The following is a 61,864-nucleotide window of genomic DNA, read 5'->3' as shown; positions in this document are numbered from 1 at the left end:
GTTACCCTGCCTTAAGAAAAAGACCTTTCTCATCCAACTCCATGCCTTTACTCTGTGAAAAGAGCCAGAACCAGGACGTAGATTTTGAGGTTTTACTTGAGATTGGAAGAGTTTACCATGTCCTTGGAAAAATGTATTAGTTATACATGCCTACATGAGTTATTTATAAGCCTGTGTACCATTCTTAAGTAGCTAATTCCTTTTGTTATTTATCCAGAGAACCTCTCCAAGGTACCAAGAAAGTAGAAACATCCACACTTTGGGTGGTTAACTCAACATTGACGTTGATTTTTGAGACATTGACATTAACATTGATTTTTAGGCAAAATAATGGAAGCTACCAGGCCCCTAGTGCCACAGACTCTTCTCACAACCCTGGATTTGAGTACTGCCTGCAAACCAAATATCGTATAGTAGTCCTGGAACATGGCCTATCTATAATCAAGAAAACCAGGTGTTACAAAGGTCTAATTTCAGATACATTGACTAAGACTCCAATTCCTGTCAGTGGATGCAGGAGTTTCAAGAAACTTCATTCTTCTTTTGAGGTCAAACTTAAAAGAAGTTTGAAAATGCAATCAATTTCAGATTTCCAGTCACTTTGTTTCCTAAAAAGTTAGAGTTTGTTTTGATAATCCTTGTGGCACTGATAGAAATACAGGCATAGATTAATTTTTTTCTTTCTTGGTCTTTTTTGGCCAGGAGAAGGTTTTTGAGACAGCTTGTTGGGATGGGGGTGGAGGTGGCTCTGGTCATAGGGCAGGGTGAAGCCCTGGGTGGTATTTGTGAGCCAGTATCAGCAACACTAGTACTGGCCAGTAGTAAGTGAAATGTTAGCAAATCACAGTCACAGGCTAAATTCAGCCCACTGCCTATTTTTCCCCCAATAAAACAGTTTTATTGGAACACAGCCATGCCCATTCATTCACCTATTATCTCTGGTTGCTTTAGTGCCAAAATGGCAACGTTCACTCATTGTGACAAAGACCATATGACCTGCAAAGCCTAAAAAATATTTGCTATCTGGTCTAGAAAAAGTTTGTTAAACTCTGTAGTAAGCTATTCACAGAATCAGAAGAGAATTGGTTGAAAAATATTCAACATGTCTCTAACAACTTTTGGGAGTCAAGACCTAACTCAAAGAGGCCACCTGTTGGCTTGAATGTGGCACCCCTGCAATTTGGAGTCAGTTCCTCGAAGGCTAACAGCAGTAAGACACATGCTGGTCTCCAGTTAGCACTTACAGTTTCAGTTTCAAAAACTCATTGTAAAAATAGGCTTATGTTTTTCGGAACTCAATGGAAATTATGAACTAGTATTTGATACAATTCAGAATTTTGTGCTAGCAAAAAATTGCTCATTGGAGACCTCCTAGAAAATACTGGAGACCTCCTAGAAAATGTTTCCAGGACTGTTGTCTTTTTATTCCGCCTACAGGAATGCTTGACCCTTTCTTTCTCTTTCTTTCTTCTTTCTTTCTTTCTTCCTTCCTTCTTTCTTTCTTCCTTTCTTTTTCCTTCCTTCCTTCCTCCCTTTCTTTTTTGGAACTCTGTTGTCCCCTTGGGTCTCATTGTTCTCAAATTTTTTTTTTAAACTAGTGAGTCAGACCCCTGCTACAATGAGAAAAATGTTCAGTCTCACAGTCCCTTGCTATCGTGAGAGATGGCACTGAGGCACAAAGATGTCACTGGATGAACTAAATATAGTCCCAGCAATGCACTGGCTCCCAGGCCCATCCACTCTTTGTAGAGGAGGGCTGCCACATGTCACGAGCCTCCTCCTCTTTCTTTGCCCTGTGCTTTTTACATTGCTCTGAGGAATCTTTCCCCTCAGGGTAGGCCTGATGAAAGAAACATTCCTAAATTCTCTGAAGACATGCTAGACTTGGGAGCTGCATGAACCCTTTTCTGGAGGAAACTCACTGATTGTGGTGACCCAGCAGCATCGGGAGCCTCAAGAAGCTTAGTGTTAGAGCTTGTTTTCTTTCCTGTGTTTAACAAATTCGCTATGCATTTGGGTGGCCGCACTTAGCCCTGTAACACCACAGGGCGGAACTTTTCAATTTGCTTCTTGGTACCAATGAGTTGGGCAAAGTAGTTTACAGGTTAAATGATGGGAATGGGCAGTTCTAATGACATTAAAAATATTGATGGGATAAAATCACGTGGGAGAGGGATGAAACAATACTATACTTAAACCAAAAAAGGATTGTCCAGCTGATTTAAAATCTCCTCACTTGTGTGCAGCTGGTGTGCTTAGTCTTCTCAGTGGTTTCCATGAGAAGGTAGGATCCTGAGTTGATGACCCTTCTCCTTACTGACCCCCTTCTTCCTGGGAATGGAGCTTAGACTCCATCCTGCAGGAAGACAGCTGCCCCAGCAGAGGGAGGATGAAAATTATGGCTTTTCCTCTGACTCACTGTGCGACCATGGAAAATTCCTGATTACAAATCATGGAAGAGGCAAAGCTTTTCCCTTGAGAAACATCTCCTGTGTCTCCCACCCTTCTACTCACCCACAGATCTCAAACTGTCTCCTTGGGCAGTATGGAGAGCTGGGACCTCTACAACTGTGAGAGGGGAGCAAGCTACAGACAGCTGGGGTGACTCACTTGGCTGGGAGCCTAGCCTTGGTCGTGGGTGACTGTGCTGGATAATGTAAGTTCAGCTGCTATGACAGATAAACCTTCAAATATTAGTGGCTCACACAATGGAAATTTCTTATGCATGCAAAAGTCCATTAGTGCTGGAGGGTGCGGTAGGCTGTGGGCTGTGGGGGATGGTACTTTCCTATGTGTAGTCTTTTTTTTTTTTTTTTTTTTTCAGACAGGGGTGTCTCGCTCTGTCCCCCAGGCTGGAGTATAGTGGCACAATCTTGGCTCACAACAGCCTATGCTTCCCGGGTTTAAGCGATCCTCATTCCTCAGCCTACCGAGTAGCTGGGATTATAGGCATGAGCCACCATGCTCGGCCTCTGTGTAGTCTTTTGAGGACCCAAGCTGAGAGATGTTGTGTCCTTTCAACATGGAGTTTTCATGGATGCCCTTGGTCTAGATATCTAGCCGACACATAGAGGAAGAATGTAGAATCACACATGAGGTTTTTATGGTCCAGGCCCAGAAATGAAGCACAAAATTTCTGCTCAGATTCTAGTGCCAGATCTTAGGCACATGATCACTGCAAGAAAGGCTGGGATGTGTCATCTAGCTGTGTGCCCAGGAGGAAAGGTAAAAGATTTTCATGCGTAAACTAGCTAGTCTCTGCCTCAGTGGCCAAAGTCCACTTCTCAGCCTGGCTGGTATTAATGTCAAGACCCTGGTAGGTCAAGCACAGGTGCTGGTCTTCCAGGAATTGGGAGTCTTGAAGTCAGATAATGAGTTGTACCTGCTTCTAGGACAGTCTCTTTAGTTTGAAGAGGCCAGTGGCAGAGACATGGAGAATAGGGTTCAGTCTTCTGGGCATTACTTGGAAGAACCAGGCAGTGTTGCAGGAAAGTAAGGTCAAGCCAAATGATTTGGGCCAAAACAGGTTCCGATCCTGGGAGAAGCCAGAGTGATCTCAGCAACTCCAAGGCAGAAACTCAGTCATGATTCCTTGGCTAATAAAATCAACTGAGAGAGAAGCTGTAGGCTGGGCTCTGGATAAGTGCTCAGGGACAAATGATCTGGATGTGATGTGTACAGTCAAATTCTAGGCCATACCACCTGATGGAGGGGAATCTCTGTGCTCTGCCAGACTTGGTGGAACTAACCTGGAGCTAAGCCTCCACTTTCTTCAACTGTTTGGGGTTGAGGAATGCAGAGTCATACACACCTGTTTTCTTTTTCCTTGAATCTGGTAGACATAGTGTTTGAGTCCCTAAGCCAGAAGTCAGAGAAATCTCAGGAACTTTGTGGCCTATTCCACCACAGACCTAAACCTGTCTTCGTAATTCCATCACATTTGCTTGGTGAGGTAACTTGGCAACCCGTGAGCCATGAGCCCCAGGTGAATCTGTAATTCTATGATTGTTAAGAAAGTGTGGCTCTACCAGTCCCCCGGCAGATCCCTGGAATTGCTCTGCATCTATAAGTAACATCTCCCTTAGGTGGGGCATTTCCCCACACAGGATGTGAAGATGCATTAGATTTGACCATCTCAGCTCAGTGAATCCAAGTAACCATAGATCTTTAGCAGATTTTCTTCCCTGTCATGGTGTCAGGGGCCCAGGGAGCAGGACTGATACAACTCAGTTTCCCTTCCCGGGGCAGGAGTGAGAGGAAGGTTTTAAAGCTGTGGGAACGGCAGTCAGCTGTCCCCTTCCCTTCAGCTTCAGGAAATATGAGGCCAGAAGAGGGAAAGTTCAGAAACTGTGCAGGCCCTCATGGCCCTGCAGAATTTCAGGCTCACTGCTAAATCTGGGAAGGACAAGAAGTAGGCAAAGTTGGATTATGTGGCTAATAGCTTAGAGCCAGGGAAACTAGCATGAGGGGCTTCAAGTCTGCTAAAATTAGAATTTTCCTTTTAGATCTGTGCAGACTTTGTTCTTATTACAAAGTGGTGGACATTTTGGAACAACCAAGAAAATTTTATCTGCTCTTCACTTGCTACCAAAACTAGTAGTAAAACAATACCAACATTACTCATGCTGCTTTTCACCCTCAGATACATCTGGGTCTTTAGTCCAGGAAAGAATCCCCTCCAAGGTGAGTGTGAGTGGACAAGGATGTAGAGGATGCCCCAGGCTTTTGGAGGAGTCTCTGTAGGATCAGGCCACCTGAACAGATGCCCTGAGTGCTCTGTTTATTACCTCTGTTCTTTTCAGTATCTGCATGGTGGGGCCCATAGTCTTTTTCCTCTCCGCAGAACAGTGAAAATTTCTCTGCCTTGCTCTGCCCAGGAGCAGGTAGGCCAGAAGTGCCAGAGAATTAACACTCACCATCTTCACCCCCTGTCCCGGTGCAGCCTTCAACCAACTTGCCACTTGGAAATAAATACTTGTTCTCTTGCCCCTTGGGTGGGATAATTCTGCAGCAGGTGCTGTTTCCCCAAGTTTTCCCAACATAACCTGACTGTGGTAGCAGATTTAATAGTTACCTTATAGCTCCCTTCCCTTCCCTGTATTGCTTTCCTGGTTCCCAGCTGATGATACTCCCTAGTCTTCTCAAATTAACTACTTGTGTGCCAATGAGATACCATCTCACACCAGTTAGAATGGCCATCATTAAAAAGTCAGGAAACAACAGGTGCTGGAGAGGATGTGGAGAAATAGGAACACTTTTACACTGTTGGTGGGACTGTAAACTAGTTCAACCATTGTGGAAGTCAGTGTGGCGATTCCTCAGGGATCTAGAACTAGAAATACCATTTGACCCAGCCATCCCATTACTGGGTATATACCCAAAGGACTATAAATCATGCTGCTATAAAGACACATGCACACGTATGTTTGTTGTGGCACTATTCACAATAGCAAAGACTTGGAACCAACCCAAGTGTCCAACAATGATAGACTGGATTAAGAAAATGTGGCACATATACACCATGGAATACTATGCAGCCATAAAAAATGATAAGTTCATGTCCTTTGTAGGGACATGGATGAAACTGGAAAACATCATCCTCAGTAAACTATCGCAAGGACAAAAAACCAAACACTGTGTGTTCTCACTCATAGGTGGGAATTGAACAGTGAGAACTCATGGACACAGGAGGTCACAAACAAACAGGACATGGATACATATTAAAAAACTGGACATTGTGACATGTACCCTAAAACCTAAGATAATAATAATAAAAAAAACCTTACGGTCTGCTTCTGTGACAAGGCTAACTAGGATGTCACTTTTCCAGAAAATAGCCTGGGCTGCATGAGGGAGTCATTCTGATACTTTAAACATAAGGTTTCCCAAGGCAGATGTCTTGGGATCATGATAACATTTACTCTCAACCTTCCTCCCAAGCTGATCTTGATAGACACATGGATATTTTCAGAAAATCAAATACCTCATGTTCTCACTTATATGTAGGAGCTAAATGATGAGAACACATGGACACATAAAGGGGAACAACACACACTGGGGCCTTTCGGAGGGTAGGGGGTGGGAGGAGGAAGAGGATCAGGAAAAATATACTAATGGGTACTAGGCTTAATACCTGGGTGATGAAATAACCTATAAAACAAACCTCCATGACACTAGTTTACCAATGTGACAAACCTGCAATTGTAACTGTGAACTTAAAATAAAAGTTTAAAAAAAGGTTGCATTAAAACTTTTACTTTATTTGAGACCCAAGGAAAATTTATCTCCAAATAAATTGTGGTAGTGGTTTATACATTTTTAAAATATTACGTTTTACTAAGAAATACGCTTTACATTGCAACTCAGTATACATACTCTCGTAAACATGAGACATCTTACTAAACTCATCTGATCACCCTTGCTCTCTGTGATCTATATGTTTATTTCACCTCTCCTCTCTTTTCTTCTTTTCCATTCTATTCAGTTATATTTTTGTTAATAAATGAAAGCCAATTTCACAATTCTAGAATAGGTGCTATGATCAAAATGTTTATGTCCCCCTCAGATTCATATGTTGAACTCCTAACCCCCAAGGTGATGATATTAGGAGGTGGGGACTTTGTGAGAAGATTAATCATGAGAGTAGAGCTCTCCCAAATGGGATTAGTGTCCTTATAAAAATGGCCTGAGAAAACTCTCTTGTACCCCTTTTTACCACATAAGGACACAGCAGAAAGACCACCTTCTATGAAGAGGCCCATCGCCAGACACTGAATCTGCTGGTTCCTTGATCTTGGACTTTCCAGCCTCCAGGGCTGTGAGAAATGAAGGTCTGCTGTTTATAAGCCAACCAGCTTGTGATATTTTTGTTATAGTAGTTCAAACAGACTAAGACACTAGGTCAGCACTCACAGTTTGAGCAGCACTAGATGAAGGAGACACATATTTCACAACAGGTTGGCAAAATAGGATTCTTAAGGAAAGAATGTTCAAAGAGGAGATTTGCAAAACTATTATTTCTTGTCCTTCACAGCTATCACTGCATAGGGCTGATAGCTATGCAGTGACCTTTGTTGTTAGAAACACAATTTATTACCATCCTCTGCTTCTAGAAGAAACAAAAAAATCAATACATTGCAGGTGCTAGGATGTTTAGGCCCTATGTGTGGATTTCTCCAGGTGTCCCCATTCCAGGGAGTAGAAACGCTGTGGGGTCAAATGGAGCAATGAGGTAACTAGAAGATGGGAGGATCTTAAAGGTTTGAAACAGCACTCCTGGGTTTGCACTTGCTGTTAAGAATGGCTCATGTATGTTTTGGTAGGCTGGGGAGACCAGGAGCAGGCTATGCATAAGTGGTGTGTGCACTACAATTTCACACATGTGTAGTTATCTGTAGCTGGCTCTGTGGGTTCACCAGAGGCTTATTTGTTTGGCAGACTTAGAGGAAAGACAATGAAGGAATACACTGGACTCTAAGGTTAAGCCCTATATCTGACAAAAGGCAAGAGTTTAAACCTCTCAGCCACTTAGAGGGAGAACTCTTCTGAAGAGAAAACAGTACTACTATATTTTCAAGTAAATTATTTCTTTTTTTTTTTTTTTGAGACGGAGTCTCGCTCTGTCGCCCAGGCTGGAGTGCAGTGGCGCAATCTCGGCTCACTGCAAGCTCCGCCTCCCAGGTTCACGCCATTCTCCTGCCTCAGCCTCTCCAAGTAGCTGGGACTACAGGCGCCCGCCACCACGCCCGGCTAATTTTTTTGTATTTTTAGTAGAGACGGGGTTTCACCGTGATCTGTGACCTCGTGATCTGCCCGCCTCGGCCTCCCAAAGTGCTGGGATTACAAGCGTAAGCCACCACGCCCGGCCTCAAGTAAGTTATTTCATATATTCTAACACTAATAGAGAAATGTGTGTTTGTGTTTTAGAGGACACCTTAGTGGTGCATAGTTAACTTTTGAAATAGTTGGCTAGAGAATTCATACTTAGGGATCCTCAGCTAGCATTTGAACGACACTAATCAGCTGTCCTATTACAGCTTTATCTCCAATGAACACGAAAAAGCCTGTTAGTTAGCATAGGGGATGCTAAAATAAGTTTTCATGGGTGAAATGAGTGGTGATTAAGATAGGTGAATACGCTGGAAATATTACGTAAGCAATTCATTCCTTCTGTAAACAACAGGGAGTAAGAATCTGGAGAGAGCTCCACAGCTTACCTTCTTCACAGGGCTGTTCTTGGACCAGGGCTTTATTCAATAGCTCAGCAGAGAATCCTGCGGCTCAACTTCTGATCAGAAGTTTAGCTGAACCTTTCACCAGAATACTGATACGTCTGCCTTGAGTGGCCGTTTTGCGCGTGCTATTGCCTGGGATTTCATTGCGCTTATTGTGTCAGGTTAGCTAATTGATTTGAGTATTTGAACATGTGGCGTCGTTGGTCAAATGTGTTTTCAATATAACTCATCACCCAGTAATGAGATTGTCGGGGAGGCGGATTATCGTTCTCACCTGTTCCTAGCTGCTGGTGGTGATCAGTATCTGCTAGAGTAACCTAAAACTCGTGAACAGCCAAATTTGCCTAAGTCAGGTCCGTTCACTTGATCTGAGATAATTGCTTGAGAGTTAGTTAAGGAGAAACACTGGCTTTTGAATGCAGCTCTGTGAGTGTAACTGGACTTGTCTCCTACTCAGCCCTCACAGTTCTATGGGGGTTGGGGCTGTGCCAAAGGGTGAGTCACAAAGTCACACAGACCTCCCTATGGTCTGTGTAAAAAATGTGGCGTGGAAGGCAGCCCTGCACAGTTATTAAGTGGGCAGGATGATTTTTCTTTCAAACGCAGGATGTGAGTAATATTACATTTCTTTCCTTTCTCTAAATAAATTTAATGTGCTCCAAGCCTCCAATCGGCCTCACTGGTGCAAAGGTCAAGCTTCGTCTGGATGGTTCTCCACTCGGTGCCATGTGAATACCCTGTTATTTGGTCCCCAAAGATCATAGCTGACATGCTCAGTGTTCAAAGCTGTACTATTCTTTAAGGATGGAGGCTCTGCTGGAGCTGCCATTGTGGTGCACTAGGGGTCATTGCCAAGTCTAGGAGCCTGGTGCTCATGGTCCAGCCTCTTTAGGAACACTAGGTGGCTGTTTCTTGCTGAGATCCTATCATATCTTAGGGTGCTGCAAGGGATCGGAGCACAGGCTCCTAGTGCTGTGGAGCCCCCCTACTTTTGGTGTCTTATCAGTCTTGGATGTTCTCCAAATTACTTTGTGGTCTTGCTTTTTCCATTCCTTCTATTTCTGAAAGAATCCCATATAATCACTCTGCAGGAAGTGATTTAGAAACACGATGTGAACTCTTCTCCTTGGAGTGGTGGCTGGAAAAATAACATGCCAACACTAGCTACAAACACAGTCCCTACAATGTAACCTACTTATGCTGACAGCCACATTCAGTGAGATAGGTGAGAGGAATCATTGTAGAATTGTCATCTGAAACTGCCCAGTAAGCGAGATGTGACCTTCTGAGATATGAAGTGGCAGAGAGAAAAAATGGAAATCTTCTTAGAGTAGAAGAAAATAATTTGCCTTTTGTGCAAAGAAACATATATTCAATTATTTGTTAATAACACAAGCACCATTACTATGATAATAGTTATTTAAAATAATTTGAAGTAACATATTTTAATAATAATCTGTATTTGCTTAGCATTAGATGTTTTCATGCCAGTTATCTCATTTGCTTTTGACAACATCCTGGTAAGGAGGCATGGCACATAGGATTTCCCCATTTTGCCACTAAGAAAAGTCAAGCACTTTGCATGTTAATTGAACCTCAAAGCCAATCAGTTAGTAGACAGCTGAGTGTAACTAGTACCCAAGTCCATTGCTTTTCCACTTGACTACTCTGTCCTAAGCAGTAAGATGTGGAGTGAAAATATGGCTTATGGATGACTTAAGTGGTTACTTTGAAGTACATCTTTCAAATTAGCCATAAAAGATTTCCTCGCAATATCCAATGAATGACCGAATTGCTTTTCCTGTAGACTACCTATTTAAACTCAACTTGGCCAAGTACATATTGCATGCTTGCAGCACTCTGCAGCTGAGAGCATTTTGGCGGGAAGTAGGTTTGTGGAGGGATTAGGTATGTGTAGTCATTCATTCGTTTATTCATTCATAAACATTCAAATAGCAACTACTGAAAGCCAAACATCAGCCTAGATTCCAGTGCTACTCTTTTTTTTTTTTTTTTTTTGAGATGGGATCTCACTCTGTTTCCCACACTGGAGTGCTGTGGTGCAATCATGGCTCACTGTAGCCTCAACCTCCCAGACTCGGGTGATCCTCCACAGGCCTGTGCCATCACACCTGGATAATTTACTTGTATTTTTTTTTTTGTAGAAACTGGGTCTTTCTACATTGCCCAGGCTGGTCTTGAAATCTGGGGCTCAAATGATCCTCCCGTCTTGGTCTCCCAAAATGTTGGGATTATGGGTGTGAGCCACCACACTTGGCCTCCAGTGCTGCTCTGTCTGACATAGTAGCCATGAGCTACAAGGGGTGATTTTAATTGAAATTAAATCAGAAATGCATTTTTTCACCTCACTAGCCATATTTCAAGCACTCAATTGCCGCAAGTGGCCAGTGGCTCTTATTGAATAGTGTATACATAGATTCTTAAAGGAAGAACATTTCTTTAAGAACTTTCCTTTTCCTAGAACAGAAATAAAGCATTTCCCTTATTGCAGAAAGTTCTGTTGGATAGCAGAGCTGCAGAGTTACAAAGATACAGAAGGACTAGACTTGGTCCCTCCATTTTGAGAACTTACAATTATTGCATGCCTATGGCAGAACTTACAATACATCACAGAAATTCTATAACAGGGTATCAGTTTTAGTTTAGCAGATTTTTATTATGCCAGTCACTATGCTAAGCCCTATGGATACAATGAAAGCTAAAAATTGGTCTCTGAACCCCAGTAGTTTACAGTTCAATGGAGATAAGAAAAAAGTGCCTCAAGGCCTTAGGGACCAGAGTAATTCTGCCTGGGAAAGTTACAAGAGGAAAACACAGTTATACGTATTTCTTCTGTCTTCTCTACCAATGTACATGCCTTTTTTTTTTTTTTTTGAACAACACAGAAAATACTTTAATAACTGTATCATGTAATAAGTAATTATTATAATTTTGCATTGACATTCTCAAAGCACTGGGCTCCCTTTGCTGTATTTTATAAATGAGCCTGAACCGTAGGGTGAGAACTGTGGCAACTTCTGAATTCAGTTGGCAACATTAATCATAGGGCAGGCAATTTGACCTCATGCCAGTGATGTTTCTCAGTGCAGCCTCACCCCCTACCATGGGTAAAGTGAAGGAGACATTTAAGTCTCCTAATGGTCCCACAGTTATAAGGGTGCCCAGCAGTGATCTTTTATTGAAACTTCTGGCAGCAGCTGTTTTGTATTGCTTCTACCTTTAGCATATTTCATTTAAATTGCAAAGATAATAAAATAGTTATGCTCTTTACAGTAAGATAACTCATTTAATTTGTGAGTAGTGGCTGTATATTAACTGTGTTTTCTGAAACTTGTATGAAAGGGACATCTATTTTTTGACTGAATTATGGGAGTGGGGTTCTCTATTGCTATCTGGGGCTGGGGCCAAGGATTTAACCCTCAGGTTCCTTCCTTGCTGGCATTAATGTTACTGTATAGGCAGGAAGTTGCCCAGGAGTGAAAGCACAATGCTGCTGAGACAAAAGTCTATTTTAAGCTGGTTTATTTCCTCACTTGAGTGACCTTGGATAGATCTGCCTTCTCCCTGTGCCTCTGTCTTTGTCTCTACAAGTGATTCAGATGCAGTATTTATTGTACATGCAATATGGTTTGAAATTTTTGCAGTCTTAATTGTTAACAGGAGACCAGGCAGTCTAAGCTCTCAATTCGAATTTATTTCTTGTTCCACCAGTGGCTCATTAAGTGACCCTAATGGAGGGACCAGTATTCCTGGCACTTTATTCTTCCCATCTGTAAAATGGGGTTATGAGCATGCCTCCCTTCCTATCTTGGGGGAATACAAGAGCATACATATGTGAGAGAATTTGAGGGATTGGAATTTTATGAATATTTAGATTGTAAACAGACATGTTTGCTGGTCTGCCATCACAATCCTGTCTCAGATTAACTTCCTCTTCCTTTCACAGCCCCTTGACTGGGCAAACTTCAAACAAGGTGACTGAGCTCCCTTAGCTGCCACTGATTGGACCAGGATGGATGCAAATGTAGGAGGAGTTAATCTGGATCTAGCCTGAGCCAGTCAGATGTCCCCTTTGAATCCATGCCTATAGAAATACAAAAAATGGAAGCCAGAGGATGATGGATCCTTGAAGCAATAGGTCAGGTAGATCTTGAAAATTTTTGACTCAATCCATATTGATGAACACAAGAATAATTCTGGTCTACAAAGAGAGGCAAGAGAAAGACTTGGGGTGTATTAAGAAAAACAGGTAAGTGACCCTGGGCCACTAGAAAGAGTGACACAGGGTGATGGAATGAGTGGCTGCTTGAAACTTTCTAATGCATACAAGGTCTGGCTCTGTTTTAGGCATTCTTCACATTTTCATTTACACCACACTGTAATGAGGTAGGAAACATTATACCTGCTGGTTTAGAGAATGCAGTCCAGCTATGGGACTTATCCAAGGTCACACAACTGTTTTTAAGTTGGCTGAGGATTTGATTATAGATTTCTACTTCTAAGTTAAAAGTTTTTTCTGCTACACAATGGCCTATTATTTAAGGTTGAAGCTTGAAAGAGAAATAAGAAGATCTAAAGAAACTGTTCTAGACCAATGAAGATACCGAAGGCTGATATTTTACTCGAATGTGACTGAGTAATATTTGACATCATCCCTGATATTTGTCCCAATGCCAGTAACCTCACCATTAAATTCATCTCTTCCTCTGGAATTTGAATGACACTACCACTTTTTTCCTACTCATCCCACTCAAGTAATTTTTCATTTCTGTTGGACCAAGAGTGGGAGAGTTTACAAGGCTATCATATATTTTAATTGGTATTTACTCATGGTTCTGATAGATATTTTCTGTGTTTGGTCATCTGCTCATCTGCTCTGTGAAGCCTGCATCTTCAAAAGTTATTATGAGAACACATTTTAGTGATAATTACAAAAGCAAGTACCAACATTTCATTTAAGATCTAAGTTGATATAAAGTATATGTTTATTTCACCAAGTCAATCAAAGGTTTTCAAATTTTCTTTGCGATAGAACTACTTAGTCAAACAAAATGTTATGCTGAAAATTAATATGAAAAGAAATTAAAACAGAACTTGTGTGTTTGAGGGAAAGTGGTAGACACCATTTCACTGACTCCTTTCCCTAGTCCACCTCTGTCATCTTAGGGGAGCTGGTCGACACCTCGGGATTCTATAAGACACAGTTTTAAAGCCACATATTAAACTGTACAATTGATTGTCAATTTTTATTTTACAAAAAGTTATTTTCTGAACAGAAAAAGAGCAAAATATTAATTTCATCTTGGAGTTGCCTTTGTAGGGGCTTCACTGAGCTTCCATGAAGACAAAGACCTTTGTCTTGCTTATCTTTTTAATCCATGAGATACCGAATGGTTGCTCCATAAATGCCTGTGGAAGGAATAACATGAACAACTATTAACAGAAACTTAGACTAGAGAATACATTATTTGCATGGCTTTTAATCATTCACTCTTCTTTTTTTCCCATTGATGACACACAATGCTATCATAATACTGTCAAATGGTGTAATGCTATCATAATACTATCAAATGGTGTCACACTTATGCACTTTCTCCCAAGCACGTAGTGAGTTCCCTATAAAGAATAGCTTTGAAGCTAATAGTCATGGGTATTAAACTCATTGGGTGACCTGGAGTTGGTTATTTAACCATTCTAAGCTTCTATTTCTTGATCTCTAAAACAGAGCAATAGTATCTACTTGACCTAGATAATAACACATAGCACATAGGGCTGTTGTCAGTAATATTTGCAAAATGCTTAGCACATTGCCTTGTGTGTGGTATGTGCTCAATAAGTAAAGACTATTATTATTTAGCAGGCATTATGAAAGGCAATGAGGCAAACAACACAATCACTATAAAAATGCAAAGTCACTCTGAAGCCAATTTATATTAATCAAAGTGCATATTGTACTATGCACTTTACTGAGTGCTTACTTGTGTCGTACAATCAACAGAACTTTCTGACTTAGAGTTGGCAGGTAATTAAATCTCACCTTTTCCAAGAGGTTGTGCAATATGATGGGGGATTTAAGAAACATCCTCTCAAAAGGATGTTGACTGGTGCCTGGGATAGTTATTATCTCATTAATGGATGGCATTATATTAATACAACTGAAGGAAAGGAGTAGGTTTCTTTCTTGGCCATTTGTAGAGTGGCTCAAACTGGCAGCTGTTGCTTTTTTAAAAAAATGACTGCCTTTTTCCCGTTGCAAATACCCCATCCTTTATGCCAGTTTTCACATGCTTTTCAGTTGTGTTGTTAAAGTACTAGGCAAGTGTATAGTTTTATCTTTTTGACACGCAAATTACTCAACTTTCTATGGAATCAAATCTCTCATTCTAGTTGATTTTATTCACTTTCTCCCTGTCTAACTCTTCCCACTGCTCTCTCATCACAATAAAAAATCCCTACTTCCTTACTTGCACCTTTCTTTTTTTCTTTTTTTCTTTTCTAGCTCTGTGGAAGTTTAAGTGACTCATTGCAGAGAAGAATTGATGAAGTCAGCAGCTGCAGGAAAAACTTCTTTTTCCTTAATAGCTGTATCAACATGTGGTTGCTATTATTCAAGTAAGACAAATATGTATATCAAACATCCATGGTAGTCCTTGCTAAAATTTTCATTAGAGACACTCATGTTTTGACATTAAAAAAAGTTCAAATGGGTACCTTAGAGGATGTTTTGATGGAGAACAAAATCATGGAGAAATAAAGTCTAAAAAGAAAAACAAATGGCAAGCATGTTGTTAATAATGCTGTAATTTATTTTCAGAGTGGGTTAGGTGATTTTCTTCATGGCATTACTAGTGGCACTGCAGAAATTTGGCACCTCATGCCTTCATAGTCTCCAGGATGGTCTGACCGTTCATCCAACAAATATTAATTGCTGTCATGGTAAAATCTCTGCCTCATGGAGTTTAAATCCTAAAAGTGGTGTAAAACTAAACATTGTGAACAGCTAATTACTCAATATGATATGTACTGTGAAGGAAATAGGCAAGAGGCTAAGATAGAGATTAAGACAAAAGGACTTGCTTCACTTAGGGAAGATATGGGAGACCTCTCTGAGGGTTCACATTGAGGCTGAGACCTAAAGAATGAGAAGGAGATAGCAAAGTAGAGAGAATGGTGTAAGATCATCTTGGTCAGAAGGAGCAGCTGTGCAAAGTCCTCTGACTTTGAGAGGGGCCATAGCACGTTCTTGGGACTGAAAGAACATCAGTGTGTCTGGAGCACAGATCATGAGGAGGTTGTGGTATGCAATTAGATTGGAGAGATAGGCAGGAGCTGAATCACGTAACTTTGTAGGCCTTGGTAAATAGATGTGATTTTATGAATGCATTTTACTGAATGCAGTGAGAAGATACTAGAGGATTTTAAGTTCTGTGTGTGTGTATGTGTGTCTACCTCTGTGAAAATGCGTGTTGCTGTAGAGCAAAGTGGCCAAATGAGTTGAATGGGGTTAAGGGTGGAAACAGGTAGACTGCCTAAAGTAGACCAGGATTTAAATTATGGCCGCTCATACTGAGGTTGTGGCAGTGGAATCGAGGCAGGGGTGCAAAAGCAAGATATATTTTGAAGAAGGAACTGACAGAATCTGGTAATGAATTGGCTATAGGTCTTGAGGAAAAAGAAAGGTCTATGGGGACTCCTAGGTTTTAAGCTTGGGTAGCTATGTGGATGATTGAACAATTAAACATGATGTAGAATACTTGGCAGGGTGAAGGAAGCATGAGTAGTACAGTTTGGGATAGCGTATGATAGAGATATCTATGAGACACCCACAGGAGATGAGAGAATCTGGAGAGAACATGCACAGAGAGACAAGAAGAGGGCTTAGGGTGGAGACTTGGGCTATTTCTTCATTTATGGGTTGGGTAGAGGACATCTGAGGAGTAAACGATCTCAAAAGCAGAATAACAAACTGGATGACAAACACCCCTGAGAGCAGATATATTAGAACAAAAGGACCAATAATTTATATCTTCTTAAATAAACATCCTAACTGAGAAAAAGAAATATATTAGCAACATGAAACAAGACAACAAATTCCCCTCACAAAAAAAGCCGTGTAAAATATCAGGATAAAAATGTAGATTTGAAGGAACCTAATAGGTGGGAAAAATAGTGACATAGATACAGCTAAAAAATGATGGAGTTGAAAGACCAGTTGGAAGAATGCTTCTAGAACAATAGAAAACGTAAAAGTTCATAGCCAGAGATAATAGAAGTACCAGGTTTTAGATACTTAGAGTCCCTGGAGGAAAAATTATAAAAATTAAAAGAGGAAAATATTTAAAGAAATGTGGAGAACATTTTCAAAAGAAAGAACAGCTACAGACTGAAATGGTCTTTAGAGAAACATTTCATGGGAAATATATGTTAAAAATATTAAATAAATATATATTTAAAAAATTCACACACAGGTCCATTATATTGAGATTTAAGAATATCATAGGCAAAGAGAAAATGATAAATGACACAAATGACATGAGAGTTTTCAATAAACGCAGAATTCCAGAGGCAATGGAGTAATTTTTAAAAAATACTTAAGAAAAGAAATTTGAAGGTAGAATTTTACAATTAATAAATTTGTCATTCAAACATGTGATGGCAATAAAAATATTCTCAGGCATACAAGGCTTTACCATAAAAACGACTCCCATTGAAAAGATGTTTTAACATAAGTGCTCAAAAAAAGAAAGAAAGAGAAGAAAAAATATCAAGAAAAAAATAACTATATCCAAAATACCACAGAATTAACGCTCTGTATGGTGTCAATATGATTGGCAACCCTGGTGGGGGGATGGCCAAAAGTAATGAACATATACTAAAAATCTTGTCTAGTTAGAGCGTGTATATACACAAACATATATATATATATAAAATATACTGTATATATATTAATTACTTTAAATAAGAAAGTATTAAAAATAAACAAAAAATAGAATACTTGCAATAAAATGTAGGAAAATAGAAGAAAAGAAAAATGTATCAACAATCACAATGGATATAAATAGACCCAATCTTCCAGTTAAAGAGTAGACTATCAGATTGGTTAAAAAACAAAATCCAACTCTGTGCTGTTTATAAAAGACTCACATAAAGCATAAGAACATGGGAACCTTATGGGCACACAGTCTAAGAGATACCATTCACATGACAGTCTCTCTAAATGGCATCCCCTAGAGCTGGGTAGTGTACTGCTGATATTGCTAGTGCATGACAGCCCTCAGAGTAAAAGATTGGACCTAAACACATCAGGAAAATGTTTATCTTTTATTTTATTGTATTTTTTTGAGATGGAATCTTGCGATATTGGCTCACTGCAACCTCTGCCTCCTGGGTTCAAGTGATTCTCTTGCCTCAGCTTTGCCAGTAGCTGGGATTACAGGTGCCCACCAGCACATCCGGCTAATTTTTTAAGTTTTACTAGAGACAGGGTTTCACCATGTTGGCCAGGCTGGTCTCGAACTCCTGACCTCAGGTGATCCGCCTGCCTCGACCTCCCAAAGTGCTGGGATTACAGGCGTGAGCCACTGTGCCCAGCCACGAAAATGCTTAAGTAAGCAGGTATGACTATGTAAGTTTTTAGCAAAATAAACTTTATGACAAAACAATAATTAAAGATGGGAAGACTCACTACCTAACCATAAAAGGTATGTAGAACCAACTCATCAGTAAGATAAAATATTTCTAAACAGGTATGCACTGAATAGAGTAGCTTGAAATGTATATAAAGCAAACAATTATAAATCCATTAGGAGGGACTGATAGTCTAGTCTTCTCATTTAAGAAACGGACTAGACAAAAAAGTCATCAAAATATTGAAAATCTGAACAACAAAACATAAGGCTGATACAATAGACATATATTGAATTCTGCATCTAAAAATTAGAGGATGCATATTCTTCTCAAGCATACATTAAATATTTATAAAAATTTATCATGGACCCGACCATAAAATGTCATAATACATTTCAAGAACAAGTATGTTTAGATCATATTTTTTTCCCAAAATAGAGCTAGAAATGAAAACAAAAACTAATTTAAGAAATTTTATATATTTGGCAATTAAAAAACATAACATTTGTCAAAAGTCATTGAACTGTAGTTAGGATATATGTATTTCACTTTAATGTTAATTATGCCTCAATATTAAGTCAATTGCATTTCTAAAGATAGTCAACAATTAGTAAATATGTTCTAAAATAGTCACTAGGCATAATAATTATCATACTTGGAATAGATAAATCATAAAACATGAAAAAACTCTACATAGAACATTATGAAACTTTACTGAAAATGCTTATAAAGAAATAAATGAAACTTTACTTCCATGTTCAGAGCTAGGAAGCCTTGGTATCATACACTTGCCAATTTTCCAACTTGATCTAAAGATTCAATTCAATTCCAATTGATATTCCAAGTGAGTTTTTATTAGAAATGGATGAGACAATTTTAAGTTTTTCTGGAAAATTAAATGGCAAAAAAAAAACAAAACCCCAAGGCCCTTAGAAAGTAAGGAGTAAAGAAAACAGGAAATTAAAACTTGTCTTACAAGATTTGGAGACTCACTTTAAAATGTTATATGAGTACAGGAAAAGCAAATTGACCAGTGGGCTAGAATAGAGAGTTCAGAAATCAATCCAAGTATGAATGGAACTTCAATAAATAACAGAGGTGGCATTATAGTTGAAAGGAGAAAGGAAGACATTTTCAATTAATGAAACTAGCATAAATGGTTGTCTCGTTCAGAAAAAAATGAAATTAGATTCCTACATCATGCAACACAAACAAATCAACTCCATGTAACTGGATTAAGGACTTAAATGTTAAAAGCAAATCTTTGATGTGATTGAACATATTGCAAAATATTTTTATGCTAGAAAAACCTAAGATATTTAAACTCTTAGACCACAATAATGCTAGTTAAAATACAATAAATATCTTACTGATCTTGGCAGGAAAATATCTCTTTGACATTATAAAAAGTACTAAAAATAAAAAATGGATAAATTTGAACACTAAAGTCAAAATACTTGTGTTCACTAACAGACATTTTAATAATGAAAGTGAAAATAAGGATACAAATTGAGAAAAATATTTGAAGCACATGTAAAAATAAAATGATAAACATTAAGAATCTGTAAGAATTCCTATGACTCAATGAAGAAAAATCCATGTTTTAAAAACCCTTGGTGAATGACATGTCATTTCACAGAAGAAGCCCACATGACCAAAAACCAGTGAAGAGACGCATAACGTCATTGGTAATCAGAAAAGTATACATCAACACTAAAATAAGATACTATTTCACACCCACTTGATTAACAAAATTGAAGAAGTTTGACAGTTCCCAATGCTGGTGGCAGTGTAAATTGCTATTATTACTTTGAAAAGCCATTGATCACATCTAGAAAAGCCGGGGGTGTATCATTTTTTGGTACTGAACAATTCAGTCCTAATGGTAATCCGTAGAGGAATTTATGCCCACAAACCCTCCCAGTGGACGTATAGAAGTATGATTATAGCAGCACCATTGGCATACCATGTCCCCCTCAAGAGGCAGCCGGATAAAAACGGATATGTTCCCACAACAGACAAAGATATAGCACTGAAAATGAATGACTTAGAGCTATATTCAACAATATGAATGAATCTTAATATTAAGTGAAAAAAAATCAAATGCCAGAACGGTCCATTCTGCATGGTACTCCTTAGAAATATTTTAAAAAGAGCTAAAACTAAGTAGGTTTTTTTTTTCCCCCTGGGAGATTGTATTTAAAATATTTCTAATAGGCAAAAAGATAATAAATACAAAATTTAGGAGAATGGTTACCTCATATGGATGCAGGGGTACAGGTGGATGGGAAAGAGAAGGAACAAATGTGTAGTTGTGAGTTGTAGTTATTTGATTTGGTGATGAATTCATAGGTGTTAATTAATGATCATTAAACAATAAAATAAATAGAATCAAATAGAAGAGAGCCCCACATGGACCAATGATGACATTGACTATTGAGCATGCCTGTGCTTACATCTGGGTACCAGAAATAAAAATTGCTTAAAAAACCTGTTCAGCTGGGCGCCGTTGCATGTGCCTGTAGCTCCAGCTTCTCAGGAGGCTGAGGTGAGTGGATTGCTTGAACCTCTGTGTTCAAGACCAGATGGGGCAACTTATCAAGACTCAGGAAAAAAGAAAAAAAACCAAAAACCCCAAAACCTGTTTGGCTTAAAAGTATAATTATAGGTAGGGTAATTTAATAGTGTTTAGACAATGTATATAAATAATTCTTTTTTAAATTTTGGCTGTAAAAGAAAGGAGAAAAAACACTGATGGTTGGAGGAGATGATAAGGTTAAGGGAGGGAATGTGTTTTTTTTTTAAATGATAAATTTATACGTGATGTTTGGAGGCTAATGAGAGCAATTCTGAACACAGGGAGAGATAGATAGTAAAAGAGTTAAACGAGATGACAAACGGAGCAAAGATCTTGTGAAAATAAGAAAGGATGAGATTCAGAGCACATGTGATGGGAATGGCTTTTGCTCAGAGTAGGGAATCATCCATTATAGTGGAAGGGAAAAATAAGATGAGAGCAAGTATCAGTAGGACTGGTGTGCATTGGGGAAGTGGAGAGAGTTTGCATTGATGGTGAGTTGGGTAATGCACAACATCCTGAGACATTCATTATTACTTAAAGCAACTGGCAGATCTGAGAATGAATATGAAAGTCAAATAAATGAATGGAGAGTCCTAAAGAAAAAAATAGTTTTGAATCTTAATGGTAAAATGGTTCTATCGGTTACTTGAAAGAACCTAATCTGATTCCATGGAGATTATTTAATATTTGTCAAATAATATAAATATTAGAGTTTATTTCAAAAAGTGTGTTTCTTTCCATCATTAAAATCTCTGTCTTGGAGTCTGTACATCAATTTATCACTTAGTCATTTTATGGTCTTGAAAGTCACTAAACTATAATGTGACTGAATATACCCTATTATGAAACATTTTTTATGTCGTAAAAACTTACATGTAAATGCTTAAATAAAAGATTTTCTTAAATTTGTGAGAGTACTTTTAATTTTATATTTTAGACTCAAAATGTTTTAATTTGCATTTTAATTGGCTTCCATATTGTTGACCATTACTTGTTCTCAGTAGAGACACAACTTGCTTTCTGTTTTGCAGGTTTCCCGCTAACTATATGATTTGCTGCCATGGTTTAGCTCCTAGATTCTGGAGCCAGACTCCATGGGTTCATAATCCTGACTTAGTTACTAGCTGTGTAACTCTGAGCGAGTTACTTGACTCTTCTGTGCCTCGATTTCTTACTCTGTAAAATTGGAATGATAATGATAATACATACCATATAGGGTTATTGCAAATATTACATAAACTAATACATTTATAAAGGATACAATTGACATGCGAAGTTGAATACAAGTTTTAACTATTACTTAACTTCTGCTAATGTTTACTCCAATTCTGCTCACATTACTTGCTTTCAGAGTGGATGAAATAATTCTGCAAGCCAGTGGGAACAGGAAGCTTCATGAAGAGGAGAAAGGCTTAGGGCTCCGAAACCGCACAGAGCAGGATAGATGAGTGTAAGGAGCAGAGCTTTGAGGACAGACACCCCTGGATTAGACAATAGCCCCAATACTTATTAGTGATGGTGAATGGGTGACTTTCTAAAACTCTTTAAACCTTATTTGTAAAATGGGGACATCAATATCTATTTTGAAATCTTGTATAAATTTTCAATAATGTCTGTAAAGTATCTGACAGGAGCTCAGAAATGACACAATTCTTTAAATCCACTCACACCCAAATTTTAAACAAAAGGTAGCAGTATATCCTACACACGATTTTTAAGTTTTACTATTTAAGTTAGTAACATGCTATGAACATATTTCCATGTCATTAAATATTCTATTCCATCCAATATTTAAAAGCTAACAGAAGTCTGTTAAATGCGTATACCATAATTTATTTAACTAATTAGGTTGTTTTAATATTTATGTTGTTTCCAATGTGTTATGCTATTGACAATAAAATGATGAACATTTATGATGATGAACATTGGTATTGCCTCTATTATTTTTATTTAGTAAGAGGAATTGTGGGATATATCACATGTACATTTAATTGTCTTCCAAATGGTTTATACCAGTTACCCTCACAGATGCAATAAATGAGTGTGCCCACTCGCCTGCATCTTCACCAGCATGGACATTACTTTTGTTTACCGTCTCTGCAGACTTAGGTGAAAATGATGTCTCATTGCTTTAACTCCTACTACTTCTTTACTGATAAGTTTTTGTATGATTGTTGTGTACTTCTTTTTGTGAACTATCTTTGCTTATTATTCATCTTTTTCTTAATTTATGAAAGCTCTTTATTTTTAGGTATATTATAATGCTATGCATTCAAATGCTTTCTGTTATCAGTCTTTATCATTTGTTTGTATTTGTTTCTACTGTTTTTGATATGTAGAAGTTTGATATTTTGTGTGTTTATTGCCATCACCTTTTATTTTGTGATTTCAGCCTTCTGTGTTATTTTATGGGTATCTCTCTTTACTTCTCCCCTCCACCCAATGTTAAAAATATGGATTATAAATTAAAACATAGAAGGCTTGACTATTAGCACCCACATCAGGGAAGGTATGAGACCTACCTTCCTTCTTTCCTTCCTTCCTTCCTTCCTTCCTTCCTTCCTTCCTTCCTTCCTTCCTTTCTTCCTTCCTTCCTTCCTTTCTCTTCCTTCCTCTTTCTTTCTCTCTTTCTTTCTACTTACTTACTTTCTTTCTTTCTTTCTTTCTTTCTTTCTTTCTTTCTTCTCTTTCTTTCGTTCATTCCTTTCGTTCCTTTCTTTCTGATGGTCTCACTATATTGTCAAGGCTGATCTGAACTCCTGGCCTCAATTGATCCTCCAGTCTCAGCCTCGGGCTTCCAAACTGCTAGGACTACAGGCTACATGTGTGATGGATGAAGCTATTTATTACCAATATAGAATAAAAGTTGTCCAAAGCCATATAGTTATTTTTGTAGATGGAACTGGATTGGAAACTGTGATGACTGAATTTTTGTGTCAACTTGACTGGGTCATGGGGTGTCCATAAGTTTGGTCACATATTATTGTGAATGTTTCTTTGAGGGTGCTTTTGGATAAGATTAACATTTAAATTGATAGATGGAGTAAGGCAGATTGCCCTCTCTAATCTAGGTGGGCCTCATCTAATCAGTTGAAGGCTTGCATAGAATAAGCTGACCCTGACCCTGACCACCAAGTAACAGAGAATTCCTTCTGCTTGACTGCCTTCAAACTGGAACATTGAATTTTTTTCCTGCCTTTGGACTTGGTCTAAAATAGCAGCTTTTCCTGGCTCTTGAGCCTGCTGATGTTGGACTGGAACTACATCATCAGCTCTCCTGGGTTCCCAGCTTGCTGACTCACCCTGCAGATTTGGGAACTTGTCAGCCTCCATAATCGTGTAAGCCAGTTCCTTATAATAAAGCTCTTGCTCTCTATCTCTGTCATCTCCATCTATCTCTATCTCTATGCCTATCATCTCCATCTATATCTTTATCATCTCCATCTATCTCTATCTGTAGCTCCATCTCTATATATGCATCTATTTCTATCTCTGTCTCTATATATCTCTATCTCCATCTCTCTCTATATATATATCTGTCTCCATCTATCTCCATCTCCATGTCCATCTCTATCTATCTCTATCTTTATCTCTCTATCTTTATCTTTATCATCTCTGTTCTATCATCTATCTATCTATCTATCTATCTATCTATCTATCTATCTATCTATCATCATCTCCATCTGTCTCCTATTGGTTTTGTTATTCTGGAGAACCCTAATATAGGAGTCCTGAATGTAAACTTAGCCAAGCAACAAACATAAATTGAGACTGCAATATACCTCTTTAAAACCCAGTTAAGGCATGGCAAAGTTCAAGGCATTGGCCCCGAATGCAAATTGTGTCTTTCACTAAGAGTATTAATATCCATCACACAAGCTTGCTGGGGGCTCAAATTAGATGACATATAAAACACTGGGCAAATTGCTAAAAAAACCCTGTTATTAATTATAACTTTTATCTGAAGCAACTCATAAATGGTGATGAACTTAGCAGAAATATCCTAAGTGACTTTGTAATAATTTTAAAGTGGGAGATCATTACCCTCCACAAACACATACAAACACATACACACACTATGCACATGTTCACTACATACAAATACATAGACATACACAGATGCTGACACATAAACACCTGTTTTGGGAAAAAATAATAAAACTGACTGTTTAACTGTTAAACATTTTTATTGTGCAGGCTTGTAACCTTTACAGGACATGCATGATAAAAAATTGTAAAATATATCAGTAAGCATATAAAATTTCAGCAATCTTTTGGACCAGTAATTGATTTGCATGAGGGATTAAGCATCTATGTAGAACAGACATGTCTTGGAATACACAGTTTACAGACTGAATCACAAAGCCATTTCCTAAGTGATTTTCTTCATATAAAGATAAAAATATCTTTACATTTAAAATGTATGCAGTATAGCACATTTTCAGTTATGTACACAGTTTGAAAGTAAATATCCATGCCAGTGTCTGTTTTAAACGCAAAAAGTCAAAGTAGGTAACAGGTCGGTAATTAAAGTGTCAGGAAGACTCGAAGAGGGAAAAATCAAGCGGAGTTCCAATAAGTGTATGAAAAAAAAAAAATAAAAGCGTAACTGAAGGTTTAAGAAAAGTCCCCAAGGGCAGAATCACAATAGGAGCAGGAGGAATAAAAAGTGTTTGGGTATACCAGGCAGCTTTCTGTATGACTCAGGTTTACAGGTGAAATTCCTCAGTTTGAGTTCAGAAGAATTTGAACTTATTCCAGCAAAACACTTCAATCTTTTTATTACTGCCTCCTCCCCCATCTTCTTTCTGAGCAAAGGGATGCTTGGATTAGGTCCAAAGCTCCTGGCAGGGGGAGGGGCCATGTGTCACAGCATAACAGACGGTTGCAAGTGCTTTACTGAGCAGGGGTCAGGTTTGCAGCAACTCTGATAGGCTCACACAATGGCCTCCGTTTTACAGCCCCTCCCTGGAGGCCCACTGATCAGCTGAAATGGGAACACAATGTTGAGCCACTAAACCACCCCAGTGATGGATTAGTTTGGATTCAGGAAAGCGTGATTATTCTTGAAAATAAACGAAGCTGAATAGACATGCTGACCTCATTCAGCTGATGAGAGGCAGTGAAAGCTGGCTTCCAGGCCTGCCAGCCCACAGAGGGCTCAGCCCTATTGGTCCACTTTAATTCATTTCATCAGGCCAGTGTTGACCATACTCACTATGAATAAAGATGTTGCCTGATGAAGCCCAGAAGCGAGCTTCACCAGACTCTGTAGCTCAGAGTCAGAAACACGCATGGAAAACTAGGTCACGGATATTCTAATTTTGGTCTTCAGGGAGGCTGCTGACCTAATGCGAGTTGCTGAGTTAGACCCTATTTGAAAAGGAAAATGTGAAAAACAGGAAGGCACTGAGGTCTCGTTATCTATATAACAAATATTCAGGCACAGAAAATATCATAGGTTAAAATTTCAGGAAAAGTAAGGCATTAGTTGGATGATGAGAAGGCAGAAGATTATGTTTTCTAACTTGTAAGGATCACTGGATCCTACTGGATTATGAAATGAATGGCAATAATCCACTAACTCCTTAAACGGTGGGAAAAGAGTTTGCTGAAAATCTGCCCACATACTTGTACACTCCATGGCCATACCCTGGAATTCTTCCCTTAACATAAAATGACCAACATTTTAGAGTAGGCAATTGAGGTTGTTGGTTCTTTTTTCTTTTTTTCCTCCTCAGTTCTTCATATTTCTCTCAAATTACCTTTCAACAGTATGTTCATATCTCAGCCAATAAAGTGATGGCTGATCCACGTGCAAATAAAAAGGTAAGGAAAAAAATTTAAATGGGTTTTAAAAATTCAGACTGCCAAAAATTATGAAATAGCTCAGAAGAGACAATACTTATGAAAACTGAGAAAGTGATCTTTTTATTCTCAACCAAGATAATTCATTCATAAATTGTTGCTGTATTAGCAACTTGGAACTTGAAATTGGCACCAGGAAAATTAAAAGGAAAAAAAATCAGGTATACTTCTATCCTTGAAATGTCATTTATATTTCTTTCTGCAAGTTGATGCGGACATTGCTGAATATTTTCCCAACAGCTTCAAAGAGTGGGTCACAGACGGTGTGGACGTAGATGGAATAGACACGGCTGATGCACTGAATCTCGATCAGGAAGCTCTTAATGCATGGTACAACTGCCCAGATGTGCAGGAAAGAGAGAATGGCGAAGTAAATGCCCCAGATGAGCGCCATCGGGATGCCGAAGAGGGCAGACAGCAAGCGGTAAAACCAGTATTTCGTCACAGTGAAGGTGGTGAAGCTAGCCTTCCAAATGCCGTCAAAACTGTGTGTCCCTTCTGGTTCTGCAATCACATCTTCAAAGTCAATCTAAAAGGAAGAAGTGACAGAACATGAGCACAGAATAGAAGAAAAGAGAAAAAAAACCCACTATTCAGTATCCATAGACATATACTGTATTAGCATTTATGAGTTCGTTCTTTGCAAGATGCTTAAAGGCAACCAGCAGCATCAGCATCACTTGGAACTTGGAAATACAGATTTTTTCATTTTTATTTTTTTGAGACAGGGTCTTGCTCTGTTACCCAGGCTGGAGTGCGGTGGCATGATCATGGCTCACTGCAGCTTCGACTTCCCAGGCTCAAGCAATCTGCCTACCTCAGCCTCTTAAGTAGCTGGGACCACAGGTGCATGCCACCACACTCGGCTAATCCTTTATTATTATTTTTTTTTAAGATATTGCTCAGGCTGGTTTTCAACTCCTGAGATCATGGAATCCACCCACCTTGGCCTTCCGAGGAGTTGGTATAATAGGATGAGCCAATAAGCCGACTTGAAACACAGGTATTTGGGTTCCCCTTGGACCTTATTATCTCTCAAGGGTGGAACCCAGGAGATTTTTAAACACGTTCTCTAGGTGTTTCTCTACCACACAAAATGTTGAGAACTACAGCTCTAGAGAAAACCGAATGGATGTGATTAAATTTCTTGACTTAAAGTAAAACCCCCAAACATGGATAAGGATACGAGGCACTCAGTACAATGTAATGAACATGACATAATTTAACTGCCTTTGAAGACAACTACACATGCAATGTTACGGGGCAGTTAGTTCATAATTGGTTAACAATTCTTCAAATGCCCAATTAGCATAATTACTTCAGGAAATTAGATCATGGTGAGCTGGGAGGCATCAAGAAGGCTTCATGAGGTGGGAGATTTGAGCAGGGCTTGGGCAATTGGCTGATTTGGAGACGAAGAAGAAAGGGACCTTGGAAATGTGTCAAAGCCCAGGAACAAGCAAGGGTGTCAGAGTGAGTGTCTCAGGCAGAATAGACCTGCGCCACCAAGGCTGGAAAGACAGGTTGAGGCCAGACCGAATATTATTTTACAGACAGTGGGGTCTATGGAAGATGTGGGAACAGGGGAGCGTAGCCACCATCGATGCACTAGTTTATCAAGATGGGTTTGACAACCGTATGCACACTGGGAGAAGGAGGAAAGAGACTCAAGGCAGGGAGACTGTTGCTGTCACTTAAGTTTGAAGGGCCAGGACTGGAAAAGCGGTCATAAAAAAAAGAAAAGAAAAGAAGTTTCCAGAGATGCTAAGGGAAGAATCCACAGGACTTGGTTAGCTCAAGGGTGGGGATGAAAGGAGCTGGAATGCAAATTTGGCCCCTTTCCCAATAGCTCTCCCAGGTACGTGTTCACCCAAACAAGTAATTACAGGAAGTTTTATCCCTCTGTAAAGATTTATATAAACTACACTGAAGCATAGGATTAAAAACAGAATTACCAACAGAAAGGTAGGACAGAGCCAGTGCAACTGCTTGGCAGTGACAGCTATAGGAGGGGATTTAATGCAGTTTGAAATCCAAACAAGTGGATGACTGCCAGCAGCGACTCAGGCAGGCTCAGGATTAGGGAATGAGGACTGCCATGACTCCACGGAGCTGCTCAGTGCCAAAAAGCCACCTTTGATTCGACAAAATAAAACGTCTTCTGGAAAAAGTACATGATGCTTACCAATTTCTAAAGTTTATTTTGTAGAACATTCTGTTTCTTGACTTATTGTCCAATGTTCTAATAATGTAATGTGAAAAAAACAGTATGGCCACAATTATGTAAGTGGGCTTAAGTAGACTTATTGTCACTCATTTTTTCTTCACCCATTTGGATCTAGACACAGGGTAAACATTTACTTGTGTGTTTTAAAAAGTGGCAAATACATGGCAAATCAGGTCAATACTTTTATGAAGTTTCTGTGCACATTATTTAATTGTCTATTATGGGTTTGTGTTCTGACACTGCATTCTTCCCAAAACTATCAAAAATAAGGGGCTCTGGTTTTCCTGCATTCAACTGCAAGACACCTAAAGAATTTTATTTTTTAAAGATGTCTTTGTTTTGTAAGAGGATTTGAAGGCAGAATTAAAATACTACAGCAGGTGTTCTTAATCTGGGGTCAAAAGATGGGCAGTGGTCATCCATGACTGCCCTGAAATGGGTACACACATTTTGAGTGTATAATGGGAAATGATCCATCACCTTTATTAAAAAATAGTCTATTACCAAAGAACGTTAGGAAGCAATTTACCGGGAGCAGAGGATTCCTACCTCTTTACAGAGCAGACCCGAAGCAGGTCTGCCTTGAGATTCTTTTCCTAGGAGGGGAAGAGTTGTGAACATTTGTTGACTAGTTATTATGATCAGACACTGTTCTCATTTAACTGACAACAACTCTGTAATATAGTATTCTCACTTTATAGAAAAAATGTGAGGTTCAGAAATGCTAATGAGTTGTCCAGGTGAAAGAGAGGTAGATTTGAGGCTTAAATCTGGTCTGAAAGTTATCAACTTTCTTCAATATTGCACCACTTTACAAAAATGTTTTTCAAATTTTCTCAAAGGTGAGTATGCTACTTCATAATTAAAAGGCACGTTAATAAAGAAGAGTTTGCCAAATTTAACCTTCTGGTAACTGAAACAATTCTCCCAGCATGTTCTTTGAGGACAGTGTTATGCCATATATACAACTGGTTCTTAGTGAAGATATTTACAAACATGAGTGTGTAAGATTTCTTAATAATAATTCTATTTTTCTAAGCATAAATTCAAATTATTTTTCAATGAATACATAGGAGATTCTTATACTTTCTTTTAAGTTGCTTACTAAATTTCTGGATGCCTGTATTTTCAGTGAAACTGCATTTTCAGAAACTGCTAGTGAGCCTGATTTATCCTCAAATGTCCAAGTGAATTTAGAGCAGGTCTCCAGGGGTGGAAAGCAACATGACAAAAATAACATGTTATATAAATATATTCAGTTAGTTATTGCTGCTTTAGTCTTTAAAATTTAAGGCAGTTTAAAAGAAAACTAAAAGTACAGCCAATTAGGTGCAGCTGAAAAAGGAAGCAAGGCTGGTTAAAGAAACAATAGAGGCAGAAATAAAGCTTAGTTTCTTTCTACCTCTATTTACACAGCAGTAATTAGTTTGAGAGGAGTACATGAGATAATTTATATAAAGTACTTAGCATGGGTGCAAAGCATAGCAATATGATTAGTAAATGCCCAAAAAATAGTAGCATTTAAAAAATCTCTTGCTTTTGGTGACTAGGTCTTTCTTTCTCTCTCTCTCTTCCTTCCTTCCTTTTTCTTTCTCTCCCTTCCTTCCTTCCTTCCTTCCCTCCTTCCTTCCTTTCTTTCTTTTTTTGGAGACAGGTTCTTGCTCTGTCACCCAGGCTAGAGTGCAGTGGCATGATCACTGCCCACTGCAGCCTTGACCTCCTGGGCTCAAGCAATCCTCCAACTTCAGCCCTCAGAATAGCTGGGACTACAGCCATGCATCACTGGCTAATTTTTTGCTTTTTGTAGAGATGAGAGGGTCTCACTATGTTGCCTAGGCTGATCTCGAACACCTGAGCTCAAGCAATTCTCCTGCCTTGGCCTCCCAAAATGTTGGGATTACAGACGTGAGCTACTGCACCGGGCTGTGACTAGGTTTTTAAATAGACAATTGTAATAAGAGGAACTGTCAGCTGCAAAGCCCCTAAGGGCTGGGAATTTAAACCCCACCAGTGGCTCAAAAGAGCTAATTTCCATTTATAATAATCTTCACCACAACCCACTGACGTGCATGTCATTATTCCCATTTTACAGACGACAATACTGCCAGGGGTTAAGAAATTATCCAAGGTCACAGAGATGCTAAGTGACAAAACTAGAACTTGTCATATTTCAAGTCTGGGCATTTTTGCCTTTGTATTCCTGAGACCACAAGCCTTTACAATTGTCTTATTTGCTGAATTTTCACCCAGATAGATATGCTTCCTAAAATATTCCCATTTTGATCATTCAAAGAATTACTCTTGTTAATGTTTCCACTTTAAGTTAGGACATCTAGTACCTAGGATGTTTTGCATCCTAGGTACTGGTACTAGTACATTATTGGTACTGATTGTATTTTTATGCCTCTGAACAGTATGTTCTCACAATCCTGGGCACCCAGCCAGGGACTCTGACTCTAATTGACAGATATGGAAACTGAGGCCCAGAATGATTAAAATGAGACAGACATTCTCAAGATCCCAAGTGAATCAATGGAAAAGCTGCAATTAGAACTCTAATTTCCTGATTCCCAGGTCTATGTCCAGCCTTGTGCTTCGTACTTTTTCCCTAGGAAGTTACATCGTCCTCCTCACGTACCTTCTCTGCCTTCTCCATTCATATCTCTAGGTCTCCTTTAAATCTCTCATTGCTTTCTAAGGCACTGACTTGAAAGGTATCTCTGTGTGAGTTTATGAGAAATGTCCTTTCCACAGTGTGAACACGGACATTTTTGTACATCTATCTATGGTGAAAAAACCAGGAAGGAATATTTTTTACAAATCCAGGTATATTTTGACATGTATTCAGAATGCACTGAATCCAACAAAGCCGGGCTAAATAATTGGTCTTTGTATTTAAGGGAGTTCAGAGTTCCACATCAATCAAAGCACAGCTGCTTCAGCAGATTCATAGATATTTAAAGCTAAAGGGATTCTTAAAGCAGTAGAGTCACATATGAGATAGAGAAATTGATGACCAAAGCTGTCAGATGACTAGACCAACTATATCTTCCCATTTTATGGCAGCACAGGATTGCAATTCAGGCTTAGGAACTCTCCTGAGTTCTTCCACTACTGCTTGCTATCACCACACATCCTTGATCAGTCTAGCTGCTACATTCTGGATACCTGCACCTGAAATTAAACATCTTCAGGCTATCAAGAAGTCCCACAGGTCTATTGTTGAGTGGATGATGGTGCCTCTTTCTCACAGTCTCTAATGGGCTCGTTGTTCACATTTAGCATCAGTTTGATTTATCTCTCATTGAAACGATCACTCCCCAGTTCCATCTCCTTGGGGACTGACTCCACTTGCCCTTCTATAAGGGCTGGTCTTGCTTGGAGCAGCACTTTATGTGATCACTTAGAATTTGAGCAGAACAAGAATTAAAAATTCGCTTAAAACCCCAATGCCCAAGAGGTTTAGGTGCCATTAGTTTCTTAGAGTGGGATGCCTCAGATGAGGTTGAGCTACTCCTCCCACAACCAACTTTCTGTTCTGTAATTTATGGAACAAGTTGGCCTTCTGGAGAGAATCATTACGCAGACCTAAAGATGAAAGGCATAAATGCACTTCAGTGATATTTTTGTGTGTCAACAGATGCTTTATAAGGATTTAACAGTTTACATTACCAGATTTTTATAAATGACATGAAATACCTTTGTGCAGCATTGGCTTATGATACTACAATTTCAGAGACATGAGTTAACACAAGTCAAACAGCAGACGTCAAGAAAAGCAATCTGTCCTGTTTGTTTTGATAATGCTTGGCTGACGTAGTAAATCTCAGAAGATTTCATTCTGTTAAATGTATCTGAAGGCAATATTTGAAAAACAGTTTACATGTGCACAGGATTTTTAAAATATAGAATCTTTTCTGGGTTTCAAAATCTGGACATTTTATTTTGAATAAGGAATTTTGAAGAAGGAAACCTTAAGTACATTTGGGATTTCATAAGTAATGATCTTACATATTCTGTTTCTATTGGAAAATACCTTCTTAGGCTGTTATTGGAAATTGTGATTGTACTAGATATATAGAACATATATCCAGTACATAAAAAACAACACATAAGAAGTTTACAGAAGACTTGTTTGTTGCCTGCTGAAAATCTACAGTCCCACTTCTCTGCCAACAGGATCCTGATCGATTCGGGTAATGGTAATAATCCTTTGATTTCAGAGATGAGTCACAGCTGGTTTAGACTTGCCATGATAATGTTAGTCTTCTTGGTGAGTGATTGGTTTAAGGCAGGCATGTGACTCAGTTCTGGCCAATGAGATCTAAGTGAAATCTGCTAGAGGAGACTTCCAGGGAAGCTTTGTCTTCCTTATGAAAAGAGACAGAGGCATATGGCATGACTCTTTGCCCTTTTCATCTTGCATAGAATATGAGGTTTTGCCTATGTTGTGATTGTGAGGTGACATGCATGATTAGAAGGCCAAGGAAAAAGAAGAGATGCTGCTTTTGCCATTATCAAGCTACGGAAGCAATGCCAGCAGCTGCCCACCCCTAGACTTTTGCTTATGTGTCATAGATATACCTTTATGTTTAAGCCACAGCTGTTTAGGTTTTTAGTTACCTGTAGCAGAAAGCATTCTTAAAACACTCTTTCCTGTTGGCTTGCATAGTAGTTGTACATCTCCTCTTTTAGAAACATGAGCTTAATTTCTGACCTCAACATATCTTTTCAACACTACTGGACTCTATTACCACAATACACTGCCTAAACTGTATCAGAAAATGTTTGCTTTACATTGATACAAGTTTTAGCCAAGCACAAATGGGATGGTACATTGACTAAGACTGAAACAAATTAATATATTCTTTTCATTTAGAAAAATCACACTTAGATGCGATAGACAGCATCTAAGACGGCTTTCAATGACCCTCTCTGCTGGTGTTCATTCCCTTGTGTAATGCCATCCCTCTAAGTGTGGGCTGGACTTAGTGATTTGCTTCTAAATAATAAAACATGGCAAAAGTGATGGGGTATCACTTCTGAGATGAGGTTACAAAAGACTGGGACATTCACCTTGCTTGCCTTTCTTGTTCTCTCACTTGCTTGCTCTACTGGAAACTAGATGCCATGTTGTGAGTTGCCCTATGGAGAGGCCCATGTGGAAAGGAACTGAGAGAGGGCTCTGGCTAACAGCCATTGAGACACGGAGGCCCTCAGTCTGACAGCCTAAGAGGAACTGAATCCCACCATCGGCCACGTGAGTGAGCTTACACATGCATCTATCCCCAGCTTAGCTTTGAGAGGACCCCAGCCCTGAGACCTGGATCGCAGCCCCTGAGAGACCCTGAGCAGAACCATTAAATTAAATCACTTTGATTCCTAACACAGAGAAACTGTGGAGGATCAATGTTTGTGGTTCTAAGCGACTCAATTTTGGGGGTGATTTGTTATGCAGCTAGACAAATAATATAATTCCAAAACAAACCACTTTTGATGATGATTTCTTATTTTCTACTTCCTTGCCCTTTTCTATTAGACAAATCAGTTTTCACGTTTACAGAAAAATGTATGCAATGAATGTCTATCAGATGCCCTGGAATTTGGTCCTGGGACAAAGTCCAGAAATAGATGAGAAGGAAATACAGCATTTACAACTTTCTACAATTCATACCAAACAGAATATTAGAAAAAATTTAGGCTATAGGTAGTGTTTGGGTTGAAATATCAGCCCATACACCTGAAGTGGCTTGGATTTATATCCAGGTATGCACCAAAGACCAAGGGCCAGCTCCATCTGGAAAACTGATCACCAAACTTCAACTCTGGAATATAATGCTCCATTCAGCACTAGCACAGGGTTCTTATTTCTCAGGGGTTCTCAGCAACAGGATCACCCGGTGAAGGTGCTTGTTAAAATCCAGATTCTCCGGCCCCATTTCAGAATCAGATCAGACTCTCTGGGGCCTGTATTTTTGTATTTTTACCAGGATTGCCCTTTGTCTCGTGCAAAAGACTAGAGTGTGCCATGTTCCCTTGGATTTAATTACAGCTCCTTTTTGCGTATGCCATTCCTTCTCCTCCACTCCTGACAGCCCTGCTTTGTTCCCTGCTCCTTTCTGGGAACTCCTCATGTGCTGGATGGCATCTGGACACTGGTAGATAAATGAGTGGAGCTACTTTTTGAGAGGCTTTTGCTAATTTAAATCCATAAATATGTATTACTGGTTAAGGATAAATGACCATTATTTACTATGAAAACACACAAATGGACAACAGAAATGTTGATTTATGGTCATTATTCTAAACCTTACGTAAACACTTTTTTTAAAAAAAGATTAAATACATACTTGTAAAATCTTAATGTATGTGTCAAACCCAGTTACACAGAGAGAGGGTTTAGACCAATTTCAAACTCCCTTCTTTGTTCCCACACATATTTTTAACATGTTGACCTTCCTTTGAAGTCGGTGGAATAAATGTTGTGTGTGTGTGTGTGTGTGTGTGTGTGTGTGTGTGTGTGGGTGGGTGCAGAGGAGGTTGAGAAATAGCACAATTAAATGTTACCAGAACATAGGAACTTTGCTCTATTACCCATGTGTTTTCTCAGTGGCAATCTTTACTGGGCCCAGCTGGCACCTCTGGGGAAAAGGCTGCAGTGCTTTTGCAGCCCCTACTGAAAACAGGAGGCCTGGATTGTACTGTAGATGCCTGTGTTGACGGGAGTTCCCGGGGATATCCACCTAGACCCCTGGGAAAAATGTAAACCTCTGCTAGAAGTATTAACTCTTTATTCTTGGGCTTCAATGTTGGTTTCCTTGGAGTGAGAGATACTAAGTAACCTCCCCTGGCAGAAGCAAGGGTTTCCAGGGTTTCAAGATGGAAGAGGACAAAAATGTGGGTATTTATCTACCTTTGTGAGCAACCGAAGAGGGTTAGGGTGTGGGGTGATGGATGTGGAAGGGACCTGCAGTCACTGACCTGAGCATCCAGCTTGGAACCTCGAGCCTTCTCTTTGAAATGACCTCCCTCTTGTTGCTTCCCAGTCATTACAGAGGCCTCAGAATAATATTTTACATTGATAGTGTTCTATTTCACTCATCTGCTTCTCTTCACAAACTTGTGAAGATCTAGATCACTTTTATATTAAGAATTGTCTTTTACACCTTTTGTAAAGTCCTTTATCTCCCCATTGAAGGAAGGTCACTTGACTAATAAGTGACTACATCAAGACCAGGACTTAGGGAAAGGTCTGCGTCTACTACAAACATCTCGTATCCTCTATAATACCTAGTGGTACTATGCACATGTTAATTAGCATATAAATATTTCTTCAGCAGGCATATTTTAAAGGAACTATAAATGCTGATTGAAAGGATGTAGCCATACATAACATTTCACCAACCATAATATTATCTCTTATTAATTCTTTGCCTGGTATTACAAGCACACTTTGATATATGTATTTATTATTTTTAGCATCCTCTTTTATCCCATTATTTTATTTTAAATGATTTAAAATTCATTTAAAATAAAATAAATAAAAATCATTTTATTTTAAATGATTTTCTTATTCACCATAGCTCTAAAATACCACAACCATTCTCAAAATGAAATGGAGGTTATCACTTAGGTCACTTGGACAGCATGGAAAGCCCACTGACAAGGGGATAATTCAAGCTCAGAAGTCTTCACCTTTAAAGAAAAACAATTTAGAAAATATAGGTTGAAGTATGTTTTGTGCTTGTTTGGGTTTTCTCCCATGACCTGAATCACTGCAGTTGTGTAGACCTGGCCCCAAAGCGGTGGACATCCACTGGAATATGATGAAGAGGGGGCTTCAGGGAGGAGGCAGGAGAAGCAGCCCAGGCCCAGCCCTGCTGGGGAAGGGACAGGGGAGAAAAGTGACTTTGTCCTTTGGTGCCTCTTGCCTCCACTTTTCCTCATGTTTTCCCGTGTGTGTGCATGTCTGTGTATGTACATGTCTGTGTATGTGCATGTGTCTGTGCAGGAAAAGAGGCAGGCATACTCTTTAGAATGACTTCCGGCGACTGTGTTTTCTTTTCTGGCACGGGTGGGAGGGATGCATAGAACAAGCGACAGCATTATCTCCAGTGTCCTTTATGTGTCATTAATGGACTGCAGGCCTTGGTGTGGCAGATATATTCCAAGGCAAGAGCCTTTTACAGGCCTTGGAATAGCAATAACTCATGTTACACAGTGCTATATGCCTCAGTGGATTCACATCATGCCCTGTGTGTGAGGACCTGAAAGGCAGGTATCATTTCCCCCATTTTACAGATTAGGAGACTGAGCCTCAGGGAGGTTGTAATGACTGATTGAACCAAACGCAGGATTTTGCTTTCTCAGTTCCTCATTCAGCTCTCCCTCTATCACACCATTCTCTTTAACGCCACCCCAAACTCCTTGTTCTTTATGTAAGCCTCTCATTCAAAGAGAAACACGTGGGGATTTCTGAACCCATGGACTCTGGTTGCTCTTTATTGTCTACATCCATACTTGCCGTCCAAACTGTAAAACGTGCCTCCTCTCACTCTGCAAATAACCATTTCCACCAAGGAAAAGGTGTGTGATCCAAGCAAGAGGATGTAGCTGGCTGGCTTCCTTCTGCTCTCAAGCCCCCACATTCGGCATCACTCTTACTCCTCAGCAACTTAACTCTCTTCTGGCCAGAGCCCCTGGGCATTTGACTGACCATTGGCTACCAGAGTCCTCACTGTGTTGTCATGTCTTTCTGGCTTTTCCTGGTTTACTATAACATTGTACGTTCCCCTTATTCCATTCCTTTAGTGTCAGTGGTTCCCATACATTAGTATACTTAAGAAATTTCTGGGGATGCTTGTTAAAATGCAGATTCTTGGGCCTCGAGATTATGAATCAGTGCTCCAAGGGCAGGGTCCAGGCATTTTTACCTCATCCCCTCATTTTGGTGCAGCTGGTCTGGGGAGGACACTTTGAGAAACAAGGATGCCTTAGGCTTCATTCTCTGCCAGGGGAGCGGATCTGAAAAATGTGACACTCAGATGTGAGTGAGTGTGATAATCCATTACTGTGTTGCTTTTGAAGAGCATATATGAAAGGCAATACGATGCCCTGGTTAATAGCATGGAGGCTGGGTTCCAATCTCTGCTCATCAGGGTTATCTCGTCTAAACTACTAAACCTCTTTGTACCTAAGTTTCTTATCTGTAAGCTGCGGTATGATAGTACCTACATCTTAGGGTTGTTGCTCTGGGCATGAGTTAATTTATGCAAAACGTTTAGGGTACTGCCTGCTACATCAGGAACTACATCAGGACATCTGGCCCAGGTGCCTCAACCGGAAGTGGAGAGGTGTCAGGGACGTCAGTAACAGTATTGGGAAGATGGAAGAGATATTTTGGAAAAGGAGAACCTTCTGGCATTCCTGAAATCGTTCCATGTCAGTGACTGCTTATTTTGTATTCTGCCATTAAGCAAGCAAGAAGGATGAGTTCATCTCTAGCAAGTCAATGAGGCTTCTGGAGTTTATTACCATGAGGCACACAGTGACCAAATGTACCCCAGGGAGATGATGCCCCAGCTGATGAGTGCACAGATGTGTCAGAGAAAGTTCCAACATTCCATATAAGCCACTCTCTTTGCTTTGGATTAATTCCTTTTCATCTTATTCCTCGTTTCCTTCTGTCTGAAGGTAACCATCGGGTTTCTCTATCTTTTGCTCTTCTTAGGAGGGAGTATGAGTTTTCCTGGGGTTTGTATTACACTTTGAAAATTTAAGCTAAATCTTCCTACACTGATAAAAAGATACCCATTTCTAGTTTACGTCCTGTTATGCATTGAATTGTGTTCCCTTCGACAAGTTCTAATCCCCAGACACTCAGAATGTGACTTTATTTGGATATAGGGTCATTGCAGTTGTAGTTAGTGAAGATGAGGTCATACTGGAGTAGGGTGGACCCCTCAACAAATAATGACTGGCGTCCTTATACGAAGATGGCCATATGAAAACATACAGGCAGAAGGCCATTAACGATGAAGGCAGAGCGGAGTTATGTAGCTGCAATCCACAGAATGCCAAAGATTGCCAGCAAACCACCAGAAACTAGGAGAGACAAGGAAGGCCTTCCCTATAGGCTTCAGAAAAAGCATGGCCTTGCTGACACCTTAATTTTGGACCTCTAGCTTCCAGAATCATGAAATCTGTTCCCAAGAAATTTCTGTAGCTTTAGGCTATCCAGTTTGTGATGCTTTTTTAGGGAAGCTCTAGAAAATGCACACACATTCCCTTGGAAGTCATCAAAAATGATCCTCAGGGATAGTATTTGGGATTTCTGGAACATTTTCATATCTCTTTGTGTAGCCTGCAGACTTGTGTGTGTGTGTGTGTGTCTGTGTGTGACAGAGTCTCATTCTTGTTGCCCAGTCTGAAGTGCAATGGCACGGTCTTTGCTCACTGCAACCTCTGCCTCCCGGGTTCGAGCGATTCTCCTGCCTCAGCCTCCCAAGTAGCTGGGATTACAGGCACCCACTACCACATCTGACTAATTTTTTTTTTTTTTTTGTATTTTTAGTAGAGACAGGATTTCACCATGTTGGCCAGGCTGGTCTCGAACTCCTGACCTCAGGTGATCCACCCGCCTCAGGCTCCCAAATTGCTGGGATTACAGGCATGAGCCACCGTGCCTGGCCTGCATATTCTTTTTTATGGGGTTCCCACGTGGGAATCTAAAACTGCACTGCAGACCAGCTGGCTGTGAGCCGTCTGAGGGAACTCGGAGCCATCTCTCGCATCCACATGGCCTCACGTGTTCATTATCACAAAAAACATCTAGTGGCAGCTGGCTCAGTACAAAGCAGGTTGTACATATCTTGATTCTTTTTTGTCCTCTGCTGTCAATTTGGTAGCACATGTTGATGTTGAGTGTTACCAAACAAGTGACATTGAAGAGTGAATAGTATAAAAATAGGCCACAGAAGGGCCAGCGATAGCATGGATACTGGGTGATTAGTTAGCAAACTTGAACAGAGAGAGGGATAACTCGGGGCACTCATGTTTGCCATCTTTGAGGAGAAATAACCACAACCCCTCCAAGTGTTGAAAGTTCCATCCCAGATAGAAAAATCCTGCCTTGTTTAATGTATGAAAATCTTATTTTATCCAAACATGCAATTATAGGGATTCATCCAGAGGCCTGGATTCCTCGCTAAATTCTGTGTTTACACTTGGGAGTTCGTTATTCTTCAACCTTCTGGGTGTGTCATGGGACAAATCTGAATGATTACCACACTAAAGAAAATAAAAGCTCTTTCTTTTCTATCAAAGACAAAAGAAATGGAAATGTCTTCATCATTTTCAGTCTACCCATTGGTCTGCGTGCACATTTGTTTGAACTACAGCTTTTTAAACACCATTAGCGTCTTTTCAGTTTCTACAGTACACTTCCTCACGGCAGAGGTTGTTTCCTTCTATTCAGCTAAGTTAAACTAGGGTTACTAATAGCTTTCATCTTACCTCATTGCTGGAATATTTTTTCCTCCAGTGCTTCTAGTCTGTTTACTAAACACACAGAAAATGAATGAAATAAATCTCTGCAGGTTTGAACATTGCTTGGCAAGTGAGGAAAAAGATACACACTAGGGTTCTTGCAAAGTCTAGGCAAGGATAATTACAGCCCATTATACAGAATTGTTTGATACGCTGTATGATGTGGCTGTCAAGACGCAGTCCCCAACCTCTACAACAGGGTTTTTCTACCTGGACACCATTAACATTTTGGGTCCAGTGATTCTTCATTACTGGAGTGTGGGTGGGGGTACTGTCCTGTGTACTGTAGGTTGATTATAAGCATCCCTGCTTCTCTACCCAAGTTGAGCCAGAAGCATCCCCCAAATCATGACAACTAAATCTATTTCCAGACAATGCCAAATATCCCCTGGAAGGGAAGAAAAACTTTCCCTTGACTGAGAACTACCATTCTAGAAAATCAGAATACAATGTAATAAGATACAATTTGAAGTTGAGAAATATTTCTAGCCTAGAATGCTTGTTTATTTATTGCAGGCACTTTTGCCTTGCTGTACTGTGACTTTGTGAGTTCATTCATTCATTTATCCAATATTTATGAAGCATCTACGTTTTGAGGGTGGAGTAAGTGAAATGAGGAAACAGGACCAGGACAAGGTCAATGAGCTGGCCATGGGTAACTGAAAAGGGGACAGTGCCTATAAAACAGAGACGGTCTCTGGCTTCTTAGGCTCACTCAGGAATCATTACCAAGGAAGGGTGATTTCCTTCCACTTACTTTTAAGGTAAGAGAGGAAGTCCTTTTCATACTTGCCTCTCTAAATCACTAAGCTCTAGAATTCAGACTGGAATCTTGAGTATTTCTCGCAGGACAATTCCTCAAACCCTTTTCTACATCAAGGACTCCCCATTTGCTGTTGATTTTGCCTGGAGCACTCGTTCAGCACTCTGCACTTGGCTCACTTTGAGTTATTCATAATGTTTCAACCTAAATGTTTTTTCTTCAATGACTTCTTTCTAGCCCCCACCTTCTTTTCTCACCTGGACTTTTTATTTATTTTTTTCATCTAGCCTATCACATCCTTATTTAATGGAGTGTGTGTGTACGTGTGTGTGTGGTTATTATTACTGATACTAGACTCTAAGCTCCCTGGAATGTAGTAGGTAGTAAATTAATATTTGTTGAATTGATGAATGAAATACTGAATACTGCTATTTACTAAGTTATATTTTTCTCTTTCTCCTGTTTACAAGAACACTAACCTGATAAAATCTCCCAGGGAAAGGAGAATTCTGAATGTGTTATTATCTGGCATAAGAATTAGTGATTGCATTCATTGATTGAATTTATTTATTCTAATGCAGGCATAATTTTGGCAAAACGTGAACAAAATGGAAGACAAATTAATTCAGTTTTTGCTTATCATGAAATTTGAGTTAAAACCTACAGATTTTGGCATAGCTCTGCCCATGGAGATGATGATTTCCTTAAGAATGTTTAGGTGGTCTGGAATTCAAACGCCTTCATGTTTAACTTTAGAATCATATGGCTTGGGTGTTAAGTGATGGAATTAAAATCATGCAGGGGCCTAAATGCTAAACTTTATATGGGTCAGAGAGAAACAAACTCTTTACAGCTGGGTAATGGGAAAATTTGACTCTAAGTAATAGTGCTTCTGCCCTGTAGCTCTTAGTCATCTGATCCTGTTGCTCACAGATGGGCTGTTAAAAAACAAACAAACAAAATGACAGAAATGAGGCCATGTGAACTAGGTGAATTTGACAACTGTCAGCACTCGGAAAGTCTGAGCACGTTTTATTTAGCTAGACCTTCTTAAGACCACTGCTCTAACTAAAGTTGCAAGTAATTATGCACTTCTCTGTCATGTGAACTAAGATGAATTGGCTGGTTGCCAAAACAAAACAAAAAAACAAAACAAAACCAAAACCTGAAAGTTTGTAGCCAACTTTGGAACTGATTTTCTGATCCATCTTAGAACACATACAACCAATTTGGTGGCAAGGATGATCAGAGGGAAGAACACAGAGTTCTGAGCCCAGATCAGAATGGGAAATGAACTCCAGCTCTTGATCTTCTTCAGTACCAAATATTTATTTGTGGTCCTTTTGCATTCAGCATGCCATCTGTTGATAGCGCAGTATTTCAAAGATGATTTAATTAAATACCACAGTCTGTATTTTAACAGTGAGGATGCCGACTGTTAAAACCTAGGAAGAGGGTAATAAAAATACTACTGATGAGAGGTCTTCCACTCTCTCTTTGTGTGGGCTTTCTGCACTCTTACAGGCTTCAGCTCTTGTATGAATACTGGTCAACTGGAATCTCAGAATTTTATTAAAAAAGGCAACTTAGAGATTGTCTGCTTCTGCCTCTTGATTTTATAGATGAAGAAACTACTGTCCAGAGTGTAAGTGCCTTTTCCAAGGCCCAATATAACCCTGGAGGTCCATGTTCAAGAAAGGACTGGAATTCAGTCCTTTATTCTGAGGCTCAGTTTACTTGTCTGCTCTGAGGAGGACTGGTATCTTCTCAGTAACTTAAGGTCTCTTTTCTGTGCCAGGAGCTGGAGAAAGAATGATGTCTGCCTGTCCCTGGGCCCTGTGAAGATCTCTGTGGCCACTGGCACTTTGGGAATTTTGCTGCATGAGTTGGAAAAAAAAACTAGGCCGGGCGTGGTGGCTCACGCTTGTAATCCCAGCACTTTGGGAGGCCGAGGCGGGCGGATCACGAGGTCAGGAGATCGAGACCACGGTGAAACCCCGTCTCTACTAAAAATACAAAAAATTAGCCGGGCGTGGTGGCGGGCGCCTGTAGTCCCAGCTACTCGGAGAGGCTGAGGCAGGAGAATGGCGTGAACCCGGGAGGCGGAGCTTACAGTGAGCCGAGATTGCACCACTGCACTCCAGCCTGGGCGACAGAGCGAGATTCCGTCTCAAAAAAAACCAAAAAAACAAACAAAAAAACCCCCAAAAAACACTAGTGCATGTTGTCAGCTTCATTCCTAGTATGTCTAAACCATGAACTCAGGTGGGAAAAGGGGGAGGGGGATGATACTCTGGTGTTCTAACTGGCTAAGCTTCCTCTTGGGAAGAATTAAAAATAAACAGGCAAAGGAAAGGAAGGAACCACAGAGCTGGATTACATAAGTGATATGAGATTTGTGCTATGTACAAAGTATATCTCATGCAGTTGCTAAAGCAGTGTGCAAGAAAGAATTTTTTGTAATAGAAATTTGAGTGAAAAATATATTCCAGTAAAAATGTCAAGGAGCTCCCCAGACGAGGACCTAGTGAAATGATAACTACCCCACTGTGGCCCTTAAGGTCCTGAAAGTCTTGTCATGATAGAGTGTTTTATTATTAAGAAATTCTGAGAGTCTAAACCAGACCCAATTTTAGCTATACATTAGCAGCACCCGAGAGCCTTAAAAAAAGAATACAGAGTTCTGGGCCCCACCATAGACCAATTAAATCAGAATTTCTAGGGCTGGGGTGTTTAAAACAGTGTTTTTAAATGTTCCCCAGATGATTTGCAGCCAGGGTGAAGAACCACTGGTCTAAATTCACAGAACAGCCAGCTTTCGCAGAGGCCACACTCTTTCATGAGTTTCTATCACAATAGGGGTTTATACAAGCTGCAAAACTGTGTGAATATGCAATGTGTAGGAGGGAGTGGATGGGCAGGCTTGCCATACAGATAATGCTTCATGCTGACCTTTTGGTATATACAATGCATGCATTTTGCAGTGTTCTATTTTTCAGTGTTTACCACTTGCATTTTCAACCACTGATTGAAACAACGCCACATCAATTCCTTTTTGCCCCTAAACAAACCAGGTATCCTGCTGGCATACGGGACAATGTTCATATGTATGTCTATGTTTAATCATGAGGCTGTGTGTGAAGGCTGTTATGCACCAAACTATAACTGTAGAGGCAGAAGGATTTGAGAAGTTATATAGACAAATAAGGAATTTAACACACGACTATTATAAAATAACCTCTGGTGACACATTCCTGGGATTAGCTACTCTTATTACTTGGAAGATCTTCTCTCATGTCACCTAATACTTTTTTTTTTTTTTTCTGAGGTAGGATCTCACTCTGTTGCCCAGGCTGGCATGCAGTGGCACAATCATGGCTCACTGCAGCCTCGACTTCCTGGGCTCAAGCAATCTTCCCACCTCTCGGCCCCCCAAGTAGCTGGGACTACAGGTGCATGCCACCATGCCTGGCTAATTTTTGCATTTTTTTGTAGAGATGAGGTTTCATCATGTTGTCCAGGCTGGTCTCAAGCTTCTGGGCTCAAGCCATCTATCCACCTTGGCCTCCCAAAGTGCTGGGATTACAGGAGTGAGCCACCGTGCTCAGCCTACCTAACACTTTTCTAAATAAAAACCTAAGTGTGCTAGCCTTTCCTCTTATTTCTTATCTTGAATGGTGACTGCATCTGAGCAGTGCTTTTCTTGTAAGTCTCATACTAACCTGACAATAACCAAAGGTAATTGTCATTCCATGTTTCCTTCCAACCCTTCCAATAAATCACCTACACGAAACAGTCCCTCCTCAGGCTTACCTGGGGTTTCCTCTTGGCTCCTTATTCCTTTCCTTTCCTTTTGCTCTTCCCTAGGGCTTCTCCAGAATCTCTACCTCCCTCTTAAGATCAAAGCAGGAGCCTATTCTGAATGAGTCTGACCAATAGCAGAAGAGGTAGAGAATCTCGTATGTGACATTCCTTTAAGTATTTCATTGTGCTTCTTTTATATTATCATTAAATTATTTAGATGCTTAATTTTCTGGAACAACTGACAGACCTAGTGTGAGTCCCCACTTACTCAAGGAGGTATAGCATGTGGATTCATCTATGGGTGTGTTTACAATATTGACTCAACCTGGAGACCTTTGCCCCTCGGAGCTGTGGAATTATTACAAGGGGGGTTTCCATATCCATTATACTCACCAGGCATCTTGCTTTTCCACATCACAGGCTCCCACAAAAATGACAAGTCTATCGTGGCATCTTCTTATTTTTATATGCTTACCTATTTGTTGCCTACTTAATATATCTGTTTTATTTCAAGTCTTTTAACATCATCTTACTTTGTATTAAACTTTATCTTATTTTTATGGGCTATTGTAATTTGTCTAAGTCCCTTTGCTATTATTTTTATCACAAATGTTAACAAGGTCATTGCAATTGGTGTCATTTTTAAGTTGAGAGTCCTCTTAACTTGTTCATGCAAGTTTCTGATAAAATATTAAGTGTGCTATGACTGTGATTCTGGCTGTATGTTAGATACCAAGTTACACCCCAAATCCACAATGCATCTCATCACTCTTTTGAAGGCTACTTCCTAGTTCTATCTATTCTCAACTGAATAACAATCCTGGTATTTTATACTTAGCCTGTTGACAGGAAAGCTATTTGGGGTCAAATTGATGAGTCTTATATTATTACAGTAAAATCATCTCTTATTATAGGAGGCAAAAGAAGGAAACATATCTGGGAAAAGACCTGACGTTCATTCCACTTGGCACAGACACCAATAATGGAATTAATGGTGTCTGACTCTTTCAGAGTCATTAATGTGTTGTTATTGTTGTTGTTTTTTCTTTTTCCTGAAAAGAGATCTGAGATCTATGAGAAACCACTTCTGAGGCAAAGAGAAATTTCTGTGCTATTGGAATAGTGGGTTAACAGTTATCACCTCCCAGCACACGAAATCTCAGAGCTCTGTGTATTTGCATCTAGAAGTAGTAAAGCCAAAGAGAAGGAAGCAGAGACTTTGGTTTCTCAAAGCTGTGGCCTCGTCCAGGGATAGGATGTTTTGGATTTTTCTTTCAGGCCTTTCCCTGATCTAGTCATTCCTCTCAATCTTGCCAGGGTGCGGGGATAGATGGGGGTTTCAACAGGCAGTCCTTTCACCCCTCCCTTGCCAGGGGAGTTCTCCTGTAGCCAGAGACCCAGCCCCCAGCCTCGACACTCTGGACGTAAGGGCAATGCCAAACAGCAGCTGATGGTATATTTTGGCATTCTGGGAATTTGCCTGTCCTGTCTGCCAGACACCTAGGAGATTAGCCTTATCCTCCATGACCCCAGGAGATCATCTGGATGCCACAGCTTGCTTACTGGAAGGTTTAGGAGAGATGTATTTGTGTCCTCCTAAAAAAAAGTCTAAATAACAAATATTTTAAATATACACACATATTAGAATGAGTTTTCTCTTCACCTAAGTAAATAGACTAAATGTTTTTGAATTTATTTATTAAGTTCTTGAATTTTTTTTTTCCAACAAGGTTTTCAAATATGGCCAATAGGGACAAAAGTGGCAAAGGAAGAAAGACACTCAATAATGTAATCCCAGTGTCTTTTCATTCAAAGCACACATTAACGTACTTTAAAAAGAACTTCAGAGTGTCAACTGAATTCAGCATCTATTTTCTGATGTCTGACTCTGCATGGGGCACTGGGCAGCCACAGAGGTGAGGGTGCCATTGCTCTGCTTGAAGGACACAGGCACAAAGTGGGGCAAGAAGGAAGGGAGAGGAGAGAGGACACTGAAGGACAGTGACACAGAATGGTTGGAAGGCTTTGATGAATGCCACAACAGAGATAAAAACAAAGGATGGCGGGGGCAAGGAGAAGAGATGGCTGATTCTGAGGAGGCCCAGATGTCAGAGGCAAGCTCCAGCGGTTGACTGAGGTCTGTCAGGCAGGCTGTGGTGCGGTAGGACTCATGACGTGCTCCGTGCCTGGTGCAGGGCTGGTGCTTCCCAAATATTGGTTGAACGCCTGATATGGTTTGGCTGTGTCCCCACCCAAATCTCATCTTGAATTGCAGTTCCCATAATTTTCCCATTTTGTGGGAGATAATTGAATCATGATGGCGGTTTCCCCCATACTGTTCTTGTGGTAGTGGTAAGTCCCACGAAATCTGATGCTTTTATAAGGGGTTTCCCCTTTTGCTTGGCTCTCAATTCTCTCTTATCTGCCACCATGTAAGATGTGCCTTTCACCTTCCTCCATGACTGTGAAGCCTCCCCAGGCATGTGGAACTGTGAGTCCATTAAACCTCTTTTTTTAAATACATCACCCAATCCTGGATACGTCTTTATCAGCAGCGTGAAAACAGACTAATACAATGCCCTTTCTGGGACAGTACATTATATGAGACATATATGACAGTCATATATGAGTACATAGATGACTCCTATTCCTAGCTTTAGACCTAGAGAAATAGAGGGACTTACCTAAAATAGTTTGGTGAATTTGTGGTTATTAACTGTTTTAGACAATTCTCTTCCTACTAAAAAACCTCACTCTCAAGAACAAGCAAGGAAGAGAGATCTGTGAAGCTAACCAAAATAATCAGTGGTGAAATCTAATGAACGCAATTCCACTTCCTTGACATATTTTGGTATGCCCATTTCCAGCCATATATTACCTCTAAGAAGATAGAAAAGATATACAGTGAACCACGATTGCTGAGACATTTTAATTGTTCTTCTTAGAGATTAATGATGCCTTGTAAAATGCACTATTAAATCTGTTTCTTCCTTCTGGCATTTGTTTTTGAGAACAAATATGTAATTACTAGGGAGGAAGTCTCAGAGAAATGATTTGCCATATTCCATAGGCATTTCTCCTACCAACGTGAAACTCAGGTTTTTCTCAATTGTTTCCTGCTTTTACAATGTATTGGGGTGGTCCCACAAATGTCTGTAGAAATTGAGCAGGCAAATTGAGAACCTTAAAAGGAGCTGTTTAGTGCAAAGTACCTGTCAGGACCTGCTTTTTTTCCTCGGGCTTACCCCTCCCCGTATATCCAGACAGGATCAGCCCCACCCCAGGAGCTGTGGCCAACTTGGGTGATCAGGGGCACTTTAAAGACTTAAGCGATTCAACATTAGCCACCACCACAACGTGCCTGGTTTTATTTCTAGTCACTGGAAGTTCTACTCTAGTTCTTCTCTGGCCACACCTGCCCTTTGTACCCCATTTCTTGTCTTTGGGGCTTAATCCTCCCTGCCCAGCATCCACATTCCTTGAAGCCTGGGGTTTTACATTGGTCCTTCTCCTTCCTCAAACCACCTGCCAAGATCTAGGGTCTGATCCTAGAAACTCAGACCTGTCACTCCCAACAGAGATCATGTCTGGAATCGCCATAAGCTGCTCACCTAGTGTGAGGACACTGTCATCTCTTTCCATACTGTGGCCACACCAGTGGCTTCTGGGATCATGACTTCTTACAGAGAGGCACCGGAGGACAGTGGTTAAGAATCCGGGCTTTGGAGTTTCACTACCTGGGTTCAAACCCTAACTCTACCACTTCCTGCCTGTGTTATTCTGGCAATCTGCTAAGCCTGAGTTTCCTTATCTGCAAAAGGAATATGATGGTGATAATAATAATAGTACCCATCTCATAGGGCCATTGGAGGTGTCAGTAGAATGAACTTTGTCACCCAGTCAGCCTACAGGAAGTGCTGGAAGAAGCACCCCATCTCCTGTCTCACTCCCACTTTCACATACCCCCTTGGTTTGCCCCATTGCACCGAGAGCCCTTTAAAGGGGATATCTCATCAGATATGGTTCTGATAAGTGCAGAATGCAGCTTTTCAAAACTTCACTTTTAAATTGCTGTGAGACAGAATATTAAGCACATATGTACACCCTCAAAAGTTATTTAAGTCTTCTTGAAAGTAAAAACTTTTGGTTTTTTAATTGCCAGCACAGCTAATGACGATTAAGAGGAAATGGTTGTGTCTTTAGGAATATGTAGTTCCCCTGCCATGAAATAATGACCAACAAGAGACATGACTCCCCTTTTAATGGCTTTTTTTCTGGCCTAAAAAGCCCTCTGTGGGTTGCTATGGCCTACAAAGAGACAAATGCCTTTGCTGGACAAGGAGGGCCCTGCTGATCTGGCTTCTGCTAGTACCCCTGGCTCTGGCCACATCGATTCACTACTGGTGCCCAGAACAGGCCAGGACCCCTCAAGGCTTTGGTTGATCCTGCTGCTCCCTCTGCTGGGACCCTGTTCCTGGTGAACATATGTTCAGCTTTGGAGACCGCTGAGAACTCTCTTCTTTGTGGTTGACTGTGGCCTGTCCTTTGATTACATGACCTCACTCGGGTTTGTTTACATGTCTGTTTCCCCACTAAGCCCTAAACTCTTTGGGGACAAGGGCTATAATGTAACTACTCAGTCCATGCCTGAGCCTGATTGGGTCATCACACATGGAAGCACCATGCACAGAAACGGTTGTTGGGAGTTGTGGAGCTGGGATATGAGATATCGCAGCCCAGTCCAGCATGGAGCAGGTGGCAGGACAGGGAGAAGGGTGCTCATGTTACTTTTTTTCCTTTGCTTCTTGCCCTCTCAATCTCCTGCTTTCTCACTGCTTGGGCTCAGCTTCTTTTTGTTAGTCATCGCAAATAAGAAAACGTAATTGTGTTTGACATCTGCACCATGCATGAGATGACCCACTGCCATATCTAGACACAGCTTACCTTTTTACATAAAATCATCGCAACATCCTTGCTGGGATCAGGAGAAGTTTACACACTGAATGCAGCTTTTTAAAATGTCGCCTTTAAATTGCTATGAGAAAGAATATTAAGCACATATGTACAACATCAAAACTTAAGTCTCTTTGAAAGGAAAAGCATCTGGTTCTTAATGGCCAGCACAACTAATGACGGTTAAAGGGAGACTCGGTTGTGTCTTTAGGAATATGTACTTCCCCTGCCATGAAATAATGACCAACAAGAGACATCTTCTCGAGGTTCAATAAAGAAAACAAGATACATTTCATATCTGAAACATCAACATAGTTCCAATGAAAGGCAGGAAATATGTATTCTGTGCAGGTGTAATTCTGTTCTACCAACTAATTCCCTTGGTAGTTGCATAGCCTGTGGATCATGCAGATTTCCTTTAAGGCAAAATTAAAAACACTTCCCCCACCCTAAACAATGGTTTATGTGCAAGCATGCCATTTTATGTTTCCTGGACTAACCGAAAAATAGTTTAAACTATTTTAAACATTTACATCTTTTACTGAGTAGCTGAGAAAATATGTGATGGAAGGATGTCAGTCTCATTAACCCTGTGTTTCAGAGAAAGAAAGGTCTGAGGGTTGAGTAGATTGGAACATAAGGGGTCCTCTTTTAAGTTAGGGTACAGTTTAATGGCTGTGATAAAAGGCAGCAGACGGGTGACATTAGAGAAAGGAATCAGGGAAAGGCCTGACATGCCTGGAATGTAGAAATTTTGCCTATTCTGCTAGAAAATAGTGTGAGTAGGGACTTCCAGTATATTCCAGGTATAGGAATCAGAGATAGGCCATTGCCAATTCATTTGTGACAATATTGCTTTTTTCTTCCAAATGGGACACTTCTGAGCATGCCTGGATGCTATTACTTGGGGCTGAGTAGTGCTGGCTAGTCTATATGAGACAACCTAGAACATATGGTCACCCCATTCCTAGGTCACTCTAAGGCTCTAAGCTTGCAGTTGGCTTTAAGCCCAAGTAGCTTGAACGGATGGAGAACCATTGAGCGAGTTGATTTGGGAGCCCTCCATGGTGTTTCAAAACTCTCTGGCAGGGTTTTAAATGGCCTAACCCGCAAGTATTCTACTGGCAGGACAAACATCTACAACTTTGCTGTGTATCTTATTTGCTCTCTTCAGGTAGAATCAACCAGGGTGTATATCTTTAAGCCAACCTTGGGCACAGTCATTTCTAAATCTGACTTCACAGTGTAATCATTTGAAAAATGATCATTTGAAACTCTGAAAAATACAGACACTTAGGCTCCACCCCTAGATATTCTAATTTAATATACCTGAGCTGGGCGCAGACGCTCATGCCTGTAATCCCAGCACTTTGGGAGGCCGAGGCGAGTGGATCACAAGGTCAGGAGATTGAGACCATCCTGGCTAACACGGTGACACTCCGTCTCTACTAGAAAATAGAAAAAATTAGCCGGCCGTGGTGGTGGGCGCCTGTAGTCCCAGCTACTTGGGAGGCTGAAAAAAATAGAGTGTATATATATATATATATATACACATCTGAGGTGGGCCCAGGCATCTGTATTTGTAAACATTCCTCTGATTCTTTTGACACCTAGCCAAATTTGATAGTGCTTTTGGGTTTATAAGGAGGTTATGGGGTTTTAAAAAGGCTGCAAATTTCAATTTTTATTTTTATTTTTTTCGTGATGGAGTCTCACTCTGTCGCCCAGGCTGGAGTGCAGTGGCACGATCTTGGCACACCATAACTTCTGCCTCCCAGGTTCAAGTGATTCTCGTGCCTCAGCCACCAAAGTAGCTGGGACTACAGGTGCATGCCACCATGCCCAGCTAATCTTTCGTATTTTTAGTAGAGACAGGGTTTCACCATGTTGGCCAGGCTGGTCTCAAACTCCTGACCTCAGGTGATCCGCCTGCCTTGGCCTCCCAATCAATGTTTCAATTGGAGGATTAGAAGTTGAGAGCCAGTATGTGAGGAGAGGATATTAGAGAGGAATTGAAATATTTTCTACAATTTAATTACAATTTTTTATGAGACCAAAACAGAAGCAAATTGCCTAAAAATATATATTCCTATTTTGCCTTATTTGCCCAGAAACAATTTGAAAATTTATAAATGACGTGTTGTTTGGACCAAAGATAAAAAGATAGAAGATTTTAACAGACAGTAGAATTTGGTAAAGGAATCCATCAAAAGTTTGTGAAGGAATCTGCATAAAGAAAGTCAAGGAGATAGCTACAAACTCTATGTGGGCAGCATTTATATCCTGGCTAAAACAATTAGCCGGGAATTGTGGCATATCCCTGTGGTCCCAGTTACTCAGGAGTCGCTTGAGCCCAGGAGGTTGAGGCTACAGTGAGCCATGATTGTGCCATTGCACTCCAGCCGGGACAACAGAGCAAGATTTTCTCTCAAAATAAATAAATAAATAAATAAAGCAAAGAAACACTAAATAGTTTGCCCAAAATATTTCTGGGGCGTTCATTTTATTTTATTTTATTTTATTTTATTTTTTGAGACGGAGTCTCGCTCTGTCACCAGGCTGGAGTGCAGTGGCGCAATCTTGGCCTCCCAGGTTCAAGCCATTCTCCTGCCTCAGCTTCCCGAGTAGCTGGGATTACAAACACGTGCTACCACACCGAGCTAATTTTTGTATTTTGCATAGAGATGGGGTTTCACCATGTTGGCCAGGATGATCTTGCTCTCCTAACCTCATGATCCACCCATCTTGACCTCCCAAAGTGCTGGGATTACAGGAGTGAGTCACTGCGCCTGGCCTTTTTGGGGCATTTATTAACTGCTTTTAGACAACAATTTTGCTCCCTATGTATAAGCTCAAATCTCATGGACTACTGAGGAAGATAAATCTATGGGCTTAATATTTTCGATCCCTTCTTCCTCCTTGGTGTCCAGTGGGACTAGAACGCTTTCTAGTTGAAAGAGATCATGAAAGCATTAGGCCATTATGCTGAAATCACACCTGATCTGATTACTTCATGCATGCCTTTTCCTGACTGCTAAAGAAAAAGAATTTTGTGTCAGTCTCTACTTTAGAATCAGCACATTCAAGTTTTAGAGAAGAAAGTTACAAAAGTTGCAAATATATGTTTTCTAATCTTGGCACAATCCTCTTTCACTACAACAGGTTGCCTCTGAGCATCTATGTGTTAGGCACAATTTCTAGGGGCTGAGAGTGTCTTTTTTAGAAAGTTGTTTTAAAACAAGTGTAGTTTGCAAATCTTTTTCTCTAGGGCCTAAGATTAGGGTAAAGAAGATAATAAATATGCAAGGTCTCCAGGGTGTGGAAGAAGAGTGTGTGTATCTTGGGATAAACCATCTTTGTATGAAGACAGCAGACCTCAACTTTCCCCACAGCCAGGGGGATCATGGAAGTTCCAACCCCACAGGTGAGCGCACATAGCCCTGTCCTCCTAGAGACCAGCTGTTTCTGGTCATTCCATCACAGAGAATTATCTTTAAAAGTAGGGCAAACTAAAAAGCAGTTTCATTTGGAATATGAAAGTGTCTGTTATTTTATGGACTTTAGTGGGCCGGATACATAAACAGGTGGTTTTTCAAATTACTGGACTTTCCAGATGCTGCTCACTATTGCAGCTGTTCCTACTTTCAACCCCTTAAAAGTGTAGCCAACCCTGCCGTTAATTGAAAGAATATCCTACATCATGAAGCTTTTCATAATTCAAGGGTACTTGGTGCACCTTGCCTTAAATTTTAATAAATAATATGAAATCATATTCAGTTAAAACCGAAGTTTTTTGATTGCAGTTAATAGATAGAGGAGGGAAAAGACTCTTTTAGTAAGCATTTAAAATGTATATAATTTTGGGTTGAACTTGAAAGCATTTCATATGCTTAAGAATGAATAATAGCTGCCATTTTAGTATCATCCTTTGCTCAGTATTCTGAGAACAATTTCCCACTAAAGATGATCATAATGCAATTTTACAAGCTGAGGATTCTGAATTCCATGCATGACTTCATACATGGTAGAATATCAATCACCAACTTGTGAAGCTATCTCCTGAACAAACACACAAGCAAAACTAATACTAATACCAACAGAAAAAGATATTGACATGGTGCCAAGACCATCTGATCTTTTAAATCTTATGCTTTGGTTAGATGTATATCAAATAAATAATAATTTTATAAATGACTGTTATACTGATATTAATCACCAATTGCTCTAGAATGCTTTCTAGTTGAAAGGGATCACGGAGGCATTAAACCATTGTATTAAAACCAAAACTGATCTGATTATCATGTGCGTGCATTTTCTTGACTGTTAAAGAAAAATTTGTGTCTGTGCATATTTAAGAATCATTACATTCCAATTTTAGAAAAGCAAGTTATGAATGCATATTTCTGTTTTTCAACAAAGACCTCCTTTCAGATGTCCTGATTTGTCTCAGTGCTAACAGAATCATCTAAACACATTTTTCCTCTCATGACAATAGTCCGTGGTGAATCACATAATCGTATCTATTCTTCCTTAATGATACATTTCAAAATATTCATTTTGGGCAGTAACTATGTAAAAAGATGGATAACATTTTAAACTTGTTAGCCCTTAATTTCTATTAATATTACAAAAGAGGAATTGGAGGTCAGCCTGGTAACCATGATGATCCCTTCCAATTCTAAAATTCTGTCATTTTATGCATGTACGGTTCAATCCCCAATGCCACTTCGCATTGTCTTCATTTCACATCTGGACCATGATGCAATTGCATCTGAACTCTTTTCTGCTCAACTAGACTGGCTACTTTTCATTAGCTTCTGTACCTTCACCAGAGTCATTTTACAAAAATGTCACCTTCATTATACCACACCGATGCTTGCAGTCATTTATGGCTGCCCACTGCTGACATGATGATGTCCAAACTTACCATGAGTGCTGGATTTAGAGACTCTGCATTTTACTATGATCAGTCTTTTCACCTTTATCACCTACCACTCTGCCACATGAAATCTCAAATCCCAGTCTGACTGAGCTACTAAAACTCCCCTGTGGGAGACATTCTTGTCTCCATGCCTGGCTCATTTAGAAGGCCTTCCTGTGCTTTTGCCCCAGCTATTTGCAATCATCTGTCCTCCATGACCCAATTCAAACTGCACCTCCTTCATACCATTCTCCATTAAACCATCTGCAATACATCCTCCTTCTCTGACCCTGCTATCCTTTCCATGGCTGGGTCTCTCTAACACTTCATATTGATACCATTCCCTATCTAAAAACCTTTTTGTTATGCAATATTCAACACTACTGTATTTACTTTTGATTTCTTATCATATATATTATATTTGGTCTGTTTCCAAAATGATGAGAAGGCTTACAGTAGAGACTACATAAGACAGTATGTCAGTTAAAAAGGGGAAGCGAAAATATAAAACCATATGTGGGAGAGAATAAGGAACATGAATTAATGAAACTTAAAATCCAGCTATAGATTTGAAACTGCTTCCTGGCAGTCAAGGCAAAAAAAAAAAAAAAAAAAAAAGAAAAAAGGACCAATCGGTTTCCATGTAGCAGTGACTTACTATTTTGGTTGTGTGTATGTATTTTTTTAAAACACTTTTTACCTGTGTGCATGTTGTCTCACTAACTGTAATCTTCTTTGTGATTGCTAGGATTTATTGTAGGAATTACATAGCAAAGCATCTAATCTAGCATATTGCGTGGGTTTAATAAATAAATTAATGGATGGCTAATTTTATCAGAATTATAGATTTGAAGCCATTTTATTTATCTAGAAAATCAAAATAAGTACATAATAAACATGTGAATAACAATGTGAACAAAAAAGACACAGAAATCTCAGAGGGAGAATGAAGGGTTTGAGTTTGTGACCACTTTAATTAAAGGAAATTTTAAAAAGTATTCACAAGCTACTTAATATTTTTGGGTAAATGTCTATATTTGGGTAAATTGTCTCATAATGTGCAGCAGCAAGCTTTTAGTAAAATGAGAAATTAATTTTATTGGAACTGGATTGTATACTATAATGTGTGTCATTATTACTAGTAAAATAGGTGATAATGCTGCACCTTCTTGAAATATAAATTCATGCCACACGTGAGTTTTCTTTCCTCTCCAGAAATGAAACTGGGGTTTCATTTCTTCTCTAGAGTTTTGTTGTTGTTTTCTTTAACTTGGCAAAGGGATGCTTTTACAATGCAGAGAACACCCTAATCTGGTACTGTCCAATAGAGATTTCTGTGCTGATGGAAATGTTCTATGTCTGTGCCACTAGCTTTACCTGTTGCACACTCACAATGTGGCTAGTGTGACTAAGGAACTGAATTTTAAATTTTACTTCATATTAATTACTTGAAATTTAAATGGAAACACAAATGGCTAGTGATTACCATATTGGACAGAGCAGCTTTTACAGGGCTGCTTGCTTTTAGGACCAACTTTTCCTTACTTGATTCCATTGGCCACTGTTTCTTTCTTATTATGTGAAGTTTTAAGCTAGCATGCATTAGCAGTAAAGCTTTGGGTGCTTTTAAGAAGCACCCAAAATTATTGTCATGATTTTTTTAAGAAGTCTATGTTGTTGGCCAGGTATAGTGGCTCACACCTGTAATCCCAACACTTTGGGAGGCCAAGACCAGTGGATCACTTGAGGTCAGGAGTTCAAGACCAGCCTGGCCAACATGGTGAAACCCCGTCTCTACTAAAAATACAAATATTAACCCGGCATTGTGGCATGCACCTGTAGTCCCAGCTACTCGGGAGGCTGAGACAGAAGAATTGCTTGAACCTGGGATGTAGAGGTTGCAGTGATCTGAGATCATGCCACTGCACTCCAGCCTGGGTGACAGAGTGAGACTGAATCTCAAAAAAAAAACATAAATAAATAAAAATAAAAATAAAAAATAAAAAGAGTCTATGTTGTCAAAAGTAAAATTTAGGGAAATTTATTATTTACTGTCATGGAAACTGGGAGAGAATCATCCCTGTTTCTGTTATTTTGTTTGTGCTTGGACTTGAGGATACATATTTATAAAATAGGAGTCTCCATAAGATGTAGATAGGCCCCTGTTCATCAGCCAGGCACTCTTTGGGCAGAATTTGCATTTGTAGTCTTGGTGTCTCTCTGTAGGGCATTCTCTGAAGTCCCCTCTAGGCCAGGCATCTGAGTGAGACTGCCAAATTCTTTCCTAGGTGGATTTTTTGGTTTGACTGTCTTGTTTTGCTCACAGTTCTATGAGCAAGTAGTCAGGGTTTCGTTTCTTTAGGCTATCAGGAGCTTGCTCTAGCTTTTTCTTTTAATTTCTTTAATTTGAGGATCCCCATACTTGCTCTTTGAAACGCTGTTTTGTAAACTGCTATTTCCTCCAAGCCTGTTATGCTTTTTTCCATCTGTGTTGAAGTCTCTTTTCCCAGTGGGGCCTTTCTTTCTCAACTTAGTCATGCTATGTGTGGAGACCCACATCCACACTGTTGGCCTCTCTGACTCATCCCGGGAGGTTCGCTTGCTCCAGGGAATCTCACCCACAGTGCAGTGGAACAACAGGGAGGATCCAGTGAAGCCAGCCCTCTCTGAAATCTGCCTCTTTTCCTGGCAACTCTCCTTCTTGTTAAAGCTACATGAGAAGGGTGGGGGTGAGGGAAAACACAAATATCCTCTCCCTTTAAGGTAATGTTTTTAGTAAATAGTTTTTTTAGCAATTCTATTTTCTAGTTTATAAGGTACTTTTGTTGCTGTTGCTTTTAAATATTCCATAATCCAGCTAGTCAAAAAAAGCTGCAAATGCTCCAATTTTCCTTTTTCCTACTCCAGGAAGCCAAGAGAGTCAATTCTGACAGTTTTTTTTTCCTTCCAGTTACAGATTAAACTGTTTCCCCTTTTGAAATATATTATTCATGAATGTAAACAGTTTGTGAACTACAGCTACTCCCATCCATAGATAGCAGGCGTGGTGGGTGGAAATTGCTCATCCACCTCATTGATTGCTGGGGGTTGTATAGGAGTATATCTTCACACTGCAATCCCTGAGCCAGGATTTTTCCTTAGCCCTCCATTTCTCAGAGAAAACCCTCTGCCAAGGATGGCTCTAGCCCATGATATCCCAATCCAGATGTGTTTAGGCAATAAATTCCTCCCACTAGATTGGCTAAAAGGGTCAAAATCGAATAACAATGATAATTTAAAACTGACCACTGAGTCAGATCTAAGTCTGGTCAATAACCCAGTCCATTTATATTTAATCTCACCAAGCACGTCCTGAAAGTATGAAAAGGAGCTCCAACCTGAATGTGCCATTAGCTCAAGGAAGGCAGACCCAGGTAGCTACTAAAGAAGCAGCTTTCCGCATCTAAGTGCAGGTGTCCATAGATAGAAGAAACCAAGAGGCATACATTGTTTTTGGTTTTGTAAATTTGCTTAGTCGTGCACAAGTGACTTGTTAGGCTAGTTAAAGTAACTTTCATATGTATATGAATAAGTACGTATTTTGTCTTTAGTCCTAGGCATTTCCATCCACTGTAGTATTTTTAAGAAAATCACTTCCCATCGTTTTAGTTGGGGGAACATGCCCATCTTGTATTCTGACTCATCCTCAGCACAAGACCTGACACAATTATCTTACTGTCTTAATGCCACGTGCAGTGGGGGCCGGTCACTAGACTTTCAACCTGGGAATGGATAGGAACCATCTCACCGTCCCAAGGAGTATGGGCAGTCTGTTGCTGAGGTCAATAGGTTCATTTGCTAGGATAAAAGTGTAGTTGTAGGAGCTTCTACAAAACTCTAGCTGAATTTCAGCTGAACTAACTATTGGGGGGAGATGGGGGAAGGGAGATGTAACGTTTCTGCCGACTGCGGGAGCTCCCACACATCAAACCCACAAAACTCTGTATGTGTGTGTGTGTGTGTGTGTGTGTGTGTGTGTGTGTAGGGGGCGGGGTGGGGTGTGCGTACACGGCAATGCTAAAGAAGGATGCACGGGCTAACTGCCAGAGGAGAGCTGTCCCAGCCCTTCCCTGTTTGTTGGTCCCCTTGGCTTACCTTGACCACGTCATCGTTGAGGTGTTTAGGGTCGCGGTTGACCAGGTCGATCTCCTTGGTGTGCGCGTCGTACACTTGCTTCTCGCTCAGCTCGTCTGCCATGGCCTTGTTGTTGGGCTTGTAGATGTTGCCCTGTTCCCGGATGGGAACGGTGTAGAGATGTCCCTGCAGAGGGCGGAGAGCGGACGGCCAGGAGGGGGAGAGCCGCAGCGGCGGTGGGAGGAAAAATGCAAAAAGAAAAACAAGCGATCAGAAGTCAGCCTGGCGGCGGGGGAAACCTCGAGCTCGAAATCGAACTAACCGCTCCGACAGCTACGGCTCGGTGCACAGAAACCGCCTGCGCGCAGCCAGCTTTTTAAGAGGATCTCGCAGACGACACCACACCCCTCCGTACTCCGCGGGGCGCGCCTGCCTCCCCCGCCCGCCGCCAGGGGTCAGGGCAGGCCCCGCCGCGCGGTCCGCAGGACCCCGCCCGCGCACGCCCCGGCTCAGCACGCAGGACCCGCAGGACCCGCAGGACCCCGGCGGCGAGGGGGCAGCCACAGGCTTCTCCCGGACTCCCTAAGCCGCGCCGCTCTCGCCCCGAGCGCTTCACCTGTTTCGCGTTCCGGTCCCCGGCGCCTATCACCCCTGCCCTGGTAATCCCTTCCAGCTTTATCTAGGATCCAACAGCAGCCGCCCGACCCGCGGAATGTTCCCTTTATCGCTGCTTCTTGGCCGCGTCCCCCTCGCACCTGCCCGCGCCCCCCACCCTGCCTCGGCCCTCTCTTGTCCCTCCACGGCTGTCCCTCCTCAATCAGCCGTGATGATCACAATCCCGAAAGTCCCCATTTCTGGCGGAGCCAGGCGCCAGACCCCCTAAACGTCCTAGAACTCAGTCTCACCTGCGCAGCTCCCCCGACCCACCCTCAGGGCACTCCCAGGCTGCAGGCGGGTGGCTGAAGGGCAGCTGCGTGTTGGAAGACGAGGTTTCCACACTCGGGCAGAGCTCCAGCGCGTGGAGGGCGTTGGAAGTGATGGTGGCAGTTTGGGGAGGGGAGGCCCACCCCTCTCAGAACACCCCTGCCAGACGCCAAGATGCAGAAGGAGTTCTTGAGATGGTTCAAGAACTTTAGAAAGTGCAAACACACCGCGCGCTGCCTCCGGGACCTGCCGGTCTGGGCGCCTCGCGGGGAGTCCCGGGGACTGTCCCCAGGACTCGGGTAAATGACACCTGCACCCTGCACTCCACTTCTTCGAACCCCCAGCAGGCAGGGCCGGACCGCGGGGGTCCCGCGACAAGGGAGCATCCTAGACCCATCCAGTAAACGCGTCCTGGGCCCAACAGACCCAATCTCAGGACCCCAATCCCCTTTTCCGTGTCCTCCTAGCTCAGGGGATCCCTGGGCCCCCTCCTCACTAGGAAAACATAAAACATTCCTGGCTTCTCTTCACTTCCCCGCCCAGGCCCATTCCTCAGCGGTGCCAACGCCAGAGGAGTGCTCCGAAGTGGAGAGAGGGCTGGGGCCAGGGCAGCAGTCGGGATATTTGGAGAGGCAGATAGCAGAAGCGGACACTCCCCGCGCGCCCGGGCCGGCGCGCCCCCACCGATGCCTACCTCCGAGTCTACGTATTTGCCCCCAGACATGCTGGCCCGTGGCTGGATGAAAGCTCTGAGGAGGTTTCCCTGGGCTGTGATTTAAGGGAACTGAGGAAGGAAGATCTTGTATTGTATGGGGGAAAAAAAAGGCGCTGGCGGGGGGGCGGTGGCTGGGAGGGAGCCTCCTGGCCGCCCGCCAAGGGTTTGTTCTGCTAGTGGTTGGCCCGGACGTGCGCTGCGCCGGGTTTAGGCACATCCCCAAGGTTCTGGCAGCAGAGGGCGGGGAGCGCCCGCAGCGAGCAGAGAGCGAGTGAGAACGTTTCTCCCGCGCTGGGGTGCTTGGGCAGATTATTTTAAACCTGAGGCAACATTTTCCCTGCTCTGAACCGCCGAGAGGCGTCCCGGGGAGAGCGAATGTTTTCGTAATGCATCATCTCAGCAGGGGTGGAGGGAGCCGACGCGCCTATAGAGATGCCCAGTATGGGCAACCAAGGCGGCAGAAACAATCCACAATCCTGCCCTGTCCTAAGCCGTCGTCTCCCACCTCCCCCACCCCCCGCCCACGTTCCATCTCTGCCTTAAGACACATCTGTCTCTCTGTTTCACGGAGGGAGGGATGAAAGACGGCTAGGAACCTTTAGGTATATTTCACATCTAAACTTTGTGGATCCCTTGTGGAAGGAATCTGTGTGGGTGCCTGTGGTGTACTTTTGGTGACACTCGTTTACATCTAGTCGGTGTGGATGGAAACTTAAGCAGGCATGCAGAATTTAACATTTCCCATCCGTTTCTGAAATGTCTCCCAAACGCTTCGAAATAAGAAACGAAGATCTTTAACTTTTCAATAATTTTATTACCGATATTTTCTGGAACAATGGAATTTTATGCCAACAGGTTATGCCATATTTGCAAAATACACAAAATATTTATAATTGTAGAATTATTTAAAACTTCAAGTTTATTACCAGAGAAGATTTTTTTAAATGTGCTTGGCTGTGAGGAAAGATTTGACTTTTCTAATTGACTAGACTTAAAAAAAATGTGATAGCGATTAAAGTATTTTCTCTGTTCCTGAATTTGGGGCTTCTGTCTTTACTTTATTGTAAAAAAGCACAAAATGAATTAAATAGTAATCAGTCATTTTACTCCTGAGCTGTAATTAATCAGGAAACTCATTATCCAAAAATGAAAGGACATGTTACTTACGCTTCCATATGCAGTCAAAAGTCAAAGTATCACTTGAAATTATTTAAAAAAAAAAAGCTGGAGTACACTTGAAGGGGCACAGGTTAAAATTAAAATAAAGAGGGGAATGTGGGTTAGGAGTAAGAGGGAGGAGAAAGGGAAATGGATGGAATGCTGAAAGAGTTAGTTAGAGAGAAGACACAAAAGTATAAAAGAACTATAAAGGACAGGCTATTGTTGGTAGCAAAAATTTTTGGAACAAAAGATCAGTTTTAACTAAGAATGGCAGGGAAAGTGTCACAGTGTCACAAACGTTGGCATGCCTGTAATTATGTTGGCCATTCATGATTAGCAGACTAAAGATCTTTCAAAAGTTGGGTTTTCCCAAATACCACATTAGTGGGAGCTAAATGATGAGAA

The 61,864-nt window shown here is 40.7% G+C and overlaps 1 protein-coding gene across 3 annotated transcripts; it reads right to left on the bottom strand.

Moving 5' to 3' along the window:
- Positions 1-24,625: 24,625 nt before the first annotated feature.
- On the bottom strand, positions 24,626-60,356 carry CAV1 (caveolin 1). Of its 3 annotated transcripts, none has more exons than XM_032761513.2 (3): positions 60,278-60,356; positions 58,681-58,845; positions 24,626-26,860 (listed from the first exon to the last, which is right to left on the bottom strand). In XM_032761513.2, the coding sequence occupies exons 1-3, from the start codon at positions 60,305-60,307 to the stop codon at positions 26,519-26,521; spliced, it is 537 nt and encodes a 178-aa protein (XP_032617404.1). In that variant the 5' UTR covers positions 60,308-60,356; the 3' UTR covers positions 24,626-26,518. The 3 variants fall into 3 exon arrangements, with proteins under 3 accessions (XP_032617404.1, XP_058291668.1, XP_058291663.1); XM_058435685.1 differs by lacking the exon at positions 60,278-60,356 and adding an exon at positions 59,565-59,653; XM_058435680.1 differs by lacking the exon at positions 60,278-60,356 and adding an exon at positions 58,982-59,079.
- Between the last annotated feature and the right edge of the window lie 1,508 nt (positions 60,357-61,864).

Source organism: Hylobates moloch, unplaced genomic scaffold, assembly GCF_009828535.3.
Source record: "Hylobates moloch isolate HMO894 unplaced genomic scaffold, HMol_V3 SCAFFOLD_1, whole genome shotgun sequence".
Classification (NCBI taxonomy): Eukaryota; Metazoa; Chordata; class Mammalia; order Primates; family Hylobatidae; genus Hylobates; species Hylobates moloch.
Note: the sequence above shows the minus strand (reverse complement) of the source record. Positions and strands in the feature narration are given on the sequence as shown.

What these genes read in the sequence shown, in the direction of transcription:
- CAV1 (XM_032761513.2), bottom strand. Translation starts at nt 60,307, where the DNA reads ATGTCTGGGGGCAAATACGTAGACTCGGAG. An exon ending in GCAAATACGTAGACTCGGAG is followed by an intron (nt 58,846 to 60,277) that starts GTAGGCATCGGT and finishes CGCCCTCTGCAG; the next exon opens with GGACATCTCTACACCGTTCC. An exon ending in TCAACGATGACGTGGTCAAG is followed by an intron (nt 26,861 to 58,680) that starts GTAAGCCAAGGG and finishes TCTTCCTTTTAG; the next exon opens with ATTGACTTTGAAGATGTGAT.